Source organism: Arachis hypogaea, chromosome 18, assembly GCF_003086295.3.
Source record: "Arachis hypogaea cultivar Tifrunner chromosome 18, arahy.Tifrunner.gnm2.J5K5, whole genome shotgun sequence".
NCBI lineage: Eukaryota > Viridiplantae > Streptophyta > Magnoliopsida > Fabales > Fabaceae > Arachis > Arachis hypogaea.
This window is the reverse complement of record NC_092053.1, coordinates 7772925-7845013: the sequence shown is the minus strand read 5'-3', so window position 1 is coordinate 7845013 and position 72089 is coordinate 7772925. Positions and strand designations below refer to the sequence as shown.

The window sequence follows — 72089 nt, the reverse complement described above, 5'->3', positions numbered from 1 at the left end:
TCAACTTTTCCTTATAAAGTCTGGAGTTGTCGTAAGCTTCCAATCTCATACATTCTAATTCAGCCAATTGAAGCTTTCTTTCTACTCCGGCCCCACCCAAGCTCATATTACACTCCTTTACGGCCCAATAAGCTTTGTGTTCAATCTCCACCGGTAAGTGACATGCTTTACCATATACAAGCCGGAAGGGGCTCATGCCAATGGGTGTCTTGTAAGCCGTTCGATAGGCCCATAGTGCATCGGAGAGTTTAATGCTCCAATCTTTCCTATTCGGCTTTACAATCCTTTCCAGCACATGCTTGATTTCCCGGTTAGAGACTTCGGCTTGGCCGTTTGTCTGAGGGTGGTAAGCCGTGGCGACTTTGTGGATGATGCCATATTTTCTCATGAGGCCGTCTATTCTTTTGTTGCAAAAGTGGGATCCTTGGTCACTTATGATTGCTCTTGGGGCGCCAAAGCGACAAATGATGTTGTTCCTCACAAAAGAATACACAACATTAGCATCATCCGTTCGGGTGGGGATTGCCTCAACCCATTTTGACACATAATCGACGGCTAACAAGATGTAGAGAAAGCCATTGGAATTTGGAAATGGTCCCATGAAGTCGATTCCCCATACGTCAAAGATTTCGCAAAAAAGCATATTTTGTTGGGGAATTTCGTCCTTCTTGGAAATATCTCCAAACCTAATACATTGGGGACAAGATTTGCAATAGAGAAAAGCATCTTTGAGAAGAGTTGGCCACCAAAATCCGCAATCAAGGATTTTTCTTGCCGTTCTTTGGGGCCCGTAGTGACCACCTCCTTCGGAAGCATGGCAAGCGTCCAAGATTGCTTGGAATTCGGTTTGAGGTATGCACCGTCGCACTATTTGGTCCGCTCCACACCTCCACAAATAGGGATCATCCCAAATATAGTATTTGGATTCGCTTTTCAGCTTATCCTTTTTGTGTTTGTTGAGATTGGGAGGGAAAGTGCGTGAAACCAAATAGTTTGCTATTGGGGCATACCAAGGAACCACTTCCGAGATTGCATGCAAAGCATCTAAAGGAAAGGAATCATTGATAGGAGTGGTGTCGCCTTTTGTGTGTTCGAGGCGACTTAAATGGTCCGCCACTAGGTTTTGGGCACCGCTCCTATCTTTGATTTCCAAGTCAAATTCTTGTAATAAGAGCACCCAACGAATTAATCTCGGTTTTGATTCCTTTTTTGCCAACAAGTACTTTAGTGCCGCGTGATCCGAATATACTACTACCTTGGAACCAAGAAGATAGGCTCGGAACTTGTCCAAAGCAAAAACAATAGCTAGAAGTTCCTTTTCGGTAGTAGTGTAGTTGGATTGGGCTCCGTCTAATGTTTTGGAAGCATAAGCTATGACATAGGGGATCTTACCCTCGCGTTGTGCTAACGCGGCTCCTATCGCATAATTCGAAGCATCACACATGATTTCAAAGGGTTGAGTCCAATTGGGTCCTCGCACAATAGGGGCTTGTGTCAATGCTACCTTGAGTTTGTCATATGCTTCCATACATTCCTTGCTCATCTCAAATTCGGTGTCTTTTTGTAGTAATCGAGAGAGAGGTAAGGCCACCTTGCTAAAGTCCTTGATGAATCTCCGGTAGAATCCTGCATGTCCAAGAAAAGAACGGACTTCCCTCTCGGAGGAGGGGTAAGGTAAACTGGATATGACATTTATTTTTGCCGGATCTACGGAGATGCCTTCCTTTGATACTATGTGTCCCAAAACAATGCCTTGTTTGACCATGAAATGACATTTTTCAAAATTTAAGACAAGGTTTGTTTTGGTGCATCTTTCTAAGACTTTTTCAAGGTTACCTAAGCGATGCTCAAATGACTCACCATACACACTAAAATCATCCATGAAAACTTCCATTGATTGCTCTAGAAAGTCCGCAAATAGGCTCATCATGCATCTTTGAAACGTTGCCGGTGCATTGCATAGGCCAAATGGCATACGCTTGTAAGCATACGTTCCAAAGGGGCAAGTAAATGTAGTTTTTTCTTGGTCTTCTAGAGCAATATGAATTTGGAAGTATCCGGAGTAGCCATCAAGAAAACAATAGTATGATTTACCGGCTAACCGATCAAGCATTTGATCGATAAATGGTAGTGGAAAATGGTCTTTTCTTGTGGCCACATTCAGTCTTCGGTAGTCTATGCATACTCTCCAAGAATTCTGCACTCTTGTTGCTATAAGTTCACCACTTTTGTTTTTGATTGTTGTCACTCCAGACTTCTTTGGCACTACTTGGACCGGGCTTACCCATTCACTATCCGAGATGGGATAGATGATGTCCGCTTCAAGTAGCTTAGTGACTTCTTTCTTCACCACCTCAAGAATGGTTGGGTTAAGTCTCCTTTGAGGTTGTCGGACCGATCTTGCTCCTTCTTCAAGAAATATGCGGTGCTCGCATACTTGGGGGCTTATTCCTACTAGATCCGCCAAACTCCACCCAATTGTCCTTTTGTTTTTCCTCAATACATTCAGCAATTTTTCTTCTTGTTGAGGAGTTAACTCTTGTGCAATTATCACGGGTAGCTTTTGGGCTTCATCAAGGTATGAATACCTTAAGTGAGGTGGTAGTGGCTTCAATTCCATCTTCTTGTCATTCTTTGAAGTTTGAGTTTCCGGATGGTTTGTATGGTGTGTGGTGTTTAGTTCGCTCGACTCTTCATTTGCTTCTTTGACCATGCACTTCTCATCTAATCTTGCAAGATGCACTTCGGCTACTATGTTATCGATTGGGTCACACCGAAATAGGGAATGGTTCTCCGGTGGATGCTTCATTGCTTCCTCTAAGCTAAAGCTTACAATTCTTCCATCAATTTCAAATGAATAGTTCCCCGAGTAAGCATCAAGCTTGAATCTAGAAGTCCTCAAGAATGGCCTTCCAAGTAGGATAGATGATGCTCTCTCGGTTTCGCTTGACGGCATTTCAAGGACATAGAAGTCAATCGGAAACACCAACCCTTTTATATTCACCAATACATCTTCTGCAACACCCGCTACGGTTATTATGCTTTTATCCGCTAGGACAAATCTTGCCGTCGACCTTTTTAGTGGGGGCAAGTTCAATACCCGATAAACGGAGAGCGGCATGATGCTAACACATGCTCCGAGGTCACACATACAATCTCTAAATTGAACTCCATTGACGGTGCAAGTGACCATACAAGGGCCCGGGTCATCACACTTCTCCGGTAATGTTCCCATCAAAGCGGAAATAGAACTCCCCAATGGGATGGTTTCCAATTCAAGAATTCTATCCTTGTTTATGCATAAATCTTTGAGGAATTTGGCATATCTAGGAACTTGATGGATGGCATCAAAGAGGGGGATGGTTACCTCAACTTTCTTGAACATTTCTACCATTTTGGGGTCGAGTTCTATGCGCTTTTTAGCTTTCTTTGCAAGTGTTGGAAATGGAATTGGTTGAGCGATTTCTTCTTCCAAGGTTCTTTTGGCCTTGGTTGTCTCCCTTGTTGGTTGGGCTTCATCCTCAACTATGGCTTGTGGTGTCTCCTCTTCTACTACCTCTTCTATATCTATTCTCTCTTCCTCTTGGTTGGTTGTGATAGGACTTGGGTCCTTTGCTTCCTTTTCTTTTAATTGTGTACCGGATCTAAGGGTGATGGCATTGATGCCCCCTTTTGGATTTGGTTGAGGTTGAGAGGGAATGACACTTTGGATTGGGGGTTGAGGAGTGGGGATCGATGGTGTGTCCATGCGTGCAAGAAGAGCTTGTAATGTAGAGGTGAGGCCGGTGAGGCCGGAAGCAAGTGTGTTTTGTAATTCCTTTTGGCCTTGGATGATGGTCCGGAGTGTTTCATCTTGGTTGGAGGGGGTGGTTGTATATGTGAGTTGAGGAGCTTGTGATTGGTTGGGTGGTGGTCTTTGATGTGGTGGTTGATATGTTTAGTAGTTTCTTTGTGGGTTTTGTTGATTGTATGGTTGATTTTGGAAGTTGTATGGTCGATTTTGTGAGAAATTTTGCGAGTTGTTATTCCATCTTTGACCTCCTCCATTGTTGTTGTTGTCCCTATTCCCTTGTTGATGATTGTCTTTCCAATTTTGATTATTGTGTCCACTTCCTTGGTTGTAGCCTCCTCCTTGATAAGGGTGCCCTTGGTTAGGATTACCTCCTTGGTAGTACCCTTGATTAGGGCGGTCATAGAAATTATGGGTGGCCGCCAAAGTGTTGTCTTCTTGAAAGTTTGGGCACTCATCCGTGTAGTGAGAGTAGCAAGAGCAAATGCCACATACTCTTTGAGGGACCAATTGTTGTTGGTTGTGTTGTTGAGCTGGTGGAGGGTGTTGTTGATATGATTGAGGTTGTTGTGGTTGTTGTTGGTTCAATTGGAGTTGCCTCAAGACGGATGTTATCTCATTCAAGGATTGAGTTAGAGCGGTGGCTTCACTACTAGTTGATACCTCGTTCACGGTCCTTGGACGGTTGACTCTTCGCCTCATATGTTGATTGGATTCGGCTAAGTCAATGATAAGTTGCCATGCCTCATCCGCGGTTTTATATTTGGACATAGAACCATTGCTAGAAGTGTCCAAGAGGGTTCTATCTTGCTCTCGCATCCCTTGACATATGTATCCAAGCAATACTTGAGTGTCGAGCATGTGATTAGGGCATGCATCTAGTAATTTGCGAAACCGTTCCCAATACTCATAGAGTGGTTCCGTCTCACCTTGCACAATACAAGACATTTCCTTCCTTAGCCTATCCATCTTTTCCGGGGGCAAGAATTTATCCAAGAACCCCCTTCTAAGTAGGTCCCAATCGGAGGTAACTTCACTAGAGAGAGTGTAGAACCATTATTTGGCCTTGTCCTCAAGAGAGAAAGGGAAAGCAAACAACCATATAGCAACTTCATCGGACCCTTCCCGTCTAGTAGTCGAGCATATGCGGTGGAAGTCTTTGAGATGTCGAATAGGGTCTTGTGCGGGAAGCCCGTGAAACTTGGGTAGGAGGTTGATCAAAGCGGTCTTCAATTCAAAATTCGCATTCAAATTGGGGTGAGTTACATGAAGGGGTTGAAGGACATAATCCGGTGCACCCGCTTCCTTGATGGTAACTCTCCTTGGAGCGTCCATGGTATTAGTACCTAAAACAAAAGAAGAATTGTTAGTGAGATTGATGGGAGTATGATTAATGCCTTCTTTGAGTGACGGTTCAATGTTCACTTGTAGTAAGGTGGTTGAGGTGGTGAAAACCTCTTCACCTTTTCCAAATCTTAGCCGCCTCCGAGCTTGCCTAATATGAAACAAAGTTCGTTCTATTTCCGGATCAAAAGGGGCTAAGCTCGGATTCGGTTGTGAACGCGTCATGCAATGAAGGGGAAATGGAATTCATTGTAACGATGAGGAGTTAGTCAATTGAGCAATTTACAATGAAGTGCAACTATGTACATATATACACACTTAATCCAAAACAATAACATGGCACACTAAGCAAAATTCCCCGGCAACGGCGCCATTTTGACAAATGGATTTTTGCCGGTATAGAAATTATCAAATGATCAATCGTAGTATAGTCTAAACCGACGCAAAATCCTTCATCAAACAAATCTACAATCTATATCCGAGAGTACTAGTCTCCCGAGTCGTTCTCCCTTGGAATTGCCAAACTGTGCATCTTATTGATTTAGTAAGCTTTGTTGGAATTCTTTGAAGGTTTTAGCAAGCAATGAGAAACAAACAATCAATTATCAAAAGACTTGGCTTAGGGTTGGCATTAGAAATCCTATCCTTATAGTCCATTCAATGTTGACAACAATTAGGCCTTGCTCCATTTAGTTATCCCCTAGGTATAGAGGAAGGTCAAATGAAAGTAATCAACTTGAGTCACAAGTCTTAGCTTCACCTTATGGGAATCTAGCTTTAGTGCACTCCAAGCCAACTAGCAATCCCTAATTCCAAATCAACTATTGATACACTATTCAACTTCTTCCAAAGACCAAACCCTATGCCAAGTGTGAGAATTCTACTCCATAGCTAGTGTTGTCATTTCATCAAACATGTGATGAGCAAGAAGGAAATTCATAGTAAAATGAGAAGAAAAGTCAAATTGAAATTATTGCAACACAAAGATCTAACAACAAGTCTCAAAGAGTAGCAATGAAAATCCAAAATAGAGATGAAATCCAAAATTACAAAGTTGAATTCTAGATCTATGAGAATTGATCAATTGTATCTACTACTTGAAATTGGAGAAGAAAATCTATGACATGAACAAAGTGGAGTGAGAATTGTAGTGGATCTCACCAAAAAGTCATTGAAAATTCAGAAATTAGATGAGGATGAACCCTAGTGAAGCTTGGAATCTCCCTCTTCTTCTCCCAAAAAGTGTAACTAACTCTCTCTTCTCTCCAAAAAAAGGAAAATATCTAGATCTAGAAGAAATGAACTAAAAGTGTCCTTAACCCTTGTTCCTTTGGTCTTCTTAAGCTTTTCCCGCCAAGGTGTTTCTCCAAGAGTGGGATCCTCAACTGCCTCCATGCCTAAGTCACGTGACTTCTTAAAAAATCATATTCGCAAATCGGCGCGCACGCGCCGTTGAGACGTCTTTTAATGTGCGCGGAGGCGTGATGTACGCGTGCGCGCCCATGAAGATCCTGGCTTAGCCGCTTCTCAAGCCGGCTCTTGGCTTTGGCTTCGCGTTGCTCTATCCGCGCGGGCGCGCCAGGTGCGCGCACGCGCCCATGCGGAAATTTCCAAAGCTTAATCCTCATGCTTCCTTCCTTTGTACCCGTCTTCCTTCTCTCTTTCGGCCCATTCCTACTCTATATCCTGAAACCACTTAACACACAAGTCACGGCATCGAATGGCATCAAGAGAAGATTAGAAATGTATCTATTTTAGTGCGAAATAAGCATGTTTTCGTTCATGAGGCGCAACTAGGAAAGGAATGCAAAATCTTGTATTTTCATATAGAAAGTGTGTGGAATCATTGATAAAACCCCTGAAATCATCACAAGATAAATCCTCAAATTGGGGTTTGTCAGTACTGTGCGAGAATAAAAGTTGGGCCCAAGCCCAACACTATATAAGTCCACTAAGTGGCCATTTCTGCCACTTTAACACAACACAACTAGCAGCAACGTGAAATTGAAGAAGAGGAGAAGTGAGGGCTTGATTTACTATTCATCATCTTCTTCCTGGAGCCATATCTCCCTCTTCGGAGCTCCGATTCGCGTTCCGTTAGTTGCCACGCGAAACTCTCATCGAGCTCTTCGATTTCATCTGAACAAAGTGGTAAGAAACTTCCAATTTCTTGCCCAGTTCTTCCTTCCATAACAGATTCAAATTTGGTTATGGTGTATGAGTGGTTCTTGTGATTTTGATTATTTAGGTACACTCTAGCACTTGATTATTATTGGGTTTTATCCTAATCAACTGTGGGTAAGTTAAGGTCAGTCTTAACCCTTGTGAAATTGTGATTATGGTGAACCCTAGGTTGATTAGTTATGAATTATGTGTATATATAGCTTGAAGTTGTGATTGTTGGCATTTAATTGGAGCTTTGGATTGATTGTTGGTGATTGGAGGCTTGAGTTGGACTCAATTTTGGGATTTTGGCATATTGAGAATCGGCCAAAGTATGATTTTAGTTTTCTCTATGTAATATATAATATTTCTGAACACTTAGGCTAGTGACCCATAGGATAGGATTGGATTGAATTGGTTGTTGAACTTGATTAATTGATGATGTATGATGAATTGATGGCTTTGATGTTTTGGATGAATGATGTTGTGATATTGTTAAATAATGTTGAATATTGATATTGAGAATGAATGAGATTGATGTTGATGACTGGTAGTGATAGAATGATTATGGAGAGATAGAATGATTATTGATGAGTTTGTTGGATGAGAAGGGGTTTTAGTGTGAAATCGTTGATAATTGGGGGTTGAGAATTATATAATATGAGTGATGATTTGTGACATTAGTAGTAAGATCTGGTGTAAATTGGGGCTGGTGTGGTTTTGGATTGTTTGTGGTAAAATTGAATGAACCTTTTTTAAATTCAAGAGGGCTTTGAGAGCTTTAAATTGATATAAAGTTTGTAGAAAATGGATTTTTGTATAGGAAGTTATGACTGTTTAAAGTTTGGTGCCAAAAACTGAATTCTGCAACCTTTAAAATTTTCAAAGTTTAGTACTGGCTACGTACGCGACATGGTATACGCGACACGAGCAGGGGGTCGCGTACGCGACCACCCGTTTTTTTACCCGCCTGCGTATGCACGGCAGGGGTGTGCGTAAGCACAACCCCTGTTTTCCTGAAAAATTGTTTTTATTCGTTTTTAAAAGGTTCTCATGCTTTCCAAACATTCTTTAAATTGCTGTTTAAGAGTATTATCTAGTAATTAGGTCCTATGCTTAGTAGAGAAGAATTAATGACTTAAATAGATGGACTTTTATATAAATTTAGAAGACAGAGTCTTAAGATTCTGGAGTATTGAGGATGGATTAGTTGAGAGAGATGACGGAGTACTGTAATAGCAATTGATATAATGTGTTGTGGAAATTATGAACTGATAGTGGTTGAGATGAGTCTAGGACTCAGAATGGAATGATGGATTATTGATATACTGAATGAAATGATTTTGAAAACCACTGATGTAAATGAATTGTGGAAGTGGTGAACTACTGAGTATTGAATGAAATGATTTTGAAAACCACTCATGTATCATTTTTATATTGAAATTGTTGAGACGCTATACGCCTGGCAGGGACGGTTTGGTTGGATCCCGCCTGTCGAGGTCACGGCAATGGCGTAAGGGTGGTGGTTCGTCCCGCTTACGTTGAGATGTGAGGTCCGCGGCAAGAGTATCCCGCGCTCGCATCCCTTCGGAATCACTATAGTGTGCAGGCATTAACATCCTGGACCGTGATCCGGGCACAATATCTCGGGGGTTCCCATTATGAGATCGAAGGGCGACATCTCCATGGAGGTGTGTCGGGTTGGCAGTTGAACCGACGATGTGATATCACAACCAATAGGACAGGCATTCATCATGTGAATCTTCTATCTATTTGTTTGCTTTTCCGACATGAAATTGCTTGCCTAATCGTATAACATGATTAATTGCTACTTGAATTTCTTGATATACATGCTATACTTGTGCTTTACTTGCATTGTTATTTATCTGTGTATTCTACTGGGATTGAGGAGGTTCGGAAGGCGGTGGTAATGGGATCGCATGGCGGTTAGGCAGGGGAAGGATGTGGGACAGCGGAGAATTGTTAGATCAGAAATCCACTAAGTTAGATTACCCTTTTTCTTTATGTTTTAAAGTTAATGTTTTAGTTTTGCTTATGTTCTAAGCTTGAATCTCATGATGGATATGAAGCTCTAGAATTTCCTCTTATATCTTACATCACTGGACACTGTTACCATACTGAGAACCTCCTGTTCTCATTCCATACTTTGTTGTTGCTTTTTCAGATGCAGGTCGCAACCCACCTTGGTGAGTTGCTTTGATGGTGACAGAGCGGAGGCTCTTGGCCATGTTTTGAAGTCTTTTGATTCATTTTGAGTAAATCTCTCACTTTTGTATTTATTTATGCCTTAGAGGCTTACTTATAAAAGAGAGATATTTTGTATATGATGTTTTACTTCCAAAACTCTGTATTGTTTGTATATAGCTAGTTGGCTTAAACTTCGCGAGCTGCAGTTAGATCTTTATACTATTATACTCTTATATATATATATATATATATATATATATATATATATATATATATATATATATATATATATATATATATATATTATCTTAATGTCTGTATGTCTATCTTGTACCTTAAGTTAGTAGTTTCGTGAGAACGATTCACGCATTTTATAATTCCGTATTTGAACTTATTTCTTCATTGGGCTTCTAGAATTATTATTCCTTCTATATATATTTATGTATAAGCCTTAGGATTGTCGTGACCTCTGATTAACCTTTGCTTTACGGCTAGAGGTAAAGTTTAGGGTAATTAGGGTGTTACATATATCGCTATAAGATAAACGGTAAATTGCGGTTGAAAATTGTCGGCGTTTTTTGAATTGCTGCAAATTGGCAAAATAGCAGCAATTTTAATAGTGTTTTCATGTTCCGTTGACAAGGGATGAGAATAACAGCGGTTGGGTGGCCAAACCGCCGCAAATAACATCTTGGTCAGTTTATTAAAATTTTTGGCAAAAAGAATCTAGTGCCATTCTTCACGTTTTCGCTCCAAAGGCGCCAATCACCGGCTCTGAGATATCTTGCTGCTATGTCTCTTCTCTCCATTAGTTCTAGCCGCTATATCCGTGTCGTCGTCCTTCCCCGTCACTGATATGCTCTCTCGGCCGTGTTGCTCCCGCACGTGAAAGGAAAGTGGAAGGACTCGTCCAAGTCTTCTCACTCCGCTGTGCACGTCGATGTCGTTGTTAGCATCCTTCCCATCCGTTCGTTCTGGTGTTGTCGTCGGCATCGTTCCCCCTTGTCTTGTTGTGCACTGCTCGATCGCTCCCTCTCCTCTTTTTCTAATTCATGCTTCTCTCTTGTATTTTTATCCCAATTTAATTTGTTTACTTGTTGATCGATTAATGTTGCTCCAATTTTATTCATGTTCCTTCTAAATTCAAATTTGGACAACATTCTGATTTAATTTTGCCCAATTTCTAAACTTCCTGAGTCTTGATATTTGACTTATGATGATTTTCTTTTGTTCCTTTTTGGGGGTGTTCTTTTTCTTTTTTAGTTTTATTTGTTAATTTGTTTTCATTTTATTTTAAAATCATCAGGGCACTACAATATATTTGTTGGTGATTTGAGACAAGAGGTTACTTATGCGACTTTATTTGCATGCTTCTTAGTCTATCCTCGTTAATGATCTATGTTTTCATATTGTCTCTGAAACTGGTGAAAAGAATTCTATCAAACACTAATAAAGTAAATATGCTTTATGATAAACTTAGAACAATTAAGCACTATTATAGCCCTCTCCTCCAGCTCATCTCTCCTATTTTCTCCTAACACTATGCACTTCACTAATTCAGACTTTATTTTTGTTTAATATAAAGGACATTAGGCATGAATTTATGAAAGAAGTACTCATGTAAATATTTATTTTCTTCTATATAAGGCCAAAATGCACTACTTATCCTGAATTGTTCCTACAAACTTATTATTATAGTCATAAAAGTTCCTCTTCAAATTTGTCTCTACCAATTTCTTTGGATTACCCATGAATAAGGCATAAAACCATTTAAATAAGCCATGATGAGATTGATAGTAGCAATATTACACTTTAGTGTTTGTCACCAATTTGATTTTTCTCTATTCCATTATTTTTTCTTTGCTTAATCAACTCTTGTTCTTGTCTCTCAGCTAGTTAACTGCTCCAACATATTTTTTTTAAAGAAACTTGATAAGGTTCAATGATTCAAAAGAAAAATATAAATCATACAAGCCATACATTTTCTGTCATATAATATATTTTGTCTTGTTTAAATCTTTTGATACTTTTATATTTTTATTCATTGCATTTTTTCAATCAAATTCAGATGAAAATTTAATATCATCAACAAATATTTCATTGTTTAACTAATAAAGCTAGCATCATCCTGCTTCCTGCATGTATTACTTCCTCTATAAGAATTACCTCCAAATAACCAAAATCTATTAGCCTTTTTTTGGGAACTGGAAAATCTATCAGCTAACTAGATCTAATGTGATAGCATTGAAATGATAAAGTACACAAAAACACAGATAGGAAGAACATGGAAAAAATATGGTAGAATATTAACTCATCTAAAGTTTGAGCAAGCACATCATTACAAAAATATAAGTGTTCTTTTAAAGGCACAAGGTTACTAATGAGCGGATAATTTATACCCTTTTTGACATTGTTTTTACATAGTTTTTAGTATGTTTTAGTTACTTTTTATTATATTTTTATTAGTTTTTACTCAAAATTCACATTTCTGGACTTTACTATGAGTTTGTGTATTTTTCTGTAATTTCAGGTATTTTCTGGCTGAAATTGAGGGATCTGAGCAAAAATCTGATTCAGAGGCTGAAAAAGGACTACAGATGCTATTGGATTCTGACCCTCCTGCACTCGAAGTGGATTTTCTGGAGCTACAGAAGCCCAATTGGTGCGCTCTCAATTGCGTTGGAAAGTAGACATTTTGGGCTTTCCAGAAATATGTAATAGTTCATACTTTGCCCGAGATTTGATGGTCCAAACTGGCATTCAAAGTCAGCCTAAAACTTTTTGGCGTAAAACGCCCAAACTGGCACCAGAATTAGAGTTAAACACCCAAACTGGCACCAAAGCTGGCATTTAACTCCAGGAATAGCCTATGCACGTGTAAAGCTCAATGCTCAGCCCAAGCACACACCAAGTGGGCCCCGAAAGTAGATTTCTGCACTATCTGCACTTAGTTACTCATTTTCTGTAAACCTAAATTACTAGTTTAGTATAAATAGCACTTTTTACTATTGTATTCATATCTTTGGAACGTTTAGTCCTTAGACATTGGAGGCTGGCCTCACGGCCATTCCTAGACCTTTTTCACTTATGTATTTTCTACGGTGGAGTTTCTACACCCCATAGATTAAGGTGTGGAGCTCTGTTGTTCTTCATGAATTAATGCAATTACTACTATTTTCTATTCAATTCATGCCTACTTCTTCTCCAAGATATACTCTCGTACTTAATTCAGTTAAGTCAGAATGAAGGAGTGACCCATGACAATCACCTAGGGGTGGCAGGCGGGGAAGCCCGCTCCGCCCCGCCGGAAGCCCGCCCCGCCCCGCATATTCAGGCGGTCCCAAAATCCTAGCCCGCCCCGCTTAATGGCCCGCCTGCCTAATTTTTTTTATATTTATAAGGACATATCTTCTATTTAAATCAATATAAATGCAAATATTAAATATAAATAGTCTCCAAAATACAAAAACATAGTTATAAATAGTCCCATAGGCAAAATAAATATAATCCAAAATCCAAAAACATAATTATAAATAGTCTTCAAAGCAAATTAAACATAATTCGAAACACTTAATTTTCATCTTCATCTTCATGTAAGTCAATAACATCATTGGAACCAACTCCTGAAGAATAGCCTTCTCCTTTTGTAATATCTTCCTCATCTTTATCTTCCTCTAGAAAAAAGTAAATAAATATATTAGAAAAATAGTACATAATAATGTTCAAAATCACTCAAGTATGTTGTATGTCATAAATATAATTATACCAAAATCATCATATCCACGTATCCAATTTCTGGTGCAAATCACCGCTTCAACATTATCTGGCAACAAACGACTTCTATACTTATTCAAAACATGAGAACCCATGCTAAATGCAGATTCTGAAGCCACGGTAGTAATAGGAATGCTCAACAAATGTCATGCCATTAGTGATAGTGTTGGAAAACGATGATGGTTGTCTTTTCACCATTGCAAAATAATGTTGCCTCACTCAAATAAATATCAAGTTGGTTCTTTCCACTTTTCACTTCAGCTTCTTGATTACGGGACATCAAATCCTTTGCATTGCAAACAATATATGAATCAAAAAGCATGAAAAATAAAAAATACATATAACCAAGTGGATAAAAATACTTACACCAACAATTTTAATAAGCTGAGTTCCAATTGCAGAAGATGTTGCTTGAGAAAAATTACTTGAAAGTTGGGAAGAACTCTCTACAGTTGTAGAGGAATTATGGTCATAAACCTCAAAGAGCTTGTATAACTTACTCTTCACATGCTCCACTTTATCTTTAGCACTAATAGGATCAATCTCATTATAGCAATGAACCAAAGTGTTGAGTTTAAATATAGGATCAAGAACTACCCCAAATGCAAGAACAACACTGTATTCCTCCCAATATTTCTTGAACTTAATCATCATTTTTTCTCCCATGTTCCTTCTAAGCACTTCATCATTCTTCAAACTATTCATTAAAATAAGCTGGATTTGCCAAACTTGTAAAAAATACAAGTTGGATGTTGGGTAAGAAGTTCCAGACATCAACTTGGTAGTTTCGTAAAATGGTAACAAGAAATCACATATCTTTTCAGTTCTTCTCCACTCATCTGATGAAGGACAATACTCCCTAAATCCAGCTTCTTTTACTTTATACATTTCAAAAGCTTTCTTATAAGGAATAGCACTTGCAAGCATTGCATAAAGTAAATTCCACCTAGTAGGAACATCTAAACATAATGCAGTCGTATACTCAAGTCCCTCAATATCTTCAAAACATTCTTTAAACTTAACCATTCGACTTTCAGATTTTCTCAGATACTTAATAGAATCTCTAATCTTATGAACTGCATCACCACATATTTTCATTCCATCTTGGATAATAAGATTTAAAATATGAGCAGAGCAACGAACATGAAAGAATTCACTACCACACAACAATGAACCATGCACATCCAAAGTACTTTTCAAGTGTTCAACACAAGTATCATTAGAAGAAGCATTATCCAAAGTAATGGAAAAAATCTTTTTATCAATTTTCCACTCAGTCAAAAGCGTAAAGATTTTAGAAGACAACTCAAATCCTGTGTGAGGAGGAGGCATATGACAAAAATTGAGAAGTTTACTCTGTAATTTCCAGTTCTCATCAACAAAATGTGCATTCAAACATATAAACACCTCATTGGTACTGGATGTCCAAAGATCAGATGTTAAGCAAATTCTATTTGGAATGGAAACTAAATTTTTTTTAAGTTTCACAGCTTCTCTCTTGTGAACTTTCACTATGTCAGCCTTAACCGTATTCCTAGAAGGAAGTTTCAAAGTTGAACTAATATATTTCACCCAATTTCTAAATCTCCTATCATCAACCATATTAAAAGGCTTATCCCCAGCAACTACATAAGAAGCAAACATATCTCTAGCCACTCCTGAATCAATCTTAAGTGAACCCATTTTAAGTTGCAATTATGCTATAGTCTGACCAATATCTTCATGCTTAATTTGAGTACAACTATCAAGATGTCATTTTATAGTAGAAGTGCCATATTGCTTACCTCCAGCTTTAAACACATTATTGCATCCTTTACACTCAGCACGTTCTACTCCATCCTTATCTGGACCGAGCTTTTTGAAAAAATTCCAAACATCGGATGTTGCTGGTCTCAGCCTTTTCGAACTAGGTTCATCAACCTCGACCGGAGCAGCCTCAGAACCAACTCCAGTAGTAACAAGGTTACTCACAGTTTCAGAATTCATATTTTCTGAAATAAAAGCAAATGTAAATTGTTTATATGAATCTGAAATAAAACAAGTATCAACTCATCTGATTTAATCAAAACTCATCCATTAGCAAACCACACAAAAAATAGCAAATAATTTCTGAATCCGCATCAGATTCAAGTATTCAACCAAATATCAACCATTATCAACCATAATCAAAACTCAACCATTATCAAACAACACAAAAAACAGGAAACAATTTCTGAATCTGCATCAGATTTAACCAAATATCAACCATTATCAACCATAATCAAAACTCAACCTTAATCAAAACTCAACCATAATCAGATTTAACCAAATATCAACCATAATCAAAACTCAACCAAATATCAACCATTATCAACCATAAACCCTAATTTACCTATATCAAACAGCACAAAACACAACAAACAAACCTAAATTGATGAATCTCAAACCCTAAGCCAGAAAACTAACCAGAGGAGGCGAGGACCAGGACAGAGGAGGCGAGGAGCAGCCGTGTCGCAGCGATGAAGATAAACAAGGAGATCCAGAGTCCCAGAGAGCGAGACCAGCAGCGAGAGGACAAGACCCAGGAGCCCAGGACCGAGACCAGCAACGACGACGGCTAGACAGAGCAGCAGAGGTGGCTAGAACCCACGAGGCCACGAGGACCGAAGATCGACGGTGACTCAGTGACTGCGACTCAGCGAGCGTCAGGGGTGATGACGGAACTCTGAAGTGCGAGCTTGACGGCTGAGGTCGACGAAAGTGCGAGACAGCGGGTGTGAGGTGTGACCGTGTGAGAGACTGAGAGTGACGGTGAGGATTGAAGACCTTGGGGACGAAGCTGAAGGCTGAACGCTGGAGACTGGAGAAGCTGAAGGCTAAAGGCTGAAGCTCTGTCCTCTGTGTTGACTGTTGAGGACCGGGGGAGTGACCGAGTGAGAGACTGAGAGTGACGGTGAGGAACTGAGGATTGAGGTCGAGGAGACGAGGAAGCTGCAAATTTGGAAATTGGAATTAGGGATTCATTAGGGTTTCGCTAGGGATTCGGGTCGGGTCGGGGGTTAGTGGGTTCATGGGTTCTGGATCTGGGCTGAAAAATTAGCCTTTTAACAAAAAAAAAACGCCTCAGCCCGCCGGGGAAGCCCGCCCCGGCCCGCCAAAGCCCGCCAAAGCCTACAGTTTAAGCAGTGTGGGTTAGGCAGGCTTTTGTCTTTCGACGGCCCCAAATTTCCAGCCCGGCCCACCTTTTTTGGCGGGTTACGCGGGCCGGCCCGACGGGTTTAGGCCCGTTTGCCACCCCTACAATCACCCAATCTTCGTTACTCACTTAGCCAAGATCCGCGTGCCTGACAACCACAAAGCGGTCCACATGATGTTCAACGTAGTCATTGGACGACAGCTGGAGTATATTCTCTTGGATATCTAATACACGGACCGAGTCCATGAGATTAGTATCTTCGTGGTATAGGCTAGAATTATTGGCAGCATTTCTGGGATCCGGAAAGTCTAAACCTTGTTTGTGGTATTCCGAGTAGGATCTGGAAAGGAATGACTGTGACGAGCTTCAAACCTGCGAATGTTGGGCGCAAGTGACAGTGTGGAAAATGATCAATGGATTCTATTCCGATGCTAGCGGGAACCGATAGATGATTAGCCATGCGGTAGCTGTACGTGGTATTTTTCATCCGAGACGAGAAATCCGACAGTTGATTAGCCGTGCAGAAACCGTAGAGGACCATTTTCACTGAGAGGATCTTACAGCTTGCCATGGAAGGAAGTAACGCATGGTTGGAAGAAGGCAATAGGAAAGCAGAGGTTCAGAAGCAACAAAGCATCTCCAGACACTTATCTGAAACTCCCACCAGTGAATTACATAAGTAACTCTATATTATTTTATATTTTAATTATATTTTAATTATCAAAACCTCATAACCAATTGAATCCGCCTAACTGAGATTTACAAGATGACCATAGCTTTCTTCAAGCAGACAATCTCCGTGCGATCAACCCTTACTCACGTAAGGTTTATTACTTGGACGACCCAGTGCACTTGCTGGTTAGTTGTACGGAGATGTGAAAAGTGTGAATCACGATTTCCCACACCATGTTTTTGGCGCCGTTGCCGGGGATTGTTCGAGTTTGGACAACTGACGGTTCATCTTGTTGCTTAGATTAGGTAATTTTATTTTATGTTTAAGCTTTTTATTTTCGAAAAAATTCAAAAAATTTTTTTTTTAATAAATAAAAATTTGTGTTCTTCAGAATTTTTAAGAATGAATTCTAGAGTTTCATGAGATATGTTGAAGCCTGGCTGGCTGTGAAGCCATGTCTAATCTTTTGGACTGAGACTTCCATTTCTCATTGACATGCTTGTATGTTTTATGCTAAAGCTTGGCTGGCTATTTGGCCATGTCTAATCTTTTGGACCGAAGCTTTCACTTAAAGCTTGGCTGGCCATTGGCCATGTCTAATTCTTTTGGACCGAAGCTTTAGACTAACATTGCATGGTTCCTGGAATTCTTATTAAAAATTTTGTATCCCTTTATTCTTTTTTTTTTCCAAAATAATTTTCAAAAAATACAAATAATTTAATAAAACCATAAAAACCAAAAATTTTGTGTTTCTTGTTTGAGTCTTGTGTCAAATTTTAAGTTTGGTGTCAATTGCATGTTTTAATCTTACTTTAATTATTCGAAAAATATATGCATTGTGTTCTTCATTGATTTTCAAGTTGTTCTTGATGATTTTTCTTGTTTGATCTTTGAATTTTCTTGTTTTGTGTCTTTTCTTGTTTTTCATATGCATTTTCAAATTCATAGTGTCTAAATATTGAAAATTTCTAAGTTTGGTGTCTTGCATGTGTTTCTTTTCTTAAAAATTTTCAAAAATATGTTCTTGATGTTCATCATGATCTTCAAAGTGTTCTTGATGTTCATCTTGACATTCAAAGTGTTCTTGCATGCATTATGTGTTTTGATCTTAAATTTTGATGTCATCTGTTATTTTGTGGTTTTTCTCTCTCCTCATTAAAAATTTAAAAATAAAAAAAAATATCTTTTCCTTATTTCACTCATAAATTTTGAAATTTTGAGTTGACTTAGTCAAAAAATTTTCAAAATTTAGTTGTTTCTTGTTAGTCAAGTCAAAATTTCAATTTAAAAATTCTATCTTTTCAATTCTTTTTCAAAAATAAAATCTTTTTCATTTTTCTTCTTAATATTTTTGAAAATTTTAAAATTAATTTTCAAAATCTTTTTCTTAATTTTATTTCATATTTTCGAATTCATTACTAACATTTAATATTTTGATTCAAAAAATTTCAAGTTGTTACTTGCCTATTAAGAAATGTTCAATCTTTAAATTCTAGAATCATATCTTTTAGTTTCTTGTTAGTCAAGTAATCAACTTTAATTTCAAAAATCAAATCTTTTTAATTTCCAATTCAAACCTTTTTCAAAATGATTTTCAATCATATCTTTTCAAAATTGATTTTCAAATCCTTTTCAAGTAACCACTTGACTTTTTGTTTGTTTTACTATTTCTTATCTTTTTCAAAACCACCTAACTACTTTTCTCTCTCTCTCTTATTTTCAAAAATCACTAACCACTTTTTCAAAAATTATTTTTAATTAACTAATTGTTTTAATTTTAAATTTTATTTTATTCCTTTTAATAATTTCGAATTCTAATTAATTAATTAAATAAAAACAAAAAATATTTTTCTTTTCTTTTAATTAATATTCGAATGCTCTCCCTCTTCTCTTTATATTTATTTATTTAATCACTAACACTTCTCTTCTTAAAAATTTGAACCCTCTCCCTCTCTCTGTGTTCGAATTCTTCTTCTCCCTTCTTCATTCTATTCTTCTATTCTTCTACTCACATAAAGGAATCTCTATACTATGATATAGAGGATTTCTCTTCTTTTTTGTTCTCTTCTTTTTCATTTGAGCAGGAACAAGGATAAGAACATTCTTGTTGAAACTGATCCTGAACCTGAAGGGACTCTGAAGAGGAAGCTAAGAGAAGCTAAAGCACAAAACTCTGGAGAGGACCTAATAGAAATTTTCGAAAAAGAAGTAGAGATAGCAACCGAAAATAACAACAATGGTGGAGATGTAAGGAAGATGCTTGGTGACTTTACTGCACCCACTTCTGACTTCTATGGAAGAAGCATCTCAATTCCTGCAATTGGAGCAAACAACTTTGAGCTTAAGCCTCAATTAGTTTCTCTAATGCAGCAGAATTGCAAGTTTCATGGACTTCCATTGGAAGATCCTCATCAGTTCTTAGCTGATTTCTTGCAAATCTATGACACTGTTAAGACCAATGGGGTTAATCCTGAGGTCTACAAGCTTATGCTTTTTCCCTTTGCTCTAAGAGACAGAGCTAGGATATGGTTGGACTCACAACCTCAAGAAAGCCTGAACTCTTGAAAAAAGTTGGTCAATGCTTTCTTGGCAAAATTCTTTCCACCTCAAAAATTGAGCAAGCTTAGAGTGGAAGTCCAAACCTTCAAACAGAAGGAAGGTGAATCCCTCTATAAAGCTTGGAAAAGATATAAGCAATTGATCAGAAGGTATCCTTCTGACATGCTTTCAGAATGGAGCATCCTATGTATATTCTATGATGGTCTGTCTGAATTGTCCAAGATGTCATTGGACCACTCTACTGGTGGATCTCTTCATCTGAAGAAGACGCTTGCAGAAGCCCAGAAACTCATTGAAATGGTTGCAAATAACTAGTTCATGTATACTTCTGAAAGAAATCCTGTGAATAATAGGATGACTCAGAAGAAAGGAGTTCTTGAGATTGATACTTTAAATGCAATATTGGCTTAGAATAAAATATTGACTCAGCAAGTCAATATGATTTCTCAGAGTTTGACTGGAATACAAGTTGTATCCGGCAGTACTAAAGAAGCTTCCTCTGAAGAAGAAGCTTATGACCTTGAGAATCCTGCAATAGAAGAGGTGAATTACATTTGAGAATCCTATGGAAACACTTACAATCCTTCATGGAGGAATCATCCTAATTTCTCATGGAAGGATCAACAGAATCCTCAACAAGGCTTCAATAATAATAATGGTGGGAGAAATAGGTTTGGCAATAGCAAGCCTTTTCCATCATCTTCTGAGCAATAGACAGAGAATTCTAAGCAGAGCCTCTCTAACTTAGCAACCATAATCTCTGATCTATTTAAGACCACTCACAGTTTCATGACTGAAACAAGGTCCTCTATCAGAAATTTGGAGGCACAAGTGGGTCAACTGAGTAAAAGAGTTACTGAAATCCCTCCTAGTACTCTCCCAAGCAATACAGAAGAGAATCCAAAAAGAGAGTGCAAGGCCATCAACATGTCCAACATGGCCGAACCTGTAGAGAAGGGAAAGGCAGTGATTTCCACTGAGGAAGACCTCAATGGACGTCCACTGGCCACTAAGGAGTTCCCTATTGAGGAACCAAAGGAATCTGAGACTCATACAGAGACCATAGAGATTCCACTGAACTTACTGTTGCCATTCATGAGCTCTGATGAGTATTCTTCCTCTGAAGAGGATGAAGATATTATTGAAAATCAAGTTGCTCAGTATCTAGGAGCAATCATGAAGCTGAATGACAAGTTATTTGGTAATGAAACTTGGGAGGATGAACCTCCATTGCTCATCAATGAACTGAATACCTTGGTTCAATAGAAATTACCTCTGAAGAAACCGGATCCCGGAAAGTTCTTAATACCTTGCATCATAGGCACCATGACCTTTAAAAAGGCTCTGTGTGACCTTGGTTCAAGTATAAACCTCATGCCACTCTCTGTCATGGAGAAACTAGGGATCTTTGAGGTACAAGCTACAAGAATCTCACTAGAGATGGTAGACAATTCAAGAAAACAGGCTTATGGGCTTGTAGAGGATGTCTTAGTGAAGGTTGAAGGCTTTTACATCCCTGCTGACTTCATAATCCTAGACACTGGGAAGGATGAAGATGAATCTATCATCCTTGGAAGACCCTTCCTAGCCACAGCAAGAGCTGTAATTGATGTGGACAGAGGAAAATTAGTCCTTCAATTGAATGAGGACTACCTTGTGTTTAAGGCTCAAGGATCTTCTTCTGTAACCATGGAGAGGAAGCATGAAAAGCTTCTCTCAATATAGAGCCAAACAGAGCCCCCACACTCAACTTCTAAGTTTGGTGTTGGGAGGCCATCATCAAGCTCTGAGTCTCTGTGAAGCTCTCTAAGAGCTCACTGTCAAGTTATTAACATTAAAGAAGCGCTTGTTGAGAGGCAACCCAATGTTATTTAATTATATTTATTTATATTCCATTGTCATTTTATATTTTATTTAGGTTGATGATCATGTGAAGTCATAAAAATAGCTGCAGAATTAAAGCAAAATGAAAAACAGCATAAAAAACAGAACACCCTGGAGGACAGGCTTACTGGCGTTTAAACGCCAGTAAGGATAGCAGAATGGGCGTTTAACGCCCAGCCTGACAGCATTCTGAGCGTTTAACGCCAGAAAGGGGTGTCTGGCATCTGGCTGGTGTTAAACGCCTGGCATTTAACACCAGAAAAGGGTGTCTGGCTGGCGTTAAACGCCAGAAAGGGGAAGAAGACTGGCGTTTAACGCCAGGAAAGGTAGTAGAGCTGGCGTTTAACGCCAAAATTGGCACACTGAGGGCGTTTGAATGCCAGAATGGTGCAGGGAGCAGAATTCCTTGACACCTCAGGATCTGTGGACCCCACAGGATCCCCACCTACCCCACCTCTTCTTCTCTCCTCTTCACACCTTTCCATAACACTCTTCCCCAAATACCCTTGACCAATCCCATCAATACCTCTTCCCCAAATACCCTTCACCTATCAAATCCTACCCTCTTTCCCATATTCTCTTCACCACTCACATCCATCCTTCATAAACCCCACCTACCCCACCATTCAAATTCAAACCATTTCCCTCCCAAACCGACCCATTCTCACACGGATTCCCTCTCTCTCCTACCATATAAATACCCCTCCTCACTACCTTCACTTTCACATATCACAAACACTTCTTTCCCCCTTGGCCGAACCACTACCCCCCTCCATCTCCTCCATTTCTTCTTCTTCTACTCCTTTCTTTCCTCTTTTGCTCGAGGACAAGCAAACCTTTTAAGTTTGGTGTGAAAAAAGCTCTGCTTTTCTATTTTTCCATAACCATCAATGGCACCAAAGGCCGAAGAAACCTCTAGAAAGAGGAAAGGAAAGGCAATTGCTTCCACCTCCGAGTCATGAGAGATGGAGAGATTCATCTCAAAAGTCCATCAAGACCACTTCTATAAAGTTGTGGCCAAGAAAAAAGTGATTCCCGAAGTTCCCTTCATACTAAAAAAGGGTGAATATCCGAAAATCCGACGTGAGATTCAAAGAAGAGGTTGGAAAGCTCTCACCAACCCAATCCAACAAGTCGGAATCTTAATGTTTCAAGAGTTCTATGCTAATGCATGGATTACTAGGAACCATGATCAAAGTATGAACCCGAACCCAAAGAATTGGCTCACAATGGTTCGGGAGAATTACTTGGATTTCAGTCCGGAAAATGTGAGGTTGGCATTTAACTTGCCAATGATAAGAGGAGATCCTCATCCTTTCACTAGAAGGGTCAACTTTGATCAAAGGTTGGACCAAGTCCTTAGGGACATTTCTGTGGAAGGAGCTCAATGGAAGAGAGACTCAAGAGGCAAGCCGGTTTAACTAAGAAGGCTTGACCTTAAGCCCGTGGCTAGGGGATGGTTGGAGTTCATCCAACACTCTATCATTCCCACTAGCAATCGGTCTGAAGTTATAATAGACCGGGCTATCATGATCCATAGTATCATGAATGGAGAGGAAGTAGAAGTTCATGAGATCATACCTCTAGAACTCTACAAGGTGGCAGACAAGCCCTCTACTTTGGCAAGGTTTGCCTTCCCTCATCTCATCTATACCCTATGCAATTCAGCTAGAATTGTCATAGAGGAAGACATCCTCATTGATGAGGACAAGCCCATCACTAAGAAGAGGATGGAGCAAACAAGAGAGCCCACTCATGGACCTCAACAAGAGCATGAGGAAATTTCTCATCAAGAAATCCCTGAGATGCCTCAAGAGATGCATTTTCCTCCACAAAACTATTGGGAGCAAATCAACACCTCCTTAGGAGAATTGAGTTCCAACATGGAGCAACTAAGGATGGAGCACCAAAAGCACTCCATTATCCTCAATGAAATCAGAGAGGACCAAAGAGCCATGAGAGAGGAGCAACAAAGGCAAGGAAGAGACATAGAGGAGCTCAAGCACTCCATAAGATCTTCAAGAGGAAGAACTAGCCACCATCACTAAGGTGGACCCGTTCTTTAATTTCCTTGTTCTTATTTTTCTGTTTTTCGAAATTTATGCTTTATGTTTTGTCTATGTTTGTGTCTTTATTACATGATCACTAGTGTCTATGTCTTAAAGCTATGAATTTCCTATGAATCCTTCACCTTTCTTAAATGAAAAATTTTTTTAATTGAAAAAGAACAAGAAATGCATGATTTCGAATTCTATCTTGAAATTAGTTTAATTATTTTGATGTGGTGGCAATACTTTTTGTTTTCTGAATGAATGCTTGAACAGTGCATATTTTTGAATTTGTTGTTTATAAATGTTAAAATTGTTGGCTCTTGAAAGAATAATGAAAAAAGAGAAATGTTATTGATAATCTGAAAAATCATAAAATTGATTCTTGAAGCAAGAAAAAGCAGTGAAAAGCAAAAGCTTGCGAAAAAAATATGAAAAAAAATGGCAAAAAAAAAGGCAAGCAGAAAAAGGCAATAGGCCTTTAAACCAAAAGGCAAGGGTAAAAAAAAAGGATTCAAGGCTTTGAACATTAATGGATAGGAGGGCCCACAGGAATAAAATCCTGGCCTAAGCGGCTAAATCAAGCTATCCCTAACCATGTGCTTGTGGCGTGAAGGTGTCAAGTGAAAAGCTTGAGACTGAGCGGTTAAAGTCGTGGTCCAAAGCAAAAAAAAGTGTGCTTAAGAGCTCTGGGCACCTCTAACTGGGGACTCTAGCAAAGCTGAGTCACAATCTGAAAAGGTTCACCCAGTTATGTGTTTGTGGCATTTATGTATCCGGTGATAATACTGGAAAACAAAATGCTTAGGATCACGGCCAAGACTCATATAGTAGCTATGTTCAAGAATCAACATACTGAACTAAGAGAATCAATAACACTATCTGAATTCTGAGTTCCTATGGATGCCAATCATTCTAAACTTCAAAGGATAAAGTGAGGTGCCAAAATTGTTCAGAAGCAAAAAGGCTACAAGTCTCGTTCATCTAATCGGAACTAAGTTCATTGATAAGTTTGGAATTTATTGTATTTTCTCTTCTTTTTATCCTATTTTATTTTTAGTTGCTTGGGGACAAGCAACAATTTAAGTTTGGTGTTGTGATGAGCGGATAATTTATACCCTTTTTGGCATTATTTTTACATAGTTTTTAGTATGTTTTAGTTACTTTTTATTATATTTTTATTAGTTTTTATTCAAAAATCATATTTCTAGACTTTATTATGAGTTTGTGTATTTTTCTATAATTTTAGGTATTTTCTGGCTGAAATTGAGGGACCTGAGCAAAAATCTGATTCAGAGGCTGAAAAAGGACTACAGATGCTGTTGGATTCTGACCCTCCTGCACACGAAGTAGATTTTCTGGAGCTACATAATATATAATAGTTCATACTTTGTCCGAGATTTGATGGCCCAAACTGGCGTTCAAAGTCAGCCTAAAACTTTCTGGCGTAAAACGCCCAAACTGGCACCAGAATTGGAGTTAAACGCCCAAACTGGCACCAAAGCTGGCGTTTAACTCCAGGAACAGCCTATACATGTGTAAAGCTCAATGCTCAGCCCAAGCACACACCAAGTGGGCCCCGGAAGTGGATTTCTGCACTATCTGCACTTAGTTACTCATTTTCTGTAAACCTAAGTTACTAGTTTAGTATAAATAGCACTTTTTACTATTGTATTCATATCTTTGGAACGTTTAGTCCTTAGACATTGGAGGCTAGCCTCACGGTCATGCCTAGACCTTTTTCACTTATGTATTTTCTATGGTGGAGTTTCTACACCCCATAGATTAAGGTGTGGAGTTCTGCTGTTCTTCATGAATTAATGCAATTACTACTGTTTTCTATTCAATTCATGCCTACTTCTTCTCCAAGATATACTCTCGTACTTAATTCAGTTAAGTCATAATGAAGGGGTGACCCGTGACAATCACCCAATCTTTGTTACTCGCTTAGCCAAGATCCGTGTGCATGACAACCACAAAGCGGTCTACATGATGTTCAACGTAGTTATTGGACGACAGCTGGAGTATATTCTCTTGGATATCTAATACACGGACCGAGTCCGTGAGATTAGTATCTTCGTGGTATAGGCTAGAATTATTGGCAGCATTCTTGGGATCCGAAAAGTCTAAACCTTGTCTGTGGTATTCCGAGTAGGATCCGGGAAGGAATGACTGTGACGAGCTTCAAACCTGCGAATGTTGGGCGCAAGTGACAGTGTGCAAAAAGATCAATGGATTCTATTCCGACGCTAGCGGAAACCGACAGATGATTAGCCATGCGGTAGCTGTACTTGGTATTTTCCATCCGAGACGAGAAATTCGACAGTTGATTAGCCGTGCAGAAACCGTAGAGGACCATTTTCACTGAGAGGATCTTACAGCTTGCCATGGAAGGAAGTAACGCATGGTTGGAAGAAGGCAATAGGAAAGCAGAGGTTCAGAAGCAACAAAGCATCTCCAGACGCTTATCTGAAACTCCCACCAGTGAATTACATAAGTAACTCTATCTTATTTTATATTTTAATTATATTTTAATGATCAAAACCTCATAACGAATTGAATCCGCCTGACTGAGATTTACAAGATGACCATAGCTTGCTTCAAGCCGACAATCTCCGTGGGATTGACCCTTACTCACGTAAGGTTTATTACTTGGACGACCCAGTGCACTTGCTGGTTAGTTGTGCAGAGATGTGAAAACTGTGAATCACGATTTCCCATACCAGTTACTGAATCATTATCTCCTTAACAACCTTTTAACTACAATATTAATTCATATAAAGTTTGAGTAAACACATTATCAAGGACTAGAGATAACACAACAGTTCTTTTTTCATCTCTCAAAGTTACTTAGTCAGATCCTTTAGATCAGTTGACAACCTTTTAACTGCTTTATTAGTGGCAGCCTATTGAAAATTATAACTAATCAGCAGTCCAACTTTGCTCAACAAATTTGTTAGCATCTGAGTCGAGATTCCCTTTTATATATGATATTTTTTTGGTCTACATTTTTTGTCAGCTGATGTGTGAAGAATTTTGTTTAATGTTTTTGGACTTGAAGTTATTTATATAGGATCTATGGTTCATGAAATTATTTGCTTTGTGATTAATTTCTTCCTTCACAACTAGTTGAAGTATTTATGACCCACTACTTTCATAAACTTGATCATGGCAAATAATTAGAGTTATTTGATATATATTTAACATAAATGTGACGTGGATAACTAATTTAGTCACTAATGTATTTTTATCCAACTATAATACAACTTGTCTGTCAAAGGCAAAATAAATAAAAATACATTTTTTAAAAAGAAGAATGTGTATATGTGTGTTGGGAAGGTTAAAGGCATTTATCCACATACTATTGCAGATTGAAACTAATATGGTTATAGGGTAGAATGAACTTGCTAGTTGTGATTCGGAAGGTTAATGATTTGCATGGTTTTATAATGACAAATTTTTATTTTTACAACCCAATCACATCCTCATTCATCCTTTGTTTGTCACTCTATTACCTTTAAACTGTTGCAAGGTTTCACCTCTTTTGGTTATTTTACCTTTGAACTATTACAAATATGAATTTGTTAAAAAATATATGTATTATAATTTGATCCGGTACTTATTTCCAGTTTATTCTTATTGCATTACCATATTTTCTATTAGTTCATTTTGCACCTAAAATTAACTGAATTATTGCATTTGGAATTGACTGTTACAAGTAAACGCAATAATGATAGCCAGACAACTGATCTTGTTTTATAATCTTTTATCAATATCGCTGTTAAATATTTTATAAATTCTTGTACCGTTTGACGTTTGGAGAGAAGTCTAAATAAGAGAGCCTACCGTACCCAAAAAAAAAATCCATAGTATAAGGTTACAATAACAACTTCTGCATTAATCACTTATTTTAGTTTGAACATGACAATTCATTTGCAAGAGGAGAAAAACATAATACTTTTGGGAGCATAGCTTTTCAAATCACAACAGAAGATCATACTTGTATTTGATCTTTAATTCTTCTTTGGACATATTTATTCTTTTGAGTAAATGACCATTTGTACTCATAAAAGATATAAACGCTGACAAATGTACTTATTGAAGAAGAAAACTCATCTTGTAACCACGGAAGATGACCTCCGTGTGCCAGAAGTACCCTGATATTGGTTACACATTTGGTTCGTTAATATCCGAACTTACGTGGCAACAAAACCACTCCAAACTTACCTACATGTAACCTAATCTTTGAAAAGTCTTTTTATGATCAAGTCTCAAATCATATAGTTATTTATAGCCTTAATTTCAGAAATTATTTTTATTAAAGATAACTAAGGCAAGTTTTGATTTATTGAATTTGAGATAAGTTATAATTATTATCCAATTTTATAATTATTGGATTATTTTCTATATTTAAATCACAAAGTTGGTGGTTGTGAAATAATAAGGATTTTTATATGATTTTGGACTAAATAATTAATATTTTAGAATATTAATACTACTGTTTTGAGAAAATAAAGGATTTAATTATATTATTTCTAATTATTTGAGTTAGACATTTTATTGAAAATAATTTGTAAAAGTAATGAGCAAATATTATTTTCTATATACAATTAGTGTTGGATTTAGTTTGGGTTTCAATTACAACATTATTCCCAATTTTATTTGAAATTACCAAAGTACCCTTAACCCTAAGTTTCAAAAACATGAAACCCTAATCTTTAACCCTAATAGCCACCGAGCCTTTCCCCCCAAACACCCGGCAGTGGCAGCACACACACACAAAGTTTCCTTTTTCTCTGAAAGAACGAAAAAGAAGAAGAATGGGGGTAAGGGGAAGGGGCCGCGGAATAAGGGAGAAGGAGAGGAAGACTCGCCCCGGCGTGCTGGTCTCACCGCCGCCATCGCACCGCCGTCCTGCTCAACGCTGCCATCCCATCTTGCCACGCCGTCGTGCCACGCCTTGAGGGCTGTCACGCAAGGGAAGAGAGAAGAAAGCGTGCCGACGCGTCCTACCGTCAACCCACGTCTCGCCGTCGCGCCACCGTCCCCGTGCCGCCGTCGATCGGTCCATCCGCGAGTCGCCAAACCAGGCTGAGAGAAAGGGAGACGCGCGAAGGAGAGAACGGATCTGAGGCCGAGCTGAGGTCCAACCACCGCGTCAGAGTCCTTCCGCGTCGCCGCCGTACGCGCCGTGACCTGCAGCCGCGCCGTTGCCAGTCGTGCTTACTCTGCCGCCATGAAGCCCAGCTGCTGTTGGGAACCTTGTCGCCGCTCATGGGGTGCGCCGGTAAGCCTCTGCCGCTGGAAAACGTCACTGCTGCTGCGTCGCTGGAGTTCTGGCCGCCGGAAAGACCTCGCTGCCGCAGTGGTTGTGGTCCACTGTATGGCCACCGGAGAAAACCGCCTTGGCCACTGAAACCACCGCCGGTAAGGCTCTTTGCAGTTGGTTCTCAATCCTTCCTGTTCCTGGGTCTCATGGTCATGACGTTTTTGTGCAGTCATGGTTATCGTGATCGGAAGTCGTCGCCGCTGCCGCTTGAGGTGGCTGCCGCCGAACCAGTTCGGAGGCCGCCACTGTTCCGGTTTAGCCGTTCCTCTTTTGGTTCGGTAAGCGTTTTCGATTTTAAAGCCCTTTAATTACTGTTCTGTTATCATACGCTGAGGTTTGTGGCATTAATTGCTATACGATTGAGTTTTGGTTGTTGTATGTTGTGATTAGAGTTGTTGAGATTGTTGCGAAAGTGGCTTGGAACCGAGGTTTTGGCTGCCGGGATTTTGATTGTTGATTTCGGGTCGAGGCGGAAAGGATTCTGTGACGCGTTTGGGCTATGATTTTGCGTTTTGAGGTAGGGGCGCTTTCCAAAAACTATGTTTTAAGTATTGGAATTATTACATATGGATACTGTTGTGAGATATTGTGTATTTGGCGATTGTATCTGCCTTATGTGTTATTTGATTAACTCGAGTGATTATGGATGTTGGTTTGGTTGAATTGTTGTGCGGCTTTGTGAAATGTAATATTTTGAAGTGATTCTTTAAAGATTTGAAATCTGAGTTTAATCCGTTGAGGATTGATTTGATTTGAGTCAACTATTTGATGATGTGAAAAGTCGAATGCACTTTTGAATTCAGCCTTGTTTACTTTAATTGACTTGATCTTGGATAAATGATTTGTTACTGAACCGTTTCTTTAAAGCTTTGGAAATGAGTTAAATCGGTTGATATTGAGTTGATTTTGAAATGGTTTTCTTGAGATATGCCACTGAGGCGACTGTTGGATTTAGCTTGCTTTGAATTGATTTCTGGTTTTGAGCTGTTGAAAAGGAATGAGAAACGGTTTAGTTGGGACCCAAACTGGGTGGCAAAAGTCCAAGTTTTAGGGGAGGTGCTGCCGAAATTTCTACAAAATCCTAGTCTTGTTTGAAAAGTTATTTAAAAAGGATTGGATTTGAGAAGTTGTATTATTTGATTTATTAAGAGAATATTTATATTTTCAAGCTTAATTTATTTAGTGAACTTTATGCCTTGAGTTTGACTTATTTAGAAATGAACTATTTTTACCGTTTGAATCACTGAAGGAAAGAATGATGCTCTAATATTGATTTCAATATAAAAAGGAGCTTTTAGTAATTTCAAAGGAATCTAGACTTTTGATTGAGTAATTAAGTTTGAGGCATTTTGGAAGAGTTAGAAAAACGGGTTCCAAAAAGAAACCTGAAAGTGGTTTGATTCAAATGAACCGGTTCCTTTTCAAATGAGTTGATTTTTGGACCGGGTTGGAACTTGTGATTTTGTATGGTCGGTTTCATAATAAATTCAGTTTTATTTACTTGAACCGAGAATCCATGATTTTAAGAGTTTCAATGAATTTTAAGGAAATGATATAGGTTGACCTTCCCTAAAGACTTGGGACTCTGCCGAGAAGCTTTTGTTATAAAATCCCATTGTTAGACGGGTGGTTTTGAATACTTTGAAATAAATCCTTAACTTGCCATGGTTTTGGAAGTTTTGGAAAGAGAATGCCGAGAGTGGCTTTGTTTTAAACAAGGAACTCACTTTGAGTAAATTTGGCTTATGAGCCTGAGATGATTTGAGAAATGAGATCTTTAAAGCCAAGGCTGAAAAGAGTTGAAATTTGATTTCAAAGTGAAATGGCTTGAGAAAAGTGATTTGTGGCTTAAATGCCGGTTTTATGAATTTGATGATGTTGAATGGTTGAAGTGCTGTTTTGTTATGGACCGGAATGGCTGTGTATGATTATGAATATTGGCTGGTTCTGGATTGAACCGTGAGCCGGAATGGCTGTGTATGATATTGATTTATGGCTGATTGCCGAATGAGTTATGGGCCGTATGGCTGACTATGAATTATGAATTCAAGCCGGATAGCTGAGATGGATGTTGATCCATGGCTGGGACTGAATGAATATATGCTTGAGATACCTGGGTAGTAGCAAGGGTTGTGGTTCGTCCCACTTGCTCCAGGTCAGAGACTGTGATGCCTGGGTAGTAGCGGTAGTAGTGGTGATTCTACTCGCTCCAGGTTGAGCTTTTAAACACCCGCCTGGGTAGTAGCCGCAGTAGTGGTTATTCCACTGGCTCTGGGTTGAGCGGATAGTAGCAATGGGGTTGTAGCTCAAACCTACTTGCTCCGCGATGGGTGTTTCTGTCCATGGTTAGCTACCAGGACGTGTCGGGTTGGCTATATAATCGACAGATGATATCATCAGCCACTAGGGACAGGCATGCATCATATGCATCTATGTGACATTGTTTGGGTGTGCATATTGTACTTGGTTTGCCTATGTGATTAAGTGCTAATTGTTCTACTTGCTGTAATTGTTTATTTGTGCTTGAACTTCCTATATGTGTTTGCAATTGGGACTCCGTTGGTTTGTGGTGATTGGCTGATGGTTGGATTGTTTGGGCCTAGGGCCGTGATTGAAATGAGATGGACCGATGCTTGGTTTCATTTTTGTGTTTCTGATTTGGAATAGTATGAAAGGCTATTTTTGGTTTAGCATAGATAAACATTTTGAAAGGCTTTAGAAATATTGTTTTAAATGAACAGTTTCCTCTTTCAGAAAAGGATTTCAGATTTTCTTTTATTGTAAACCGTTATTTTTGAAAAGAGGTATAAGTCAGTTATTAATCACTGGTACGGTTTATCTTCACGTATCCTATTACAGTAATTTCCAAAAACCCTCTACTGAGAACCCTTTCGAGGATGATGTTCTCACCCCCCTACATTTTTCCCCTTTCAGGATATGAGCGCAGAAGTTACGAAGAGTTTATTTAGTTGTTGTTGAGATACTCTGTATTGTTTTAGTTATGGTTTATTGAACCCTCGCCTTTATCTTGATATATCTTGTAAGAGGGATAGGAATTGTATTGGTTAATGCTTGTAATGTTATTTATATATATATATATATATATATATATATATATATATATATATATATATATATATGTATATATATGGATGTACTCTTTATGAGTTTTTGTAAGTTGTATGGTATCTATGGATGTACTTTGTCGAACGAAAGTATTTTTGGGAGCAATTTTGCGGTTTAAAGTTTTAAATAGGCTCATATTTTAGTATTAAATAGCATAAGTGTCGTCGTAATGTCCGAGCTATCAGAGTCGCGCAGCCGGAAGTGTGAGCTTTGGTAGTTAGGGTGTTACAAAATCTGCACAGAGACATGGCCAGGGGTTAGAGGGTTTTTCTTTGTCAGTGTTTGTGTTTGAGGAAAAAAGAAAATGAAATAGTTTCAATTTCTGGGTTTGGGTAGGAGAAGAAAGGAAGAAGAAAGGCATGCTAGAGTTTCAGTTTTCGTAGAGGTATACGTTGGATTACACGTAGATAGGTTTGGAGTGGTTTTGTTTCCACGTAGGTTTGGATATTAATGGACCAAGTGCGTAACCAACGTCAGGGTACTTCTGGCACATGAAGGTCATCTTCCGTGGTTACAAGGTGAGTCTCCTTCTTCTATGGATATATTTATCAACGTTTGTATCTTTTGTGGGTACAAATGGTCATTTACTAGTGAACTTGCTAAATATATTTGTTCATACCCTGGCCCAAAGCATAAGCCAGACCCAGTCAGGTTAAAAGGCCCAATCCAGGAGATTGGCCCTTGCCATTTATCTGACTTCTACAAAGAGGTCGGAATCAACACCAATATGCAATCAGCACTCATCCAAGTGAGTAACTGCCTCCCAGAATCTCTCACCCACTTCTAGAAGAGAGATCCCAACAACCCTAAGATAAAGGGACGGTTATCCACCATCAAAAGTAGAACTACTTTAGCGGTGGATATTGGTTCCTTTCTTATAAGTACATTGACACATTCAGGTATACCTAAGTTCCAATACTCTAAAAACCTGTTTACCCCTTGCTAACTTAGGCATCGGAGTGTCTTTGCAGGTACCACCCCCCATTCTTTCAAACACGCAACTCGGACGGCGGCTCCTAGACATAAGGCAAGTCGGAGACCCCCTTCCTTCAACGCTTGGGCCTTCCATTTAAACCCAATCATCCGGTTCTAGGTAAACCCTAGAACATTGGAGCCGTTGCCGGGGACTCGGAGATCATCGCATAATAGCGGACGACTAGCATGAAGACGGACACACTGCATCTGAGTCCGAACAAGAGCATCAGGACACACTCAATAATGACCAAGCGATAATATCCCTATAAGGAGCGGAAGGACTGTGTGGAGAAGGCCCCTCGAATATCCAAGGACCAAAGAAAATCTCCTCTGAGGTTTATCGGCCCGGGAAAGAGGGGCAACCTCATTATACCGACCTCATGGGGCTGCTACATGGCCATCAAGGTCGGCTCGAACAGTTAGAACAAGAGCTGGAGCAACAGCGTGAAGCAGAGAGCAGCCTAAGGAAGGAAGTCGAGCGACGAAAAGAGCTTGAAGAAAAGCTCTCAAGGCTGGAATCCAATCTCCGAAATAGGGATTTTATAGAGATCGGGAGGACACCCTATTGGGGGAAGAAGACCCGTTCGTTGAGGAGATCATGAGGGCCAAAGTTCCTAGAAACTTCAAAAGCCCCAACATTGACCTGTACGACGGGATGACCGACCAAAAGCAACTTCAAAAGTCGGATGTACTTGGCTGACGCCTCAGACGCTACCCGCTGTAAGGCCTTTCCGACGACTCTGACAAAGGCAGCCATGAAGTGGTTCGATAGCCTACCTCCTAGGTCAGTCACCAGCTTTGACGACCTCTCGCGTAAGTTCCTCATGCGATTTTCAATCCAAAAGAACAAAGTCAAGCATACGCCTAGTCTACTTGGAGTAAAACAGGAAGTAGGAGAATCCCTGAGAGACTACATTGAAAGATTCAACAAGACGTGCTTGGAAATTCAAGATTTGCCTACTGAAGCAGTGATAATGGGTCTCGTTAATGGACTCCGAGAAGGACCCTTCTCCTAGTCCATCTCAAAGAGACACCTAACTTCCTTGAGTGATGTACAAGAACAAGCTGAGAAGTACATCAATATGGAAGAAAACGCCAAGTTACGGGAACCCAGTTGGCGGCTAGGACACCCCCACCAATCAAAAGAAAAGGAGAGGGAGCCCAAGAAAAAGGAAGAAGTCAAATCCGAGAGGCCCAGAAGATACCACTCCTACACTCCTTTACGAGTTTCCTTAGTTGACGTCTACAGGAAAATTTGTCATACTGAAAAATTTCCTCCCCCACGACCTATTAAGGACAAAAAGGGGGGGGGGAGGTGTAATGAATACTGTGAATATCACAAACTGTATGGACACTCCACTAATGATTTCTACGACCTAAAAAATGTGATAGAAAAGCTGGCCAGGGAAGGTCGGCTAGATAGATATCTCATACAAAGGTTGGACAATCATGGGAAAAGAAAAAAAGATGTCTGATTTTGATATATTCTTACTTTACAGTAAAATACATATAAAAATTTGTTGGTAAATTTAAGTATTATTATGTTATTTATGATCACATTGAGTATATATGTCTGATTTATTGAAAAAAGTATATTACTAAAACTAATTAATAACTACTTTAAAATTAATACATTTAACACTAAATTAAAAAAAATGAACAAAAAGTCACAAAAAAAAAAAGAAAAAACGAACAATATATAACATATTATTTTATTATTAATTAAATTATTGTAATTCAAATTAATTTTAACAAAATAACTTAAATTTATAATTTCAATCTTATCACGTGCATGACACGGATTATTACACTTGTTTAAAAATTATTTGTGCTACTAATCTTGTAATATACTAATATATAATTAAATATTTACGTAAAAAGAGGTTTACTTTAGGAATATATCAAAATTAATTATAAACGCCTTTTGAGATTTAGTTAAATATCGTTGATACTAAAAAATGATTGAATTATAATAAAAAAATTATATTCTCTTTTATGAAAGCATCATTCTATTAAAAATATAAACTTAAACAATTTAAGAAATTTGTTGAATAAAATCTGTGCTGTAGAAATTTGTGATGTCATTGTTTGTTTTGTCTGAATTTTATGGGCCTTAATATTTGTGTTTTGTGATGGGCAGGTTCGATGAATATATATTTTTTTGGCAAAATAAATATATATCTTGGCAAGAAATTCGTTATTTATGTTGGGCTTTTCTTAGTTCGCCAAAATAATTGAATGTGATTTTTGGATTTCTTTCTTTGAAGTATATGGGTTTCTAATTGAAAATCTCAGTCCTGCTGCCAAAATATTAAAATAAAAAATAAAAACCTCAGTCCAAAATAATGGTGGCTAAAAGCCTAAAACCTTAGAGAGATTTGATTATAGATTTTTTATTATTTGAAATAAAGGTTTTTTTTGTTTTGTTTTTGTTCGGGTCTATTTGTTTAAATAGTTTCTTTGGTTTTCGGTATCCAACAAACGGTGTCGTTAAATTAAAGTAGCACATTCGTATTTCTCAAAACTCAAAATTCTCAAATTCGGAACCAAAAAAAAAAAAAAAAAAAAGGGTTTTTGATTGCTTTTATTTGGATATTTTTTCTTCCCCCTAAACAATCTCTAGTTTCCTCTTTTTCAGTTTCAAATTCCTCTACTTTCCCCTTCTTTCGGATCCAAATCATCGATCACTGCTCCTCATAGAAAACCCTAACTCCCGTTTTGCGCTGCAGAATTATTGCCATGGCTAAGAGTTCATTCAAGATGGAACACCCTATTGGTTCGTTTAATATCCCTCTCGCATATTCTGCCTTTATTGCTTCTTTAATTTTCCTTATCATGGATTTCATTGGATTGAATATTTTGTAATTCGGGGAAACATGTAGCATCTTTCTTTTTTGCCCCAAAATTTGGAAAAAATTAGGTCATCATGATCATCATCTGAGCTTTACTCGGTAAATTTTGGAAATTGGTTCAAAAAAATTGTTTTCTTTTAATGCATTAATTGATTACTATACAGAATATATCAACCAACTAATGTCCTCTGATTTTGCTACCATTGTGTGTCAGAAAGGAGACAGGCTGAAGCATCACGCATTAGGGAAAAGTATCCTGATAGAATTCCAGTAAGATTTGGTTTCTGTTGTTTGTATGTGTCATGATAATCCCACTTCATGATGATTAATTTGGTTAACTTTTGGGTATAGGTGATTGTTGAAAGAGCTGAGAAGAGTGATGTTCCTGAAATTGACAAAAAAAAGTTAGTTTCTTGAATTTCTTCTCACTACTTTCTGCATTAAGATTTTCTGAAATATTGTGCATTGAAGTTAAAATATTGAGACTTGCTCTTACTTGAAGTTGATCACTGTGGAAGCTGCGTTAAGTTCTTTGCTTACTAATAGCAATGAATATAGAAAACTCAATAATGTAATGAGTTGATGAAAACAGGGATCATCAGCGCGTAAGCATAATTGACATCATTATGTGCATTCTATTGTTTCATTGTTGTGAAATCCTACTGATAGATATCAACATTGCAAGATTTTGATTGATGCTTCTCTTGTAAAACTGATGATAAGAGATTGTTCAAATTGTATGTGTTGTATAAATTGGAGTTATCTCTGTATGTTCTTCATTCTGATAATTTGCATGTGCTTATTATTTCATCTTCTTCAACAGGCTTTTGACTTAGTGTCACAGCCTTCATTATATATAAATCCTAGGAGGTTGGATGACCCTCTTTTGCCTCGATGCACCTCCTTCCACAATTAAAAGAAAATGAAGTGTTTCGATAAATACTCCTTGAATTTGTAGAAAATTAGTTAGCAAAAGTGGTTGCAGAACTTGGATCTTTGGCAGTTATGTGCATATCTAAGCTCGCTGCTTTCATTTGCCTATGACAGCCTTTGAAGTTCAGATGCATTGAATTCTTGATATTCTTTTGCTCCTTGTCAATTGCACTAATCTTCTTAGAATGCCGGTTACTCTTTTCTTTCGCCTTCTTGATCATTCATAATTCGCATTGTCATTCCTTGTTGGATGGTTTTAGGTATCTGGTTCCTGCTGATCTGACTGTCGGTCAGTTCGTGTATGTGGTACGAAAGAGAATCAAACTCAGTCCTGAGAAGGCCATCTTCATTTTTGTCAAGAACGTTTTACCTCCAACAGGTAATATAAATGGATAATCATTCTATTATTAATCCTTTATAATGGTTAACCCCGAAGTCAATCTTGTGAATTGAGTTTTGGTGTCTGTGTTCTTGCAGCGGCTATGATGTCTGCAATATACGAGGAAAATAAGGATGAAGATGGATTCCTGTATATGACTTACAGCGGGGAGAACACATTTGGGGTGCTGATATGAAATATTCACTACCACCATCCTTGTGAATAGAACTGCCATTAAAAAAAAAAACAATATGAAGTAGTTCAGTAGTTGCCTTAGTTGTAAATTCTGTCATTTTAACAATTTCACGTAAAGTTTATGATCTGTTCCACGACACTCTTTATGAATGCTATGACTAGATTTAACTGGCTTTTATGCAGTTATGCTTCTACCTAAATTGCAAATATTTGAAGTACTATAATATTTTTTTTTTGGGGTAACGAATAGTTTTTGTTTTTGAAGTTTGCTAAAACTTTTAAAAATATTTCTAAATTTTAATTTGTCTCAATTTTATTTCATAAGTTTTCAATTTGTATCAATTTTATCCTTGAGCATTAACAATGTCAAATCATTAGCAGACGTTAGTGATGTGAAATAGAGTCTCTGATGTGGCAATTAGGTATTTGAGTCATTTAAAAAATGTATTTTTTTAATTATTTTTTAAATTTATATTAAAAAAAATAAATAATAAAAATTCCAATATAAATCTTAGAATTTACTTCTACTTCGTCTACTACTTCACTCTCTGGGAAAACAAGAAAGAAATTTTAACCCATGGCTTTTTAAAGTTCTACATCATCACAAAAAAGTAATAGGTGACGACAAACACTTACATGCAACTGTGGTGAGTCTCTTATGCTGAAATGGTCAAAGATAAGAAAATTTCAGCTAGAGATTTTAGGGTTGTGTATACTTTGATGTAGGTTTCAGTGCTTTTATTTTGATATGTCTTCATGGATTTTTGCAAGATTAAAGATGAGGATTTCCACCTTAAAGGCTAAATTAGCTTATGCTAAATGCAAATTGTTAGTGGCTGGCATCTTTAGTGTTGTGGGTTGGTTTATGGTGATTTTTATATTTTATTTGTGGGTGAAAGATGGAATTCATTTGAGGTTGGGTTATTGAGGCTCTGGAACTGTTGCAATTAGTAGTAGTAGTAGTATGGACACGTGTAATAAGTTTTAAAAGTGTACTCAACACAAAAACTTCTTAATGAAATTGTCCCTGAATTTTGTTTTATGTTTCAAAAATACTCTTGAAAGGACTAAAATAATTTCGGACATTCTATTGTCACCAATCATCTTAGATAATACAAACAAATATAATGAGACACAATCTCAGCAGTGTACTAATAAAAAATGCATAAAATGATCTATTACATAAGTCATTATCAAAATGATCCCTAAATAATGTAAGTCATTATCAAAATAATTCAGTTGCAACATAATAAATAATCTCAATAGTTTAATACAAAACACCAACATTTTTCATTCTCAAAAAACAAACACTAAATATAATTGGGGCGTAACTATGATCCAATGAGAGCACTTTGAGTCTGACTTTTTTGTGATGAGGGTTGACCTTATGCACTTGAAGTTGAGTTGCTCCTAAGCATCTTAGTTGGTTTTGGTGGCTAAATTTTTTTGTGCCTTTTTTATTGGGTGTTAAGATTTAGGGTTAAGGATTTAGATTGAGTTGTTCCACTACAGATTTACTTTTCTTATACTTCCTTTATTAGTGCATCTTTTCGATTGTTATATCAACATCAAATAGCCCATCATCTCCACAATAATCATCTCTACTATCACTAAGGTCAGAATTAGCCTCATAATTCGGATCATCACTGTCATTCTCTTCTTTGTTATTCTTCTCATCATTGTCTTCCTCTTCCTCTTGTACATCAATAATATTCTGGACTCCTTCAATTTTTAAATGGACATCCACCATTCTATGAATTTGGGCCTTCATCTCCATCTCCACATCCCCACCTTGGGCTTTCATTGAAATATGAGGCCCATTATTAGGTTCCACACCCTCTTTCTCGACAACCTTGTTCCCACCATCAACATCTAAATAATCAATGTCATAACAGAAATCATCAGGGACCGAAGTCTTATGCACTATATACAAATCAACCTTGCCTTTTTTTGGTAATTTATATTTATATTTGTCATTTCTATTGCTTCTTCATCACCTCTCAATATCTTCAACCCTTCTAATCCTAACTCAGTATCTTTATACCATAGTATCTCAATGTTCTCAACAATGTACCCAAGTTTTTCAACCACATCATAAGTCTCCATAACACTCCATCTATCTCTATCACACTAGTCAACTGTTGTCACCTCACCATCAACATACTCGATTTTACCTATATCACAACAAAATCTATCCCTGTGATGAACCCTAATACTAAAAATCATCCATTCCAATCATCATAAAAAAATTTTCATAACAGAATAACTAATTATTCAATAAAACAGAACATGCAAGTATGACAGTTTCACAAAAACAAAACATTGTCAACCGAAACTCTCAATCCTTCACTACAATAAAACCCTAAACAGCAATCAAGAGCAATAAAAAACTCTAAACCCTAATCATTCAAACATTGCATTTTCAAAATGAAAATGGTAGCCTACCTCATTAGAACCCCTTGATCAGAACGGCACTACCTCGACGTCTCACTGTGGCTGCCTTTTCGACAATCAGTGGATGTGGCTGCGTAAGTTTCAATGCACTCATCTCCGTCTCTCGTCTCGAAAGCGTTTTTCTGTTTGTCATCCACGTTGTCTGCTCCTCGCCTTTGATGAAGGTCTCTGCTCCTTTTAGCAAATTTTTAGCAAATTTTAGGGGCAAAAAGTATATTTTATTCTTTTCTAAAACTTTTAAAAAAAAATTAACAAATTTTAGAAACAAAAAATATACTTTATTCTCTTTTTTTCTTGACACTGGTTCCTTGTATTCAGCCATGTAGTTTCTCTAGTCTAATGCTAAAATATTAAAATAGTGGGGGCATTATTACGTAAATGGAGGTTTCATTACTTTTAATTGGGACTCATGATAGTATGATATAAAAAAATTTACTGAAAAACTTAAATTAATAGATCACATTTGAGTTTAACTGATTATCCAAAAAAAAAAGCAAAACATAACATTTTATTGCCTAAGAATTTAAGGTAAGGTAAAATATACATTGCCCTTATAAAAAATTCTAAAATTTGAGAAATTATTAAATAGTTTGAGATTGTATATACAATTCTCCATGTACCTAGGGTTTGGGGTTTAAATATTTTCACCTTTTTCTTTTTCAGTTGCACCACATTTTTATTTTGATCCTTATACTATATCTTAGTATAGGTGCTCATATTTCTCTATCATACTTTGGTTTTAATTCTTGAGAGAATAAGGTGAAAGGTTTTATGACAAAAAAGAAGGGGACTAATCCTTATTCCTTAGGTTAAAAGGATTTAATATCTATACAATAACAACATAACAGAAATTTAAACTATCAAACAATAAAAGTTAAACAAACTGTTAAATTGTAGTAGCATAACTACTTGTTACCAGAAGAAAGATATATGTATATATTTATATTTATATTTAAATTTAGATTTTACTTCTCAGCTGCTGGAATAGCTCAGTTGGTTAGAGCGTGTGGCTGTTAACCACAAGGTCGGAGGTTCAAGCCCTCCTTCTAGCGAATTATTTTTGTTTTTATTTTCCCCTAAACATATCCATGTACCACTTTGTGGCATGATATCTCAATATAAAAAGGTCAATCATTATTCACTGTTGTATGTTACATACATTATTATTGTTATTATTAGCACCTTAATTAACATATGATATTATTCACAAGCTCTAATGTTGGAAATTGGAAAAGTAATTGTTCAAGTTAAGGCATAGTTTCAAACTCACTTCTGAAGACGGTGGAATAATCATTTTCATGTTAATTATGTAATCTTTTTTTATGCGACATTATTTTATCCGTACACTTGTCTTGATTTTTCACTTGATTTATAAATCTGCATTTGTATGTACACAAAAGCAAGGTTTAAGCAATGAAAGAAGGATACATGACTCCACCTCTTAAAATTTGCATGAAAGAAATGTTATATCAGTTATCACTTCTCAAATATAACAACACTAATAAAATTAGGTGAAATTATTCTCTCAACATGTAAAGTAATGATACTTATAGATAAATATATTGTTAATTTCTTTTCAAAAATATATAATACATATATTAATATCTAATAGGCTTGGTCTTAACCCTATTAAAATAGTTATTAACAAATAAACTATTAAAATTGGGTTGAAAATTGAAATAGGTCTAAAATCTAATAAGGTAAAAATATTATATATATATATATATATATATATATATATATATATATTAATTAATTAAAACGATTTAATAAATAAATGGTAGTTTAGAAAATGTATATGCATGATAATTTAAAAAAAGTTTAGTTAATATGTACCTTTTAAAGTTATTAACAAAAAAAATGTTACAGAAAAAAATGCAAAACTTAGTTTTCAAATCAATTGTTGTGCATTTATTAAAATAAAAAATTTAAAATTTTTTATTAATAATATCTCAACTTGTGTCCTTATATACATGTTAACAAAACTCATTTTAAAAAGGCTCATATCTTTAAGCGGAAAATTTTTTTAGACTATATTTGTTTGAAGAGAAAATAAAAGGAAGAAAAAGAAATAGAAATGAAAATAATTATTTTTTATTATTTGGTTGAGAAAAAAAATTAGAAAAAAAATGATAGAAAAATTGGTGAGATCTACCAAATTTTTTCTTTCTAATATTGGAAAAAAAAAAGACAAAATTTATTTTCTCTCTCTAATTTTAATATTATCCTTTCACTTTTTCAATATATTTTATAATACAAGAATAAAATTATTTTTTATAATATTTATTTATTTTTTATTTTTTTCTATCCAAACACATCTAGAAAAAATAAAAATCTACTTAAAATATGATGTTTTTATTTTTTTAATATTCTTTTTTATTATAAAATAAATAAATACTCTTCAATCAACTTTTCTTTTCACTGTAGTATTACTCTCTACCAAACCTAAACCTAGTCTCTTAAAATTTTGTAAAAATACTTTTATCATTTTCAATTTATTTATTAAAGTATTTATGTCAGCGATTAAATTTTTAAAGGTATTATTAATAATTTAGTCCTAAAAAAAGACATAGCAGTTAGTAGCTAACGAGGAGAGGGATATAGTCAATCTCCAAAAATTTCTTAAATAGTAAATAAGTAAATGCAGTCAAAGAGTGGATATTCTCAATGTGATAAAATATTAGAAAGCACTGAATTCTTCTTGATTTGCTATTAATACTGGTCATGAAATTTGAAAATATCAATTAATTATGGTCGGAGAATATTTCCTTACCATAATGAATATGATTTATCTTTTTCTCTAATAATACTCTTCAAGTCCTAACTCATATTTAAAACCAAGCATTGGCGATATCTGCAATAACCGCCACAAAGCATGGCTGTAGAAAACAGAGAATGGTACTTGGCATGTTATGCTCCTCACGGTGTTCCAAATTCCGATCATCTGAAACTCCGAACAGTGAGTCTCTCACTGGAACCTCATTCAATTCCTGATGGCCATGTTGCCATTGAAACGCTGCTTCTCTCCATAGACCCTTATTTACGCACCACATTCACTGGCCCTCACAACCTCGATGGCCTTTACTTTCCTCAGTTTCAGCTCAACGAGGTATTATTATTATTATTATTATTATTATTATTATTATTATTATATATAGTTGCAGAAGGTATACTCGAAATACCGGTATTCAAATTGTTTTAACCGTTGATTTTAATTAATATATATTATATATATTTTTTATAATTTAGATCAACTGTTAAAACAATTAGAACACTAAAATTTTCAATATACCTGAAACTCTTCCATTAGTTGCTATGATATGTGAGGATTCAATATTATTATATTAATTGTTACAATTGTTGCTATGAGAAGAGTTAACATAAATAATTATATATCTAACACTCTCTTTTGTATAGATTTTGTTTTTTTGTTATTTGTCTTACGCTTTTCGTTTTATTTTTAGAATTTATTAAGAATTAAACTCTAAATCTTTTAAATATAAAATTTTAATATTATGTCATGAATTACTTGTTCTAAAAATTTAAACTGATAAAAAAATAATATAAATAATTATATTTCTAACAGTTGAATTATACAGTGCAGGTGATTAGAGGAGTTGGAATTGGGAGGGTAAAAGTGTCAAAGGACAGTAAATATAAGGAGGGGGACATCGTTTTAGTGTTTGGAGATCTTCCTTTTGCCGAGTATTCTGTCATTTCCTCTACTAACATCTTTTCAAAAATTGATGCTGCGAGTGATGGAATTTCATTACCGGATTATCTAAGCTGCCTAGGGGTACCTGGATTTGCAGCATGGGTGAGTATAGAGGTAATTGGGAAGGCAAAGGAAGGATCAAATGTGTTCATATCCGCGGCTTCAGGTGGCGTTGGAATGATTGCAGGTCAATTGGCTAAGCTCAGGGGTTGCAGGGTCATTGGAACCACTGGATCCGATCAAAAAGTACTCACTCTATATTGCTACAGTAATCTACAAAATAATTTATTAATTTAATTAATTTATCGGGATTGTTAGTAGCCTCCCCATGTCATTCTTCACATTTTTATTTTACCAAAATATTTTAACATGGACAACTTTATATAATTTCATTAAATTTCAATTAATAATTAATATATATATATATATATATATATATATATATTCTTATATTATGTATCTTTGAATAATGAATGATTTCCAGGTGAAGCTAATGAAAGAGGAATTTGGGTATGATGATGGATTCAACTACAATAAAGAAGCAGATTTTGATGCTGCTTTAAGCAAGTACGTAGTAATACTCGGATTTAATTTTATTCCCTTTCAATTTATTTTCTTTTTTCGCAATTCATTCATCTTAATTTGCAACTATTAACTAAGCTCTTTATTTGATTACTTTATATGCACCAAGAAGAGTGAGAATACATATACACACACAATAGGCAAATCTTATTACAGTTCACCTAAATTTTTTCAGGTATTTTCCTGATGGTATTGATGTTTATGTGGATAATGTTGGTGGGAAGATGCTTGAAGCTGTTCTTAACCATGTCAACAAGCATGCAAGGATACCACTTTGTGGAATGATATCTCAATATAATAAGGTCAATTAACATCACTAATTAAAAAATTTATCTTATACTTATAAAATTTAATTTTTATAAATTATTAATATATTAAAAGAATTTTTTACACAAACACTTAATTATTTATTATCACAACAATAAAATTAATTATTTTCATATTGACTAAAAATTTATAATTTCTACAAAATTAAAGATTTTTATTTTAAAATTTGGCTCCTCAGTTTATTATTTTGGCTTTAATTTCAAGTTCTCTATTTTATAATTTGGTCCCTTAATTTTATTGTTTTTTTCTGTTGGTGACTAACTAGTATTCTACAGGTTTGGACTGAAAGAGATGGCGTTAGGAATCTTCTGAATATGGTAGGCAAGGAAGTGAGAATGGAAGGTTTTATGATTGGTTCGCATTTTAATCGCTTTGATGATTTTGCTAAGGAGATGAAGAAATATATAAAAGAGGGCAAGGTTAAGGCCAAGCATAAAATAAACATTGGTATTGAGAGCGTTTTAGATAGCTTAAATTCCTTATTTACAAGCTCTAATGTTGGAAAAGTCATTATCCAATTTAATGCACAGTGACAAAAAAATATGTGCATGACATGGAGTTCGTGATATTATGTGGGCATCAGATATTGAACCCTAGCTCCACTCTTTCATAGTCCGTTGTTTATTTTAAACTGTATGAAGAATAATATGTTTGATAATAAAATAAGGTAACCAATCGAATTTATTCAATATTGTGGAACAAGTAGTTTAATTATCTATAAGCTATTTTGAAGAATTATCAATGGATGCGACAAGAAAAAAAATATTGAGTTTTTATGTTAGGCACATATAATTTACTTATCATTTGGTATAAAATTATTCATATTTCTCTACATTATTAGTAATTTAATTTAATAAGCCTTTGGCTAGAAAAGATTATTCTTTTCATAATATTCGAAATTCTATACATTATAAGTAATGAAAAAGTATAGAGAGACAATAAAAATATTAAATAATGTGAATAATAACAAATATATCAAATGTTCAATTCAATAGGTATACAGATGATTATGTTGATTATTTTTAATTGGATGACTATTTTTTTTATTCGATTTATTTATGCACATTTAACAATGACTGGATGTTCAATTTACTAGGTGTGTAGATGGTTATCCTAATATTAGGGTTTAGGAAGTAATTTAGGGGTGGAGTATTTGTTTACTTTATTAAGTCAATTTTAGAGTTTATTATTCACATTGTTTACAAAAGTCATTGTCTACCTAACAAAATTCATAAGTAATTTGGGGTTTGTTTAGTTTTCATTTTTATTTTTTAGTTTATATATTTATAATGTTTTTATTTTTAGATTTGAATAAAGAATTTTTTTTATTTCTTTTTTCAGTTTTCATAAATATATTTTTATATAAAAATAAAAATTAAAAATTATTAAATAATAATTTAATTAAATTATCTAATAATTTTTATTTATTATCTTTAAATTAAAATAATGTGGATGTTTACCATTTACTCCTATTTTCTCAAAACTCCCCTCCCCCTCCTTTTTAATCTCATTATTAGTGCATCTGTGCATGTCGGATATTTCTAATCATTTTTAACAAAATTTAGGGCAGATGATTATTTTATCTTAGAAACTTATTTTCATGTTACATTTAAGAATATCATTAACAAAATAATGTGTTTAATCTTAAAAATTTGACTATTTAAATTAGGCCAAATCTTATATATATATATATATATATATATATATATATATATATATATATATATATATATATTTGTGTTGAAAGAATCTTTGATAGATAAATATTTTTGGTAAAAAACAATGTCTACTTTAAATGTTATTTTTACAGCAAAAATTATACTAAAGCAGTAATATTTATTTTTTTAGACTTGGCCTACCTGACCCACACAACCAGAATTGAACTCAACCCGCATCGTTACTTCTAAAATAACCCGCCAACTCACCTAGATTCCAATTCTTCTCCTCCACGTTCACTGTCTTTGAAAAAACCAAAGCTTCTGAAGCTTCTCCTCATAATTCAAGAAGATTGTTGCATAGAACTCAGACCCAATTCCTTCACTCTTGCCGATGGCCTAAACTCGAGTTCAACGAAACAATCTGTATAAGTCTCCCGATGTCGCCAATCGCAGCTGCCGCCCTCCCTTGATTTGAGACGCTTGTTTTTCATTCTCCATGGATGCCCCTTGTGATTCTTCAAATTGAATCCGACCTGTCGCCCATTTGCATGAGGTTGTATTATTCTTGGACTGCATTTGCCGATGCATTGAAGAAGATCCTACTTGAGTGTTGTGACAGCCCCGATCATCTCTTCCCGCGGTGCTTCCCAGCATGCGCTGAAGCTCTCGGTGACCACCTCCATAGCCTCTCGTCCCTTCCATTTTTGGCTCCTCACTGTTCCCAATTATACTCCCATGCGCTGCTGATGGATGACCATGTGTCTCAACTCTGGTTACATCTCTATTCCCTATTTCCACTTTTCCTCTTACCGGTAAATCCTCTTCTCTTTGATGTCTTTGTTGGCTAGTTGAAATTGAACCCAAATTGATATGATTCTGTATATTATGACTTTACTGAATTGATTTTTTTATCTACAGATTTTTTGGTCTTCTTAACCAGAGACTTTTGTCAACCTATGACCTTTTTTTTTTGTAAAAGTAGTTTGATTTTATAAATCTTTTGTGTCATGCATAATCTATATTTTCACAACAAAGTAGACCATAGATTTAAAAAATTTATATTCCTGTAATGTTATTACGGGTAAAAATACTAGTTTAAGAATATCATTAACAAAATAATGTGTTTAATTTTGAAAAATTAACTATTTAAATTAGGTCAAATCTTGTATGTAGATGGTCTGAAAATGTCTATATATGTATATTTGTGTTGGAAGAATCTTTGATAGACAAATATTTTTCGTAGGGGATAATGTCTGCTTTGAGTGTTGTTTCTACAGCAAAAACTATGCTAAAGTAGTAATGTTTTTTTTTGGACTTGGCCTACCCGACGCACATAACCAGAACCGAACCCGACCCGCATCTTTACCCCCAAAATAACCCGCCAACCCACCTAGATCCCAATTCTTCTCCTCCACGCTCACTGTCTCTGAAAAAACCAAAGCTTCCGAAGCTTCTCCTCATGATTCAAGAAGATTGTTGCATGGAGTTAAGACCCAGTTCCTCTACTCTCGCCAATAGCCTAAACCCGAGTTCAATGAAACATCCTGTATAAGTCTTCTGATGTCGCCAATCGCAGCTGCCGCCCTCCCCCGATTTGAGATGCCTGTTTTTCGTTCTCCATGGACGACCCTTGTAATTCCTCGAATTGAATCCGACCTGTCGCCCATTTGCATGAGGTTGTATTATCCTTGGACTGCATTTGCCGATGCATTGAAGAAGATCCTACTCGAGTGTTGTGACAGCCCCAATCCTCTCCACCCGCGGTGCTTCCTGGCATGCGTTGAAGCTCTCGGTGACCACCTCCATAGCCCCTCCTTCCTTCCTTTTTTGGCTCCTCACTATTCCCAATTATACTCCTATGCGCTACTGATGGATGACTCTGTGTCTCAATGCTGGTTTGAGTGAACTTTGAGTGAACTTGGCCAAGTCTTTTTTAAACCTTTTGACCTCTTTAAGCAACTCTTCATTTTCTTTAAAACAATTTACATATGCAACAACAAAATGATCACTTTCACAGCTCCTAAGTTGGGCTTTTAACTGCTTGTTTTCTTCAACAAGATTTACAGCAGTTTCGGCCTCCCTTAGTTTTTCTTTGAGAAAACCTTTTTCTGCTTTAAGAATGGTGATTTGTTGTTCAAGATCTTGATTATCCAGCAAAAAGCATCTTATTTTTTTAGAGATGATCTATCATAAGATGAAGAGCTTCAGTATCAGGGTTAGAAATGACGACCTGTTCAACGTGGTCTGCCATAAGACATGGTTGAGACTTGGTTTCGGATTCATCATCTTCAGAATCGTTTTCCTCCCAAGAAGCCATCAACCCTTTCTTCTTTCCCTTCTTTGGCTTCTCTTCTTTCTTCAACTTAGGGCAATCTGACTTGAAATGCCCAGTTTCTTTGCAGTTGTAACATGTCACCTTGCTGAGATCTTTCATTTGTTTCCTAGAGCTGCTTCCCTTGCTTCTCTCCTTGAACTTCACCATTTTCCTAAATTTTTTGGCAAACAACACAAATTCATTTTCAGAGGAATTATCACTGGATTCATCATCCAGGGGGTTAGTAACAGAAGTAAAAGCAATTCCTTTCTTTTTTGAATCTTTTTTCAAATAAGTATTTTCAAAAGCAAGTAGGTTTCCTCTCAAGTCATCCTATGTCATGGAATCTAGACCACTACTCTCAGATATGATTAAAGATTTTGTTTTCCACTCTTTAGTAAGACATCTTAGAACTCTCCTCACAAGCACATAATCAGGATATGTAATTCCCATAGCATCCAAGCCAACAATGATAATGTTGAATCTTTCAAACATTTCATCTATTTATTCTCCTTCCTTCATTGAGAACATTTCATATTCTCTGTTCAACATGTCTATCCTTGTCTTCTTTACTATGGTGGTTCCTTCATGAGTGATTTGAAGTTTGTCCCAGATTTTCTTTGCCGTTGTGCATCGTGATACCCGTCGGTATTTCTCGAAGCTGACAGCACAGTTGAGCAAGTTGATAGCCTTGGCATTGAGCTCCACCTTCTTTCTGTCTTCTTCGGTCCAGCTGGCTTCCGGTTTAAGTGAGATCACTCCTTTAGCACTTGTAGTGGTTGGAAACTGAGGACCCTCCAAGATAATTTTTCAGAGTCTGTAATCCACTGCTTGCACAAAGATCTTCATTCTCTCCTTCCAATAGGTGTAGTTTTTCCCATTGAAAAGAGGAGGTCTGTTGCTTGACTGTCCTTCTGTCAGATTGTAGGACACCAGAGTTGAGCCACTGTTTTCTGCCATTTGGATCTTTTCTCCAAGCTGCAAAGCTTGATCTCTTTGAGACCAAGCTCTGATACCAATTGATGGTTTTCAGTGGCTAAGAGAAGGGGGGTTGAATCTTAGCCCCTTTTTTCACTTAAAAACACTTGCTAGCCTTTGAGACACTTTCTGGAGACTTTTTGATTTTTGTCTCGTACCCAGCCACGAGACTTTTTTTTTTTTATCTCGTGACCCGGCACGAGATATTTTTCAGTTTTATCTCCTGTGCAGCAGAATTCAGAAATGGAGTAGAAGAGAGAGAAAATTACACCCAGATATATCCTGGTTCAGCTGCTAAGTACAATGCATCCTACATCCAGTCTCCATCACAATGATGATGGAATTTCACTATAATCATTCTTGATTACAATCACCAATTCTCCCTAGGAACTACCATTCCTATTCGGGACAAGTCCAGAATCTAAACCCCAATCCTGAACTTGACTTGGTTACTGCCAAGCTTTCAACTGCTAAGTGCTAACCCAACTTGCAAGGGGATTCCCACAGAATCATGAAACACAACACAAATGTACAAAGGACCTCTAAGGACATCTATGGCTTTTTATTTTAATTTTTCACTCTTTGCCTTTTTCCGCTCTATGGCTTTTTCATACAAATCTCACTGTTTGCCTTTTTCCATGAGACTCAAGACAGACAAAATTAAATAGAAAAATTAAAAATAGAAAACATTGAAGGAGAAGAAATTCTATTAGCTTAGATAGCTATGAGAACCTTGTGCCTTGCACTCTCACTCCTTACTTCAAGCCCTGGCTATTCACCCTTATATAGAGGGGAAAGCCTCCGCGGTTGAAACCAAATGAACCAAGCTAATCTTCTTCTTCTTCATGTAAACCGGTTCGGCCACAGAGAGAGGAGAGATAACCAAATGCAAAACCCAACATGCAATTACCTCTAGTCCTTCCTTGGTCACCAATCTTCATCAATCTGAGCCTTCCATCTTGCCTTGCTCTCCAAGACGGATTCATAGCCCTTGATGAGTTATGATGATGATAGCTTCATCTGCTCCAACTTCTGCCTCCTCCATCACGTAGCCACTGTAGCAACCTCCTGTGGTGGTTGAGCAAAATCAGAGACAAGCCATCCTTCCAAGGATCTTCCTCTACTGACTGAAATCTTCATCATCCATTTTTGGTATGGAGAGGCTGAGATCTCTTCACCAAATCTTACCTTTCTTGGTTGAAGATCTTAGCTACAATATACTTTTTGTTTTCTTTTTCTTGCCATCATTACAATGGTCTTGTTGCTTGCTTTTTCTTCTTTTCGGTAGCTAGCTTTAGTTTCCATGCTTTCTCTGTTTTGAAATGACCGAAAGAGAAGAAGGTGTAGAGAAAGAAGAAAGAAAAAAGCAAAGCTATGAATGTTATCACAAATAAATTAATTAGGTGCAACTCTCCATGCTTTGTGTAGTAGCGTGTAAGCTACACTTAATGCCATCAAATCACTTTGACATTTTCTCTTTCATGTTTCCAAGGTAATTAACTCAAGCAAAGAAAATTTTGAAATCCACCACATGATGAAAATGGGATCTGTTGGAAGCATGAAGCAAAAATATTTGCTTTCTCTCTCAATTGGTTTCGGACCAAGCAAGCAAAATAATTTGGGCTCATAGTAATGATTGAATGGCCCAAATAACATAACAACAATTCAGCCATAAGGATCAAAGGAATTTTGTATCAATGCTGAATGTTAGTTTTAATTGGGCTTACTTAAATCAATCTGACCCAATAATCAAAATATTGCTTCAGCCACAATATTTAACAATTTTTATAACCAAGGCTGATTCACTTCCAACATCTTGGGCTTGCTATTTTTTTGGCCCAATAGCAAAATCTGCACCAACAAAATTATTAATTAAACAAGTATGAATTAAGATCAAATTAATAATTTTGTAAATAATTATATTAATAATGTTTAGTCATTACTAATATTAACTTAGAATTTTCCAAACTCGTCAACTTCCTTTATCAATACCTCCTTTCCAGCTTGATTTAATAATTTTTTCTTCCATCCTTGCATTTTGTCAAGCATCTTCTCCTTTATCCACTCCAATGCTCTTTTCTTTGATCTTTCCCAACTCGCTGGCAGCCTTAGTTTCCATGTCGCCATGCCAGTGATCTCTTCTATGTTCACCCTGCTCTGAATAGATACCTGACTTCCAACAATCAACCCAGATTTCTCAGTGTTGATTCTTTGACTTGATGCCTTTGTATATTTGTTAATTATCTGAATGAGCTAATAAACCTCCTCTTCTTGCGTCCCTGCAAAAATAATATAATCATCAACAAATAATAAATGAGTAATAACTGGAGCTGTGGGAGCTAATCTAATTCGTGAAATTAGATTATCCCTTGCCGCATTTTCCATGAGAATAGTAAAGCTCTCAGTAACTAAAATAAAGAGATAGGATGATAGAGGATCTCCTTGTCTAAGTCCTCTTTGGGGACTGATCTTACTAGACAATTTTCCATTTATTTTGAACCTATAACTAACACTTTTCACACAACTCATCATCAACTTCACCCACTCATTACTAAAACCGAACTCTTCTAAAACTCTTTCCAAAATATTCCATTCTAGTCTATCATACGCTTTATTCTCGTCTAATTTAATGACTATGTCATTGCTTCCAAGCCTTTCTTTTTTGTTTAATTTGTGAAAGGCTTCTTGTACTATTACTATATTATCCTATACGAGTCTTCCTTTTACAAAAGCACTTTGAACTGGAGATATGATAGCATCTAACACTCTCCTTAACCTTCCCACCAAAACCCTCGTTATAATCTTGTACACAAAATTGTAACAGCTTATGGGTCTAAGATGATTTAAACTTTCTGGTTGACTAATTTTGGGAATCAAAACAACGGTTGTCTCACCTAAATCTTCTGGTATGATGCCTTCTTCAAAAATTTGTTTAACAATTTCACACACTTTCTTACTCAAAATATCCAAATGTTTTTGAAAAAATAACCCATTTAAACCATTTGGATCCGGAGTCTTTAAACCGCCCATACTAAAGGCCGCTTCCTTAATTTCCTTCTCATTGATCCTTCCCATAAGCTCCTCGTTCATCTCCTTAGTAACTCTCCTAAGTATTTCTCTTATGCAGTCCTCCAAATTTCTAACTCCAGTAGAGGTAAACAACTTGGTGAAATGTCTTTTCAGTAACCTCATCACATTTTTCTCTCCTTGAATCCACTGTCTTAACTCATTTCTTAATTTTTCTATTCTATTCCTATTCCTTCTCTGAATTATAGTTGCATGAAAAAAGACTGTATTTTTATCTCCCCATTTTAACCATTTCAGTCTTGATCTTTGTCCCCAATACTTCTCTTCCTGTTTTCATAGTTCAGAGTTTGCCTTTTCAGTTCATACTCTCGCCTCTTATCTCTTTCTAACATATCCGATTTCTGAATGTATTGTAACTCTATTTTTTTTTCTTTCAATTTCTTTATCTGCTCTCTTAAACTTTCTTCTACTCCACTCTATCAGTTCCTTCTTGCATCTATTTCTCTTCCTTATAAACTGATTCCAACAATTTCTATTTCCGTCATCCAAAAGCCAACTCTGCTTGATCACCTCTTTGTATTCTTCATGTTTCGTCCAAAAAACCTCAAACCTAAAATCCTTTCTTATACGAATCAGCGGTTGTGTTTCAAGAAGTAAAGTGTAGTGATCCAAACTTATAGTTGGAGAAGCTTTTAAAATAACGTTCTGAAATATTTACATCCATTTCCAGTTTACTAACACCCTATCTAATTTTTTTTAGTAATAAAATTATTTTTTGGATTACTAAATCATGTAAACTTGTTACCTTTAAAATCAACATCTATTAATCTATTCTCATCTACAAACCTTTTAAAAATTTTTAAATAAATCCTTGGCTGTAGATGAATTCCCACCGCTAAAGCAGTAATGTAATTTCGTATTTTCAATACAGAGATCACAACTATGTTCAATAATTAGCAGGAAAATAATTAAATAATTTTATTGGGCTTTTTGTCACTAATATATTTTCTTGACAAAAATGTGATAAATGGGTTTTTTATTACCGATGTCGTTTTTGGCAAAAATTCAGTAACTGAACTCTTATATGATAGTTAGTCGAAAAATCTTTGCAATACACTTCTTAATAGTCCACATCCACATCCACATCCACATCCAAACATATTAGTCTATGTGTTAGTATTGGATAGAATTTTGAGGAATTTTGATTTCAAGAAAATAACTTGGAGAGAAGTTAGATCTGCAAACTATTATTGATTGTGTTATCCAGTATTACTACTACTACTAATAATAATAACAAATTAAAATTTTCAGTCCTCTAATGAATAAGGTGTCTTTCATATTTTTTTTCTTGTATCAGTCTTCCATAAATATTTATTATCATTTTGTGACTAAGTCCAACAAAATTAACCCTCCAATTAAATGTCAGTCATTTCCTTACCAATAATCTAAAAGAATTGTGTTCTCCAAATAATTGTTCTTGTAATAAATCTGAAATTTATTATAAAAAGCTTGCAAAATTGTGTAATCATGGTTTTACATTGTTGGTAGCTTTACAAATTCAGAAAAGACTTTCAGCTCGTATGACATGAATGGGTCAAACTATTAACTAATTGCATATGAGTTAATTAATGTATTCACCTACATTTAATCACAATATTTTCACCAACATAACACTGATATCACTCCTATTAATAGTCACAGAACTCGTCTCCTTTCTAGCACAAATTTATACATGTTGTTATGAGAATTACCTAAAATAATGATTTGGATGTGGACGTAAGGTTCAGACTCCTTATGAGACAGCATCCGACTTGTTCTTGTGTCAAAGTACCGCCATCCAAATTTTTTATGAAGAGGTGGGGGATGATATTTGCAAAAAACTTCGATACTTAAGTCAGCAAGAACTTTTAGCAAATTTTAAGTATATTAGAATGTCCATATATGAGGAGTATCAGTGTATTTATAATAGAGTTGATAACCATATTTTTTGAGTACTTCCATCTTTATAGGTGGATAACCATTTCTTTTATTTTGAGAGTTTGTTAAAATCTATCTTTTATAAGTGATAATGATAGTAAAAGAGACTTGAGAAGGCAGTTACTTATTTGGATGAGTAAAACTGGCCGTGCTCGTCGCGTTTAATTTCTGACGAGATCAGGTAAAAAAGGGGTCTTTGGTGGACCTTTATGCTTAGCGGACCTGACTTTGTATTTTTAGATTAAGATATGAGCAGTGTCCCCGATTAAATATGAGCTTTTATGCTGAAAGTTATTTCTTATAATAAATATATATTTTAAAATAAAATTAGTAATGTCATATTATATTTTTATATTTTAATTAATATTTTTTATATTATACAGTATTATTTTTATTTTAAATAATTTATTTTAATATAAATATAATATAATAGTTATTAAATTTAATTTTTAAAATTTTATCATTTTAATATATAAAATTTATATTATACACTATTATTTTTGTTTTAAATAATTTATTTTAATATAAATATAATATAATATTTACAAAATTTAATTTTTAAAAATAAAATTTTATTATTTTAATATATAAAATTTATAAATTTAGTATGCAAATTTTACATCAAATTAATCCAATTTATTTTAAATTGCTTTTTAAATCATATCAAAATAAATTAATAATCTCTTGAGCCAAATGCAAATTTAATTAAATCCGATTCGGCCGATATTCTCCTCTAAAAAACGCAAATGCGGATGCGTCATGCGCGAGCGGAATTTAAGTAATTAAGTTGTTCTCTGAAGAATTTTCTTAGTCTTATCGATAAAGCTATGATGTACACGCTATTATTGCTAAGACCACGAAGCAATACAAGATATATACATGTATTAATTTTACTTGAAAATTTAAGTGAGGTTAATTTTATGTGAAATTAATAATTAAAAATTATTAAACAAAAATTTAGTCAAATTATTTAAATTATTTAATAATTATTAATTTTATGTGAAATATTAACTTCATTTAAAATTGTATATAAATTTTTACTTTAATTTAAATAAATTATCGGCATCTTTTTAAAATAATAATGTCACTGCTAAGGCTAATACATTTTATTTTTTCATAAAAGAGTTAAGTTATCTTTTTAAACAAATTATCCGTATCTTTTCAAAATAATAATGTCATTGCGAAGGCTAATATATTTTATTTTTTCATAAAAGAGTTAAGTTGTCTTTTGTAAAAATAAATAGAAATTAAATTGAGTATTTATTTTAAACATGCTTTATTTTGTTCACCTTTTTAATAAGTTACACTAATTTATTTATTTTTATTATTTTATAATTTTTTTTATTGTCCATAATATCTTAGTCACATAAAATAAGAACTAATTTATCATAAATTTAAAATTAAGTCAATAAGTTATTATATATACAAGACGAAATTTAAACTTCCGACATTTAAACAAGCAAATGAATTAATCAATCAATCAACCTAAATTGATTTTTTATTACTCTATGTATTGATCCTTTTCTCTCACCAAATTAATATTTGCTATTTATTAATTATAATTTTTAATATTTTATTTTTCTTATTTTTTTTACATGAATAATATTAATACTTAGCTTGTACTTTATAACTCAAGCAAGGAACGTTAAAATATATTGAATAAAATTATATAGATTAAAACTTATATATTATTCAATACTGAATAATATTGATACAATACAATTATTATTAAAAACTTCAACCATAATTTAATAACTCATCATTCGTAAATATTCCATGGTTCTGAAAATCGGATCGAATCGGCTGATCGAATTGGTTAAATCAAAAACCGGCAATATAAACGGTCTGATCTAGTATTTAAAACTGTTAGAATAAAAACCATTTGAAAATTATTGAATTGGACAGTTATTAGCCGGTTGGACTGGACCGTGAATCGACCGGTTCTTATAAACGACGCCGTTTTGATTAAAAACAACACCGAAAGCGTAACACGTCAACCCCCTTCCCCCAACACCCTTCCCCTTTCGTTATTCATTTAGAATCAGAATCAGAAAAGCAAATCTTCAAAGTTCAAAAATTAGGGTTCTATTGCCGTTATCCGTTGTTGTCGGCGCCTCCGCGACTTCTTCTTTCCCGCTGTCCTGAACCCAGCCCCTCTTGTAGCTCAACACGTCATCCCCATCGTCCTGTGGCTTCTCTGGTTGAGGGTTGGAGCTGCTCGCTGTCGTCTCCCTGCTCGTCGTTGTCTCGCCGCTCGCCGTCGCGCTCAAATAGAGGAAGAATCATTGCAAGCACCGTCGTTTCCTCCTCCTCTCGGTCAAGTCGTCATCTGCTTCTCAGCCGTCCTACTTGCCGCGATCCTTATCGTCTGCGACCCTCAGTCACGCCGTGTCCTCTATCCTAGGGTTTGTACCTTTCTTCTTTTAATTTCTTTGTGTGTTTTGGTAACTTTTGATGTGATAAATTTATTTCTTTGTTTGGTTCTGCTATGCTGTTGTTTTGTAAGTGTTGTGATTATTGATTAGCTTTGGTTCTTCTGCTATCTTTTTGTCATTGTGTTGCTGATTGTTCTAGATTTCTAAATGTAAAATCATTAATTTTGTCTTATTATGCTGTTGCTGCTATTTTTGTTTTTTTTTTTTTTGGGGCTAATTGTTCTTGATTTCTGAATGTGAAATTATTTGATTTTTGTGTTGCTAATTAGAGTTTTTGTGAGTAGTTATGACCAAACCAAACATAATTAAGCAGTTAAGAAATACTCATCTCATAGAAAAGTCTCATCTTTTGAGACCGAAGATTCTTGTTGTGCAGTAGGAATGAATGCTTGATTCCTGTCTCTTGATTTTGTACGCTATTAACCTAGACATGCCATATTGTATCAAATTTGTAACTAATAAACCTTCTAGTTTATATTTATCAACTTGCATTGTCATCTTTTTAATGTGTAGAGAAATCAAAATTGATTTTTGATTTCTTCACATCCTAGACAAACAAATGTTATGTTTGCAGTTTCTCTTTTAAATTCAAATAATAAATTGTTTTTCTCTTGGTTATTTTTGCTTTGATTTCACTTAATACATGCATACACCTCAAGCTTTAATATGTTTTGAGCTATAGTATTAATATGTTTTTGAATTATCTACTTGAAACTTTATTAGGGAGCAGTAGGGGTGGCAAAGCGGGCCGGCCCGCCCCAACCCGCCCCGCTTAGGCCCGCCCCATAAACAGGGCGGACCGGCCTGCCCCGCCAACTAAAATGGGTTTAAAATGCTAGCCCACCCCGCTTTATGGCGGATTGGCGGGCTAGCCTGCTTGACTCTTTTTTTTTTGAAAAATAAAATTCATTAAAATTAACCAAAAAATAATAATTAAAAAATCAAATACAAATAAAAAAAGTGAAATTATAATATAATTTTTTTACTATTTTTTAAAAATTTTTAACTTCAATAAAATTGTTCAAAATAATATTTGTCAATAGAATCATCTTTATTTTAAAAAATAAGTCACATAATTTGAACATATATACAAAATTGTAAAATAAAATAAATAAAGTTAATAACTAAAAGAAGAATAAAAACAAAAAATGAAAAAAAAGTGTTTAAAAATTCTATAATTATTAATTTTATAATAGTAATCACTCTTTTATTTAATAAAAAAATAAAAATAAAAAATTCGACCCAGCGGACTGGCCCGCCCCGCGCCGCCAAAATCTGCCAATTTGGTGGGCTCCAAATCCTAGCCCGACCCGCCTTTTTTAGCGGGTTTAGTGGATCGGCCCGACGGGCTCGACCCGTTTTGCCACCTCTAAAGAGCAGCTCAAAGTTGGGAGTGGAGTAGCTTATAGCATTGAAAACCATCGGCACAATGAACTGGTAATGGAGGCAGTCGTCATAATAATAAATAACATGCCAATAGACAAAACACTTTTAGGAAGTATGGTAATAAAATAGAAGCTTCTTAACAAGTCTCTTGAAATTTATGTTTTAGAAGTTAAAGGATTGATATTATCAATGTATTAACTATTAAACAAACATGTTTTGTAATTTTATATTATAACAATAAACATGTTGTATAATTTTTATTGTGTTGATGATTTATTGATTGTTTTTTATTGTGTTGATAAGAGTTGCTTTATAATTTATTTTTTTATTTTATTTTAAAACGATTTTTTTTGTTGAATCACGGTTGGATCGGTTGGACTAATAAATTAATAAATCAGTAAGTAAAACGGTTTAATAATTGGTCCGAATGTCCGATTCTTAAAACTTTAAAATATTCAATGATTCACAAAAGTCAAAACCTAATTGATAAGGAGAAAGAACAAATTGAAAAAAATATTGCATTTTGTACAATTTCTTTTCTTAAAAAAAATTAAGAATTTAATATGCAAAAAATATAGAAAATTAACTTTTAAGTTTTAACTAATTAATACTAGTCAACTTTATTTTAGGATTTATAATTTAAAATTTAAAATTAAAATTTTATAATTTAAAGTTTAGAATAATAATTTAAACTAAATAAAATAACTTTTTAAAAATTGATTGACGTTGACTAAAAATATTTTTGCAACGAAATTTTTTTATCACAACATGCGATAATATTTTTTTTGTTGGGATAAATTTCTAATTGCCATCAACAACATACTTTCACAGGAAAAAATATCGCTGAAAAATATTATTTCTAGTGGTATTTAGTACAAAATCAACGTTTCACACAAAGTCAAAAACTAATTAACGAGGACAAAACAAATTAGCAAGAATTTGACTACTTTTGCAATTTTTTTTATTGTTACAATCCTTACAATTTAATTTTAAAAAATACTAAAAAGATAATAATATAAAATTATTTATTTAATTTAACATTTATAATCTTATACATGTTGAGATGAAAATAGATTAAGCCAGTTCAAACTTTATCTTTAACTGATTTGAACGTGGCCGGTAGTTTATTAAGTAGTGTTTGGAAGATAGACATAGTTTGAAAAATTGAAATTGAGAAATAAAAATTGAAATAAATCTTAGTATTGTATTTGGTATAAAGTGGAAGATAAAAAATAGAATAAAAATGAAACTCTAATTTAATTTGTACACAGAGTAAAGTAGGAATTAATTAATTGAAATAGAGGTATTTTAGATATAAAATGTTATTAAAATGTCAGTTTTCTTCTCAAAAATTTCAGTTTCATCTGTCTACACATTTTTGGAGGTACTGAAATTTTAAAGATAGAGATTGAAATTTTAGTACTAGTCTCTAAGCCAACAAACATGATATTGATCGAGTTCCAGTCTTTCAGTCTTCGACCTAGTACCTCAAAACAAACGCTATCTTATAATTTTTTACTAAAATAAAAAAATTTAAAAAAATTAATTTTCTTTTAAAAAATATTTATATACAATGTACTAAATTCAATTCTTATAATAATATCTAAATTTTTAAAATATTTATAATATGAAAAAATATTTATAATAAAGTACAATAAATTTTAAAATTTTTTAATAATTATTTTAATTAAAAAAATTATTTTTATTTTATTTATATTTTAATAGATTCAAGTAAGGGATTTTTTAAATAAATAATTTAATTATTTTAATTATCAAAAATAAATTATTTGTAGTGAATTTACCAATTTACATCATATTTATTTATTTGTTTATACTGTAAACCAAATAATTTTACATATATGTATTTATAAATAATTAAATATAATTTTTAAAAATATAAAAATATTAATAATTTAAATTGAAACAAACTCTTAAAAATTAAATATTTTAAATAATAAGAAAGAGGGACGATTTTAAATAATAGGATAGATAAGTTGCCCACTGTTAATACTATTGTTTCTTCCACTCACTCACTTTCATCCACTGAGAATTTTTTTAGGATTTACATTAAATCAATTCAAATAATATTTTAAATTTTTAACTGAGATATAATTTGTTTATTAAATTTTTAATTAAGATGTAATTTTTAACTGACAAAACTTTTAAATTCTTTATGTATTCTAAGAGTATTAATTTTTAAATTTAAATTATATATATTTTAAATTTCGTTTGTTGCATGAGAATACATAAAAAATTGAAATATAATTAAATATACGTGATTTATTTGATGACCCAATTAATCTATTTAAGTTGGTTATACAAAGTTTGTTATAATGTGATTCATCTCTATTGAGTTCTTTTTAGATAAGACTTTTTAAATTATATTTCAAATTTTTATGTACTCTTATACCATAAACCAGAAAAAGGATAATCGTATTAATAGTGGGCAGTTTAACTCATGTGTGTTTTTACTTATTTTCTAAATCGTCCATTTTTTTTATTATTTGAAATAGACTGTTCATCTTTTCTATTATTTAAAATCGTCTATTTTTTTATTATTTAAAAAATTTTATTTTAAAGAGTTTAGTCCAATTTAAATTATTAATATTTTTTATTATTTTTAAAAATTATATTTAATTATTTATAAATACATATATTTTGTTTACATTGTAAATAAAATAAATAAATGTAGTGTAAGTTAATAAATATATTATAAATTATTTATTTTGATAATTAAAATAATGAAATTATTTATTTTAAAAAAATCCTACAAGTAACCCTAAATTAATTGTATACATATATAATTAATCTGATTCCTGAATTACATATTTATTACATTAAAATTATTTATTTATTTCAACACTAATTAAAAAATATAAAATAAAAAAAAGGTTATGACTCGTTTTTCGTTCACAAACTATGAACTCTAATAATATTATTTATTTATTACTTCTATGTACCCAAAAAAGGTGTTAATTCAAAAAATTTTAATATTTTTGCCGCATCTTTTATTAATTAAATCTTTGGGTATGGTTAACATGTGATTTAAAAATACATTTTAAAAATATTATAAAAATGTTTTATTAATAATTATAAAAAATATAAAATATTTTAATTTTTAATGTATTATTGAGTAAATAAAAAATATTATTATATTTTTAAAATATGTTTTTGTTATGGCACAAGATATATAGCTAATCCTAAAATTTGTTTTATAATATATATTGTGTTTGAGAATTTTATTTTAAGTACTATATATATATATTAACAAGCTAAGTCATGACATTTGCTAAGGGCACCAAAAATTTAAAAAAAAAAAGAAAAGAAAAGAAAAGAAAAACTCAATAAATTTGATTGCCCTAACCTATACAGTTTCAAATTGCAGTGTGTTCTTCTGCTTCCCTAACTTATAATCCTAACATTCCATATTGAATCTCTATATGTTCTAAATATATGAATGAACACATCTAGGATTTCTTTAGTTATTACAATCAATCAAAATTCCATAGGTTACTAACATACCAATCTCCATCATCATCATCAGGAAAGTCCTTGTCATCATCAATTTCGTACCACTTATGCACTGGCGAATATAGTGGAGTATTTTTAAGTATGCTAAGCGTTTCATCGTCCACTTGTTGGTGCATGGAATTATTCAATGCCTCCTTGTTATTATTACAACTTCCATTATCATTCTTCTCTGTATACAATATAACACACAAGCATGAATTATCAATCATAATAATCAAACTCATGAAACATAATTAAGCTAGTTTAATTTCACCTGTTGAAATCAATTGATGAGGAGAGCTTGGATCAATAGAGCTTTGAGTTGCAATAATGGTGGCTGCTTCTTCCTCTTTATTGGTTCCAACTGGTGGCAATGGTGGCTCTTCAATAATTTTTCTCTTATCAGCTAATTCTTCTTCCTCCTTACCAATAACAATGGTTGCATCCATGTTTGACTTTCCCTTGGGACAAAGAGCATTACCCTCCATCACCACATCATTCAATAAACCACCAGTTTTACATTGAGGTAACGATGATGTTGATGATGCTCTATAACAAGGAGACATAGGAGCTAATGGCAATACAAAGCTTGCATTATAATTGGTGTACGAAGAAGAAGAAGTTTGATTAGGTTGTTTCTGATTATGATTTTGTGGAGGATTTGCAGCAGAAATATTTGGCGGTTGTTCAACACTACTAAGATCATTTTTAGGGTAACATGAAGCTAAGACCGAATTAAATGACGATGATGAAGCTGATGAAGAAAAGTGTCGTGCTTGTTTAAGCATTTGTGGAGGATCTTCCTGTAACCATTCTCTTGGGCGCTTCCTCATTCTTTTCTTCCAAAAGTTATTGATGTCATTGCGTGATCTTTCAGGAACCTGAAAACGAAAAATATATAGGATTTATTTAGGTTAGTTTTTAAAAAAAATATTTTTTTTAAATTGGGACTATATTTTAGAGAAGATAGAGATAATAGAAAAGATTTAAAAAGACAGTTACATATAAATATAAGCCGATCTTTTAAAGATGTTGAGTATTTGGTAAAGGCCATCTTTTAAAGTAGATTTTTTGTCTTTATTGGGCCTGAATTCATTTTGGGCCAGTGTATAAACAAAATCAATACTTTTTTTACTATAATCATAATAGAGTAAAAAAAATCACTCTAATTATATGAGTTCTGTTGTAATCAAACGTTTTTATTGTCCAAATTGAGTTAACTCTTTTAGTTGTAAATGGGATTACAAATCATTATAGGAAATGATTCAATTATACATAAAATCTAAAACTGTAGTTGAAAAGGTATATATACACATAGTCTTCACTCTTCAATCTTACTTGGTGTTCTATATATCCCTGGTTGTGGTCATAATTTACAATTGCTAGAATATAATAAATCTTGATTGAGATTGAAACATTACAAAAGAATTTCCAAGATGATTACAGCAAATCAATCAAATTTCAAAAAAAGTGATCCTACTAATAAAGGATTACAGCAAATCAATCAAACAGACATTATATATATCTAAGCAATAGCGTACTTTGGTAGCTATTAGAGCCTATTTGTTTCTGATCCGTCCGTTGACTATAATTCGGCTCAGGTAAAACTATATACACAAACTATATACACACGTATTATATGAGGAGTACGTGGAGAGTATATGTTTTATTCTTCTAACGGATTTATCCTATAAAATAAAATAACTACGTGCCAACCCAGATGGGCACAGGAATCTCTCCGTAATTCTCTCTAAAGAAGAGCACTAAAGAGCGGTTATTACCCACTCAGTAACAGTTCCACAATATTAGACCCACTAAATAACTGCCTATGGCACAACAATTCTATAAATATATTCATTCCTGACATGAAGAAAGTACATTATTCATTTGGAATAACTTCATCTTTATTTTTTACTCTTGCTAACTTGAGCGTTGGAACCCAACGTCGCCGTCCTTACAAGAAGACGATGTTCCTTCTTCTCACTTTCAAGAAAAGCAAATTCAAACACCAGCAGAATAGGCTATACCTCGGAAACCTCTTTTCACGCAATAACAGTTTCCAAACTGAGCATGAAGATCAACGATGAGTTTCTCCTCTTCTTTAGAGAAAGGATCCTTCTTCAAATCAGGCTTTAGATGTTCGCACCATCTATGCCTACAACTATTGCTGCTTCTCCTCAACTTCTCCTCAACTCAGAATTCTCTTGAACTAATAAACTCCATTTAGCGCTCGATAAGCATGGCGTCCTCTGTCGGCGTCCAAGGCCCCTTTCTCAAATCAGCTCCCAAAGACTCACCATCCTCATTGTTCTTGTTATTCTTGCAAGTCATTTTCACTATATATGGCTGATGCTGCTTCAATTCTTAATTGCACCACGGACCAATATATATTTGCTTCTTTACGAAACAAAGACGATAGGTATGTAAGGACTAAGAATTCGATCGAAGAAACAAGAAAGAAATGAGGTTGAAGAAACAAGAAATTAAAGAGTTCTGAGAGAGAGAGGGGTATGAGAGCTAACACTTCATAATAATTCCGCGCGCGTTATATATAGCGGCACCAATCGAGGGACTTAAAAAAAATACTGCAAAAACAACAAACCTTATTTCACTATGTGAGGAACTTAAAAAAAATAATTTTATTAATTTAATTTTATTTTTTTATAATATTATATAATGAAATATATATGTAAATAATAAAATTATTCTACATTGATAGAATAAATGTGCATCAAAATTAAATTATTTTTTATGAATATAAAAGTATTTATAAATGTCCACAATAGATATTTTATTAGTTATACGTAATTTTAGTTTGATTTTTTTATTATTTTTAATTATTTTTTAGTATTAATAAGAATAATTTTAGATTTTGATCTATTATAGAGAAAGGTTAGAGCCATTAGAATTTATCATTTTTGACAAATAGTTAATTATTAATGTTCAAAAATGTAAACGGAGCGAATCCATCGGGTCGATCCTACTAAATTTAAAAAATTCGCCAAACTCACAGTCAAATTTGCGGATTTTGATGGAGCGGACCAGTCGAGCCAAAGAATTTTTTTATTAAATAAAAGAGTGATTATTTCTACAAAATTAATAATTATATAATTTTTAAACACTTTTTTATTTTTTATTTTTATTCTTTTTTTAGTTATTAACTTTATTTATTTTATTTTACAATTTTATATATATACTTAAATTATGTGACTTATTTTTTAAAATAAAGATAGTTCTATTGACAAATATTATTTTGAACAATTTTATTGAAATTAAATATATAAAAAAAGATGGTAAAAAAATTTATATTATAATTTGACTATTTTTTATTTGTATTTAATTTTTTAATTATTATTTTTTTATTAATTTTAATGAATTTTATTTTTCAAAAATTAAAAGTCTAGCGAACTAACCCACCGGTCCGCCATAAAGTGGGACATGCTAGTATTTTGCATAAAGTTGGCGAGTTGGCCTGTGCCCATTTTGCCACCTTCTATAAATTACTAAACTGAAAAAATATGATAAATAACTAAAAGTATGATAACAAAAAAAATAAATTCTAATAATTATTTAAAATTTTTCGTTAATTAAATATATTTTTGGTGTAACAAGAGAAAAACACATAGTAGAGTTAATTTCTGCTACCAAAGAAAAAAAAAATTAGACTCGACAAAAAAAAAGAGGTTGCGATATATGGGTGACACATGACTTAATGTTATTATAATTTTAAGCTATCTTAATCTTTTAATTTCATAACGTCTTAACAAAAAAAAATTAAACTCTTATTTTTTATGTTGTAATAATTTTATAATGTTAAGAGGGAGTTACCTATATAATTTTTCTATATTAATGTATGCTCCGCGGTCCTTTACACATTTATAATTTTCATATCTTCCTCAAATTAATTAATGAGGTAGTGTCTTAAATAATTTTTAAAATTTTCAACTCATTTTAATTAAATCACTCATTTTTTAAAATGACTAGATATATTTTTTACTTTTAAAAATATAAATTTTCGTTGGTCTAAATGTCATAAGTTATTTTTCTTTCTTCTTCAAATAAACAAATCCCAAATCGTCTCCCCATTATTCTTTCTCGGCCAGCAACCTCCAAGTGTCTTCGGCAGTGAAAATCGAACTTTTGTAGTTTTTGGTAGCAAGTCATGACATTTGTTAAGGGCACCAAAAATTAAAAAGAAAAGAAAAGAAAAGAAAAACTCAATAAATTTGATTGCCCTAACCTGCCCAGTTTCAAATTGCAGTGTGTTCTTCTCCCTCCTTAACTTATAATCCTAACATACCATATTGGATTTCTAATTGTATGTTCTAAATATATGAATGAACACATCTACGATTTCTTTAGTTATTACAATCAATCAAAATTCCATAAGTTACCAACATTCCAATCTCCATCATCATCATCAGGGAAGTACTTGTCATCATCAACTTTGTACCACTTATGCACTGGCGAATATAGTGGAGTATTTTTAAGTATGCTAAGCAATTGATCGTCCACTTGTTGGTGCATGGAATTATTCAATGCCTCCTTGTTATTGTTACAACCTCCATTATCATTCTTCTCTGTATACAATATAACCCACAATCATAAATTATCAATAATAATAATAATCAAACTCGTGAAACATAATTAAGTTAGTTTTATTTCACCTGTTGAAATCAATTGATGAGAAGAGCTTTGAGTTGCAACAATGGTGGCTGTTTCTTCCTCTTTACTGGTTCCAACTGGTGGCAATGGTGGCTCTTCACCTTCTTCAATAACAATAACAATAACAATGGTCGCATCCATCTTTGACTTTCCCTTGGGACAAAGAGCATTACCCTCCATCACCACATCATTCAATAAACTACCACTTTTACATTGAGGTAATGATGATGTTGATGATGCTCTATAACAAGAAGACATAGGGGTTAATGGCAATACAAAGCTTGCATTATTATTGGTGTAAGAAGAAGAAGTTTGATTAGGTTATTTTTTATTATGATTTTGTGGAGGATTTGCAGCAGAAATATTTGGCGGCAGTTCAACACTACTAAGATCATTTTTAGGATAACATGAAGCTAAGACCGAATTAAATGACGATGATGAAGCTGATGAAGAAAAGTGTTGTGCTTGTTGAAGCATTTGTGGAGGATCTTCTGGTAACCATTCTCTTGGGCGCTTCTTCATTCTTGTATTCCAAAAACACTTGATTTCATTGCCTGATCTTCCAGGAACCTAAAAACGAAGAACATATAAGAATATTGTAAACGAAATTGCTGAATTTACAATATGAAATTTAAATTTCTAATATTTATTTAGGTGGACGAATAAGTTGAATAATACTCTATTAACCCAAATTAATTATTGAAGATGTAAAATTGAGTGCATTTATAATGTAATAGTTTTAAAAAGAAAGCTTCTTATAATGTGAAAGTGTGGTGGTCTGAATCAAAATGGTATAAGGTTGGATGAGATAAGGAAAAGTAAAAAAGAAATAAAAATAGTAATTTGAGATTAATTCAGACAAAATACTAAAATAAAATTCTGGAATGAAAAATTAAATTCGATACGTGACCTTCGTTAAAAGGAAAAAAATAAAATAATTTTTTTAATAAAAATAAAGATTTACCGATAATTATTTTTATATAAAGTGATGAATAACTGATAAATATTAAATAATAATTTAATATATTTAATTAAATTATTATTTAATAATTTTTAAATATTAATTTTATATAAAAATAACTGAATTTTCAGCTTTAATAAATTAGAGTCTGCTGTTTTGATATATTATGTGATTGTTCTTAGAACATCTATAGAACAAAATAAAATTGAAGCCAGGAAGCATACAATGCAATATATATAAATAAAAAAAAACCTAATTAAAATTTCCCTTCTAATTGTCTTGTTATGAACAAAAGTAAAGATAAAGGGAGACAATAAGTATAATTATTTTTGACAAATAATATTTATTTAGCCTTTAATTAATTTATCTCTTAAAATTGTGTCTAACTATATAGCTGCTATATATATAGGCATAGTCTGAAATTGTAATTGAGGTTATATATTAAATAGTATTTTATTTTATTAATCAGGTACTTCTTAGGTACTCCTTAGGTACTCTAGTGTATATAGATGGTTAGACAGAGTAAGGTTTGAATAGAGTTTTGTCAGAAATTAAATCGTCATAATATACAAAATTTTGATCCAAATAAAAACTTTAAAAAAGAAGCATTAACTAGATATAGATAGAATAAATTCTCATTAGAATTCTGAATTTCATATTTTTCTCAATCTCATTAGCATATATATATATATATATATATATATATATATATATATATATATTAGTTGAGTCTTTAATTAATCACTTAGCTTGGTGTTCTATCACTGATTCTGCTGATTGCCAAATATAATAAAACTTGATTAACATTGAAACATTAGAAAAGAGTATCCAAGAGACCAAGAATAAGATTCAAGGGGTTTAGGGAAATAAAGAATGAAGAAAATTTAACTATCATCAGAAGCAGAGTAAAAGAAAATCACTCTGAATTATATGAGTCATATTTTTATTGTCAAAATTGAGTTAACTATTTTAGTTGTAAATAAACGTGACTACAATCATTATAGAAAATGATTCAATTATACATAAAAACTAAAACTGTAGTTGAAAAGGTATATATACACATAGTCTTCACTCTTCAATCTTATTTGGTGTTCTATATATTCCTGATTATGGTCATAATTTACAATTGCTAGAATATAATAAATCTTGATTGAAATTGAAACATTACAAAAGAGTTTCCAAGATGATTGCAGCAAATCAATCAAATTTCAAAAAAAGTGATCCAACTAATAAAAGATTACAGCAAATCAATCAAACAGGCATTATATGGCGTACCTTGGTAGCTATTAGAGCCCATCTGTTTCCAAACTGAGAATGAAGATCAACGATGAGTTTCTCCTCTTCTTCAGAGAGAGGACCCTTCTTCAAGCCAGGCTTTAAATGTTCGAGCCATCTATGCCTACAACTTTGGCCACTTCTCCTCAACTCAGAATTCTTTTGAACTAATAAACTCCAATTACGTTCTCGGTACTTCTCTACGAGCTCGATAAGCATGGCGTCCTCTCTCGGCGTCCAAGGCCCCTTTCTCAAATCATCTCTCCAAGACTCACCATCCTCATTATTCTTGTTATTCTTGGAAGTCATTTTGACCATATATATATATATATGGCTGATGCTGCTTCAATTCTTAATTGCACCACCAATGTATATTTGCTTTGTTACGAAACAAAGACAATGCGTATGTAAGGACTAAGAATTTGATAGAAGAAACAAGAAAGAAATGAGGTTGAAGAATCAAGAAATTAAAGCTTCCGAGAGAGAGGTATGAGAGCTAACACTTCATAATAATTCGGCGCGCGTTATATATAGCAGCACCGGCAAGAATTTAGGACTTAAAAAAAATTAATTTATTAATTTAATTGTTTTTTATAATATTATATAACGAGATGTACATCAAAATTAAATTATTTTTTTAAAAATATAAAAGTATTTATAAATATGTCCACAAAAGATATTTTATTACTTATACGTAATTTTAGTTTGAATTTTTTATTATTTCAAATTATTTACTTAGTTTAATAAAGATAATTTTAGAAATTGGTTTATTATAGAAAAATATTAGATCTATTAGAATTTATTATTTTTGATGAACAATTAGCTATTAATATTTAAAAGTGTAAACTAAAGTATATTATGTTAGATTACTAAATTAAAAAAAAATTAGATTAATAATTAAAAATATTATAAAAAATAATAAATTTTAATAATTATTTAATATTTTCGTTAATTAAATATATTTTTGGTGTAACAAGAGAAAAACACAGAAGTAGGATTAATTTCGGCGACCAAAGAAGAAAAAAATTAGATTCGACAAAAAAAAAAAAGGAGGTTGGGATACTTGGGTCATGGGTGACACATGACTTAATGTTATTATAATTTCAAGTTATCTTAATCTTTTAATTTCATAACGTCTTAACAAAAGAAAAAGAAATAAAATTTAAACTCTTATTTTTCATGTTGTAATAATTTCATAATGTTAAAAAAGAGCTACCTATGTAATTTTTCTATATTGATATATGCTCCATGGGGGTGTTTATATATAATTTTCATATCTTCCTCAAGTTAATTATTGAAATAATATCCCAAATGGTTTTTAAAATTCTTGATTCACTTTAATTTCTCACTTTTAAAATACTAAATATATTCTTCATTTTCAAAAATACAAATTTTCATTAATTCAAATGTCATTAGCCGTTTTCACATTGTTGATATGTACAGTTAAATGCTAATTTGATAATTTATTAAATAACACCGTTTAAGTCTAACATCCAATTGCAATAAAATGACGCCATTTCAAACTGAATTTCTCTCTTCTTCGAATAAACAAATCCCAAATGATCCTCTCATTAACCTTGCTTGGCCAGCAGCCTCCAAGTGTCTTCAACGGCAAAAATCAAATGTTTGTGGTCTTTGGTAGCAAATAGCATAGCAGTAAAGATGCCTCCGACACCAACACCGGTGGCAACATCGAAGTAATTGGCGATTGTGGCGTTGGTGTCTTTAGACTTCTTCTTGAGAGAATTTTTAAGGTAGGCTAGGGTTTTACCGGCGAGGATTCTGTGCATGACGCGCGCCATCGTCGATTGAGAGGATGCATATTTTGCCACGCTGGTTCTTAAGAAAAGATACGATATCAAAAAATGACGATGGTTGGCGGTTGAGGAAGTTTCAATTTGAGATCAATGAAAATAGGTATGTACTTGAGGAACCAGAGATTCTGTTTGTCGTAGCCAAATAAAAATTTGCTGCATTTTCATCTCATTACTTGAATCCATTTTTTTCTCACAAACTCTTCTTCTTATTCACATACAAAATTCACTTTGCAATATAATATTATATTTTATTAGTGAAATATTTATAAAAAAAGATTGGAAAGCAAGTTTGAACCTCTTCTAACTACTAATCATTTTATAATGGTGATGCAAGTACTACATATACATATATAAACACTAGTATTTATTTAAAAAAAATTAATTAAGCAGGATAAAAAATTATCACAACTCTTTTGATTAGCTGCTTCTCAAAATTGAAAAAACTAGTTACTACTCAAGTTTTCAAAGGGAGCCAACAAATAACCAACCAATAGTAACGAAGAGTGAACAAAACCATAAAATGCCAAATTACTCCACCCAAATGTTGGTATTACTAACGTAGTTTTAAGAAAGACAATTAAAAGAGCAAGTGCAGAAATATCTAAAAGTTTTGATAAAGTTTGTTCCAACATTTGGATTTAAAATATTTAGAGATGTTTATGTTTGAATTTGCTTGACTTTTATCACTACAACCCATCATGCCTTGCATAAAAAAGAGAAAAAAAACAATAGAAAACAAGATGGAGAAGAACACCAAAAAAAAAAGAGAAAGAACGTATTAGAACAAATGACGAATATGAACATTTGAGGATTAGAATTTTATAGTGTGAATGGATTAATTTAGGTGTTTTAATTAAATTTGAGATACCAATTTAAATTGAATTTATTGTGTATCCACATCAGTGTATAGTTAAGTGCCAACTTGACACTTAACTGCATACATCAGCGACGTTAAAACGTCTGGTAATTTTTAGACTAATGAAAATTCACAATTTTGAGAATGAAAAACTTATTTAATTATTTTAAAAAGTAGGAGACTAATCTAAAATGAGTTAGAAATTTCAAAAGCCATTGTGGGAACTAATCTAAAACGAGTTAAAAATTTTAAAGACTATTTTGGACATTAAATCGTTAATTATTATATACACTTTTTATATTATTACAAATCATTATGTATTGAAAGTTTAATGGTAATGTGTTGATAATATAAATGAACCAAGCATTTTTTGGGGAAAAACTCTTAATTAAGATAACATTAAGATGAGTGTAATATTTTTGTTAATGTAATATCGTTCATGATTAAACAGTTGTGATACTTAATTAAATTTTACACTGAAAATTGCATCATAATAATAATAATAATAATAATAATAATAATAATAATAATAATAATAATAATAATAATAATAATAATTTGATTCATATATAGAATTTAATATTGCATAAATTAAAAAAAATATTTAATATACAATTAACAATATAATTCTCTAAAAGTTACACCTAAATCTTAAATTTTACATTGATTATAAGAAATACGTTGAATATCGTCGAATTTAGCGACAGACATTACCAATAGATTTGGCGAAAATTTTTCGATAGTT

General features: G+C 34.1%; 3 protein-coding genes and 1 non-coding gene across 4 annotated transcripts; 3 read left to right on the top strand and 1 right to left on the bottom strand.

Moving 5' to 3' along the window:
* Positions 1-35527: 35527 nt before the first annotated feature.
* LOC112772410 (autophagy-related protein 8C-like) lies at positions 35528-37607 on the top strand. The gene is made up of 5 exons (XM_025817349.3): positions 35528-35824; positions 36115-36170; positions 36252-36304; positions 37094-37212; positions 37311-37607. Exons 1-5 carry the CDS (start codon positions 35788-35790, stop codon positions 37406-37408), a joined length of 363 nt encoding a protein of 120 aa, XP_025673134.1. The 5' UTR covers positions 35528-35787; the 3' UTR covers positions 37409-37607.
* Positions 37608-40839: 3232 nt separating this feature from the next.
* On the top strand, positions 40840-40913 carry TRNAN-GUU (transfer RNA asparagine (anticodon GUU)). Its single transcript has one exon. It is a non-coding gene; the product is annotated as a tRNA-Asn (tRNA).
* A 1823-nt stretch (positions 40914-42736) lies between these two features.
* LOC112769500 (2-alkenal reductase (NADP(+)-dependent)) lies at positions 42737-45097 on the top strand. Its single transcript, XM_025814009.3, has 5 exons — positions 42737-42970; positions 43466-43822; positions 44061-44143; positions 44334-44460; positions 44761-45097. Exons 1-5 carry the CDS (start codon positions 42737-42739, stop codon positions 45016-45018), a joined length of 1059 nt encoding a protein of 352 aa, XP_025669794.1. The 3' UTR covers positions 45019-45097.
* A 21659-nt stretch (positions 45098-66756) lies between these two features.
* Positions 66757-68980, bottom strand: LOC112769499 (transcription factor MYB101-like). The gene is made up of 2 exons (XM_025814008.1): positions 68672-68980; positions 66757-67005 (listed from the first exon to the last, which is right to left on the bottom strand). The coding sequence occupies exons 1-2, from the start codon at positions 68978-68980 to the stop codon at positions 66757-66759; spliced, it is 558 nt and encodes a 185-aa protein (XP_025669793.1).
* Positions 68981-72089: the final 3109 nt, after the last annotated feature.

Bases quoted from the DNA above. Each gene is read 5' to 3' on its own strand.
- LOC112772410 (XM_025817349.3), top strand. From the start codon at position 35,788: ATGGCTAAGAGTTCATTCAAGATGGAACACCCTATTG. The intron at 35,825-36,114 runs GTTCGTTTAATA...ATTGTGTGTCAG, and splicing joins CAAGATGGAACACCCTATTG to AAAGGAGACAGGCTGAAGCA. The intron at 37,213-37,310 runs GTAATATAAATG...GTGTTCTTGCAG, and splicing joins GAACGTTTTACCTCCAACAG to CGGCTATGATGTCTGCAATA.
- LOC112769500 (XM_025814009.3), top strand. From the start codon at position 42,737: ATGGCTGTAGAAAACAGAGAATGGTACTTGGCATGTTATGCTCCTCAC. The intron at 42,971-43,465 runs GTATTATTATTA...TATACAGTGCAG, and splicing joins CTCAGTTTCAGCTCAACGAG to GTGATTAGAGGAGTTGGAAT. The intron at 44,461-44,760 runs GTCAATTAACAT...AGTATTCTACAG, and splicing joins TGATATCTCAATATAATAAG to GTTTGGACTGAAAGAGATGG.
- LOC112769499 (XM_025814008.1), bottom strand. From the start codon at position 68,980: ATGACTTCCAAGAATAACAAGAATAATGAGGATGGTGAGTCTTGGAGA. The intron at 67,006-68,671 runs GTACGCCATATA...CTTCGTTTTTAG, and splicing joins GGGCTCTAATAGCTACCAAG to GTTCCTGGAAGATCAGGCAA.